At 46.6% G+C, this 72,089-nt stretch overlaps 1 protein-coding gene across 9 annotated transcripts; it reads left to right on the top strand.

The window, feature by feature from the left end:
- The first annotated feature begins 13,745 nt into the window (after positions 1-13,745).
- Positions 13,746-68,760, top strand: LOC127584184 (NACHT, LRR and PYD domains-containing protein 3-like). 9 transcript variants are annotated; one of them, XR_007958361.1, is made up of 14 exons: positions 13,746-13,890; positions 32,478-32,570; positions 34,606-34,772; positions 40,795-40,966; positions 41,057-41,122; positions 45,792-47,514; positions 48,795-48,881; positions 48,969-49,139; positions 50,604-50,774; positions 51,510-51,677; positions 51,840-51,943; positions 60,707-60,808; positions 67,467-67,559; positions 68,578-68,760. XR_007958361.1 is itself a non-coding variant. In XM_052040768.1 (12 exons), the coding sequence occupies exons 2-11, from the start codon at positions 32,510-32,512 to the stop codon at positions 51,925-51,927; spliced, it is 2,874 nt and encodes a 957-aa protein (XP_051896728.1). In that variant the 5' UTR covers positions 13,746-13,890; positions 32,478-32,509; the 3' UTR covers positions 51,928-51,943; positions 58,850-60,260. The 9 variants fall into 9 exon arrangements, 5 of the variants coding, with proteins under 5 accessions (XP_051896728.1, XP_051896724.1, XP_051896725.1 ...); XR_007958360.1 differs by having other exon boundaries at positions 66,798-67,559; XR_007958359.1 differs by having other exon boundaries at positions 66,798-68,760.
- The last annotated feature ends 3,329 nt before the right edge of the window (positions 68,761-72,089 follow it).

Here is a 72,089-nt window from a genome sequence, read left to right as displayed (position 1 = left end):
CTGCCCGCGCAGTTCTTCTGTTTTATGATCCATGCTCAAAGTCAGTTACAGTCCATTAAAGCAATGTGAACTCCTTGTTATTAATTGGGGGGATTACCCAGTCAGCTGAACACAACTTGCATTTAAATACCATTGTATGATCTCCAATGTGACTTACCAATTTATGACACAAAAGAAGTCCATTTGGCCCAGCAGGTCAATGCCAGCTCCCAGCGAGCAATCCCACCAGTCCCATTCCTGCTTTCCCATTTCTCTGCAGAACTACCACCCATTCTCTCTCATCTGCTCATTATTGTCCCTTTGATTCTTTTTGCCACTAATCTCTGCTGAGGGGCAGTTCATTAGTTAGTTGTCCTACCATCACACATTTGGGGCGTGGGAGGAAATCAAAGACCCAGAGGACCTCCACCTCGTCACAGGGAGAATGTGAAAACTTCAAACAGACAACAGCCAAGATCCGGGTAGAATGCAGCCTCATGGAGCTGTGCGCATTTACCGCTATGCCACTGTGCTGCCCCAGAGCAGCGCTATTGAACAAAACTTAGAAAATGCAGAGTTTCATTCTGGCCAGGACATGCTATGTCACTACATCCATTCTTTGTTGAGTGTTGTGCGAGGAAAGTATACAGTTAATGGCAGGACCCTTAACAGCATTGATGTACAGAGTATCTTGGGCTCCAAGTCCATACCTCCCTAAAAGTGGCAACACAAGTAGATAGTGGTAAAGCAGGTGAATGGCTTTCTTGCCTTCATCGCAAGGGCCATGGAGTATAAGAGTCAGGAAGTCATGTTGTAGCTATATAAAACTTCGGATAGGCCGCACTTGGAGTGTTGCATGCAGTTCTGTTTACCCCACAGCAGGAAGGATGTGGAGGCTTTGGAGAGGGCTCAGAAGAGGTTTATTTGCTGCCTGGGTTAGGGGCATTAGCTACATGGAAAGGTTGGACAAACTTGAGTTGTTTTCTCTGGAGCATCGGAGGCTGAAGGGAGACCTGATAGAAGTTTATAAAATTTTGAGAGGCGTAGATAGGGTAGACAGCCAGAATCTCTTTCCCAGAGCAGAAATGTCGAATATTTACAGCTTTAAGGTGAGAAAGGGAACCTCACAGCTTTAAGGTGAGGGGGGCAAGTTTAAAGGGGATGTGCGGGGCAAGGTTTTTACACAGGGAGTGGTGGGTGCCTGGAATGTGCTACCAGGGATGGTAGGTGAATCAGATACAATATTGGTGTTCAAGAGGCTTTTAGATAGACATATGAATATGCAGGGGAAGCAGGCAGAAAGGATTAGTTTAATTTGGCATCATGCTTGGCACAGGTATAGTGGTCCAGAGAGCCTGTTCCTGTGCTGCACTGTTCTAGCTTGTGTTTAGTCACCAGAACGTCCTCGCGTACGTTGCGAATGAATTACTCCTATTTCCATTGTTTTACTGTTAGCCGGTGGCAGTTTGGACTCAAGGACAAAAGAGGCGGAAATCGTCGAGCACCAGACCCAGTACCTAATGCCTCACCTTGCTGCCTCACTCGCTCTGACGTTTACAAGCAGGTAGGAAACAAATTCATGTTTGAACAAAAACAGAGAAGTCCAAAAATGTGGTCGTTGAGCTGTACTAAGTGTAGATCAGGGGCATTTACGAAGAAACGCCGACAATATCCTAAGGATCCCTAGCAGGTCCTAACATCCCTGGCTCAACCTTGCAAAAAGTTATGCCATCCCATGAGTTCCTTCAGCTGTTGGCCATACTCAAATGGACCCCGTCAAATATTGATGTCTTTCCAGGTCCCCTGTCCAAAATTGAAATTATTTGCGCTCCTTAGAAATATTAAAATTGCAGAATCCACTAATATTAATGGATATTAACATACTTTCAGCACTGTCTGCGAATATTTCAAGAGACTAAAGAACAACCACGCAAACTACCTTACAATATGAAATGCACTCTACATAGTCTGGAGTACAAAGACTTTGTGGAGACTCACCAACCCAAAAATCAGCACATCTTCAAGTCCTTATGCCTTCTGAGATTTGATTTTATCCTTCCATTGGGTGCTTTCTGAGGCAGAACCTCTCTGTGCTTCTAACGTTGGGTCGTGAGTTGCTGTTAAGTGAGCTGTTCTTGATCTTCAGCCCGGCGCTGGCAGATAGGCAGGGCCGGCCAATGATTAGATACCTCATTTGCTTGTCCGGAAGCATGCATCAATTCCTTGCTGATGGTTGCAAAGCAGTATGGTGCACTTCTCCATGAATTTTTAAGTGTATTCAATAAAATTTTATTGTTATTTTTTCAGAGAATGAAGCTGAGGAGAAGGGTGTCCCTGACACACAAACCCCACACATCCCTGACAGGGTCCTGACACAGTGTGAAAGCCCACACACCCCTGAAAGGGTCCTGACATATGATGACAACCCGCACACCCCTGACATGGTCCTGACACACTGTGAAACCCCACACACACCTGGCAGGTTCCTGACACACTATGAAACTCCACACACCTTTAATAGGGCCCTGACACACGCTGAAACCCCTCACACCCCTGACAGGTCCCTGACACACTGTGAAACCCCACACACCCCTCACAGGGTCCTGACACACTGTGAATCCCCACACACTTCTGACAGATTCCTGATATACTGTGAAACCCCTAAAACCCCTTGCATGTTACTGACACACTGTGAAACCCCACACACCCCTGGAAGGTTCCTGACACACTTTGTAACTGCACACACCCCTGGCAGGGTATTGTCACACTGTGAAACCCCACACACTCCTGACAGGGTCCTGACACACTGTATAACCCCACATACCCCTGACGGGTCCCGGACACACTCCTGACAGCATTCTGATACACTGTGAAATGCCACAGTCTCCTGCAAGGTCCCTGACACACTGTGAAATCCCACACACACCTGGCAGGGTCCTGACACACTGTGAAACCTCACACACCTCTGTCAATGCCCTGAGAACTATGAATCCCCACATAACCCTGAAGATGCCCTGACACACTGTGAACTCCATAGGCTCCTGACAGGCTCCTGACACACTGTGAAACCCCTAAAACACCTCGCAGTGTCTTCAAACACTGTGAAACACCACACACCCCTGACAGGGTTCTGACACACTGTGAAATCTCACACACCCCGGACAAGTTCATGAAACAGTGTGAAACCACTCAAACACCTCACAGTGTCCTAACACACAGTGAAATTCCACACATCCCTGGCAGGGTCCTGACACACTGTGAAAACCCACCCTCTCCTGACAGGTCTCTGGCACACTTTGCAATCCCACACACCCCGACAGGTCCCTGACCACTCTGAAACCCCACAGAACCCTGGCAGAGTCTTGACACACTGTGAAACCCCACACACCCATGGCAGTCTACTGACACACTGTGAAACCACACACACCCGTGACAGTGTCCTGACACCCGTGACAGTGTCCTGACACACTGTGAAACCCCATGCACCCCTGAGAGGTTCCCGACACACTGTAAAACCCCACACACTCCTGACAGGGTCCTGACACACTGTGAAACCCCGCACACTACTGGCATGGCCCTGACACGCTGTGATATCCCACACACCCCTGACAGAATCCTGACACACTGTGAAAACCTACCCTCTCCTAACAGTTCCCTGACACCCTGTGAAAACCCACGTACTCCTGACAGGGTCCTGATACACTCTGAAGCCCCACACACCCCTGATAGGTCCCTGACTCTGTGGGAAACCTCACACACTGCTGCCAGGGCCCTGACACACTCTTAAACACAACACACCCCTGACAATTTCCTTACAACGTGTGAAACCCCACATACCCCTGGCAGGTCCCTGACACACTGTGAAAGTCCACACACTCCTGACAGGGTCCTGACACACTGTGAAACCCCACACACACCTGGCAGGTTCCTGACACACTGTGAAAACCTACCCTCTCCTAACAGTTCCCTGACACACTGTGAAAACCCACGCACTCCTGAAAGGGTCCTGACACACTGTGAAACCCCACACACCCCTGACAAGGTCATGACACACTGTGAAAACCTACTCTATCCTAACAGATCCCTGACTCACTGTGAAACTCTGCACAACCCTGACAGGAACCTGACACACCTTCAAAACCCCATGCCCCTGACAGGTCCATGATGCACTGTGAAAACACACCCTCTTCTGACAGGAACCCCAACACACTGGTAAACCCCACATACTCCTCACAGGCTTCTGACACACTGTGAAACCCCACACACACTTGACAGGTCCCTGACACATTGTGAAACCCCTAAAACCTCTTGCAGGTTCCTGACACACTGTGAAACACCACACACCCCTGACAGGTTTCTGACACACTGTGAAACCACACACACTCATGACAAGGTCCTGACACACTGTGAACTCCTCACACTGCTGAGAGGGCCAAGATAAACTGTGTAAACCCCACACACCCCTGACAGTGTCCTGTCACACTGTGAAACTCCTCACACCCCTGACAGGTCCCTGACCAACTGTGAAACCCCACACACCCCTGACAGTGTCCTGAAACTCGGTGAAACCACAGAAACTGCTGACAGATCTGTGACACACTGTGAAACTCCACACATCCCTGACAGGGCCCTGACACACTCTAAAAGCCCACACATCCCTGACATAGTTCTGACACACTGAAACCCGACACACCGCGGACAGGGTTCTGGTACACTGTGAAACCCCACACACCCCTGGAAGGTTGCTGACACAGTGTCAAACCCACATCCCCCTGGCAGGGTCCTGACACACTGTGAAACCCCATACAGCCCCGACTGGTCCCTGACACACTGCGAAACTCCACACATCCCTGGCAAGGTTGTGAAACGCTGTGAAACCCCACACATTACCTGCAAGGTTCCATAGAAATGGAAACTATAGAAACCATAGAAAAACTACAGTACAGAAAACAGGCCATTCGGCCCTTTTAGTCTGTGCCGAAACGTTATTCGGCTAGTCCCATTTACCTGCCCCCAGCCCGAACCCCTCCAGACCTCTCTCGCCCATGTATCTATCCAATTTACTTTTAAAAGTTAAGAGCGAGCCTGCAGTTACCACATCAGATGGCAGCCCATTCCAGTGAAGAAGTTCCCTCTGATGTTCCCCCTAAACCTTTCCCCTTTCACCCTAAAGCCATGTCCTCTCGTACTTATCTCTCCTAATCTAGGTGGAAAGAGCCTACTTGCATTAACCTTGTCTATGCCCCTCATCATTTTATAAACCTCTATCATATCTCCCCTCATTCTTCTCCGCTCCAAGGAATAAAGTCCTAACATGCTCAATCTTTCCCTGTAACTCAACTCCTGAAGACCCAGCAACATTTTTGTAAATCTCCTCTGCACTCTTTCAATCTTACTGACATTCTTCCTGTAGTTTGGTGACCAGAACTGCACACAATATTCTAAATTTGGTCTCACCGATGACTTATACAACCTCATCAAAACATTCCAACTCCTATACTCAATACGTTGATTTATAAATGCCAGGATGCCAAAAGCCTTTTTTACAACCCCATCTACCTGTGACTCTACTTTCAGGGAATTATGTATCTGAACTCCCAGATCCCTTTGTTCCTCCGCACTCCTCAGTGCCCGACCATTTACCAAAATGCAACACCTCACAATTGTCTGCATTAAGTTCCATCTGCAATTTTCTGGACCATTTTTCCATTTGGTCCAGATCCCTCTGCAAGCTTTGAAAGCCTTCCTCGCTGTCCACTACACCTCCAATCTTAGTGTCATCCACAAACTTACTAATCCAATTTATCACATTATCGTCTAGATCATTGATATATACAACAAACAACAATGGCCTCAACACAGATCCCTGAGGCACACCACGAGTCACAGGCCTCCAATCTGAGAAACAACCATCCACAACCACTCTCTGTCTTCTCCCACTCAGCCAATTTCGAATCCAGTTTACAACCTTTCCATGGATACCCATTGACTGAACCTTCTGAACTAATCTCCCATGTGGGACCTTGTCAAAGGCCTTACTAAAGTCCATGTAGACAACATCCACAGCCTTACCTTCATCTACTTTCTTAGTGACCTTCTCAAAAAACTCCACAAGCTTCGTTAAACACAATCTACCACGCACAAAGCCATGCTGACTATCCTTAATCAACCCTTGGCTGTCCAAGTACTTATATGTCCTATCTCTCAGAACACCTTCCAATAATTTACCCACTACTGATGTCAGGCTCACTGGCCTGTAATTACCCGGTTTACTGTTCGAGCCTTTCTTAAGCAATGGAACAACATGAGCTATCCTCCAGTCCTCTGGCACCACACCCATGGCTAAGGACATTTTAAATATATCTGCCAGGACCCCCGCAATTTCTACACTAGTCTCTCTCAAGGTCCAAGGAAATTTCTTGTCAGGCCCTGGGGATTTATCTACCTTTCTTCGCTGTAAAGCATCAAGTACCTCCTTTTTAATCTCTATATGTTCCATGACACTACTGCTTATTTCCCTTCCTTCCATATCCACGATGCCAGTTTCCTGAGTAAATACTGATGCAAAAAAACTGTTTAAGACCTCCCCCATCTCCTGAGGCTCCACGCATATACGACCACTCTGATCTTCTAGGCGACCAATTCTGTCTCTTGCTATCCTTTTGCTCTTAATATACCTGTAGAAACCCTTTGGGTTTACCTTCACATTATCTGCCAAAGCAGCCTCATGTCTTTTTTTTTGCCTTCCTGATGTCCTTTTTGAGTATTTTCTTACATTTCCTATACTCTTCAAGTACCTCATCCGTTCCTAGTTGCCTATACCTGCTAATACACCTCACTCTTTTTCTTAACCAGCTCACCAATATCCCTTGAAAACCAAGGTTCCCTATGCTTGTTGCCTTTGCCTTTAATCCTGACAGGAACATACAAACTCTGCACTCTCAAAATTTCATCTTTGAAGGCTTTCCATTTACTGAGCAATGATGACACACTTTGAAACCCCACACACCCCTGACAGGTCCCCTGACGCACTGTGAAACCCCACAGACCCCGAAAGGGTCCTGACACACTGTGACACCTCACACACCCCTGAAAGGGTCCTGACACACTGAAATCCCACACACCCCTGTCAGGGTCCTGACAACCTGTGAAATCCCACGCACATTTGACAGGTCCCTGACACACTGTAAAACTCCATTGACTCCTGACAGGTTCCTGACACACTGTGAAACCCACACGCCCCTAACAGGTCCCTGACACATTGTGAAAAACTACACACTCATGACAGGCTCCTGACACACTTTGAAACCCCGAAAACACCTCGCAGGATCCTGACACACTGTGAAACACCACACATCCCTGCCAGGGACCTAACACACTGTGAAACCCCACACAAACCTGACAGGGTCCTGACACACTGTGAAACCCCACACACTGCTGACAGGTCCCTGACACACTGTAAAACCCCACACATCCCTGATAGGACCCTGACTCAATGGGAAACCTCACTCACTGCTGGCAGGGCCCTGACACACTGTTAAACACAACACACCACTGACTGTGTCCTGACACACTGTGAAACCCCACACACTGCTGACAGGTCCCTGACACACTGTGAAATGCCACACACCCCTGATAGGGTCCTGATACACTGTGAAATCCCACACATCCCTGACAGGTCCCTCACACACTGTGAAACCCCATTCACCGGTGAGAGGACCCCATCAGACTGTGGAACACCACACACCCGTGGCATGTTCTAGACACACTGTGAAACCCCATACACCCCTGGCAGGTGCCTGATACATTGTGAAACCCAAACACACCTTGCAGGGTCCTGAGACACTGTGAATCCCCACAATCCCCAGCGGGTCCCATCACACTGCGAAACCGCACACACACCTGGTAGGTTCTTGACAAACTATGAAACCCCACACACTCTGGCAGGGCCCATCACACTGTGAAACCACACAGACACTTGGCAGGGTCTGACACACTGTGAAACCCCGTACCACCCTGGAAGGTTAATGATACAGTGAAATCCCACACACCCTGACAGTGTCCTGAAACACTGTGAAATCCCATACACCCCTGGCAGGTCCCTGACACACTGTGAAACCCCACACACCCCTGGCAGGGCCCATCACACTGTGAAACCACAAACACACCTGGGAGGGTCCAGATACACTGTGAAACCACACATACCCCGACAGTGTCCTGACACAGTGTGAAAACCCACAAACCCATGGCACAGTCCTGACACACTGTGAAACCCCACACAAACCTGACAGGTTGCCGACACACTGAGAAACCCCACACACACCTGGCAGGGCCTGACACACTGTGAAACCCCGCACCACCCTGGAAGGTTAATGATACAGTGAAATCCCACACACCCTGACAGTGTCCTGAAACACTGTGAAATCCCATACACCCCTGGCAGGTCCCTGACACACTGTGAAACCCCACACACCCCTGGCAGGGCCCATCACACTGTGAAACCACAAACACACCTGGGAGGGTCCAGATACACTGTGAAACCACACATACCCCGACAGTGTCCTGACACAGTGTGAAAACCCACAAACCCATGGCACAGTCCTGACACACTGTGAAACCCCACACAAACCTGACAGGTCGCCGACACACTGAGAAACCCCACACACACCTGGCAGGGCCTGACACACTGTGAAATCCCGCAAAACCCTGGAAGGGTACTGACACAGTGAAGTCCCACACAGCCCGACAGGGTCCTGAAACACTGTGAAACCCCACACACCCTTGGAAGGGCCCAGACACACTGTGAAACTTCATGCAATCTTGACAGGATCCTGATACACTGTGAAACCGCACACACCTCTGGCAGGGTCTTCACACACTGTGAAACCCCTGACAGGTCCCTGAGCACTCTGAAACCCCACACATCCCTGACAGGGTCCTGACACACTGTGAAACCCCACACCTCCCTGATATGATTCTGACACCCTGTGAAACCACACACACTCCTGACAGGTCCAGACACACTGTATAAGCCCACATACCCCTGACATGTCCCTGACACACTGTGAAACTCCACACACTCCTGACAGCATACAGATACACTGTGAAACACCACACATCCCTGACAGGGTCCTGACACAGTGTGAAACCCCACAGTCTCCAGGAAGGTCCCTGACACACCGTGAAAGCCCACACACACCTGACAGCGTCCTGAGACACTGTGAATCCCCACACAACCCTGGAGGTGTCCTGACACACTGTGAAGCCCCACACACTTCGGGCAGGGTGCTGAAGCACTGTGAAACCATACACACTGCTGACAGAGTCCTGACATACTGTGAAACCCCACACAGCCCTGACAGAGTCCTGACATATTGTGAAACCCCAGACACACCTGGCAGGGTCCTGACACACTGTGAAACCCAAACACACCTCGCAGGTCCCTGACACACTGTGAATACTCACACTCACCTGGCAGGGCCCATCACACCGTGAATCCGCATACACACCTGGTAGTGTCATGAGACACTACCGTAACCCTAACCCTCACACCCATGGCAGATCCCTGACCCACTGTGAAACCCCAAACACTCCTGACAGGTACCTGAAACACTGCAAAAACCTCACAGACACCTGACTGGGCCCTGACGCACTGTGACACCCCATGCATCCCTGCCTGTTGCCTGGTAAATTGTGAAATCCAAACACACCCTTGGGAAGAGCCTGACACACTATGAATCCCCACACACCTCTGGCAGTGTCCTGACAACCTGTGAAACCATACACACCCCTGACATTGTCTTGACACACTGTGAAACCCTACACACACCTGGAAGGGCCTGACACACTGTGAAATCCCGCACAACCCTGGAAGGGTACTGACAACTGTGAAATCCCACACACCCCTGACAGGGTCGTGACACACTGTGAAACCCCACACACTCCTGACAGGTCCTTGACACGCTGTGAAAACCAACAGACTCCTGATAGGGTCCTGACTCATTGTGAAACCCCACAGTCCCTGAGAGGTCCTTGACCCACTCTGAAAGCCCACACATCCCTGACATGGTCCTGACACACTGTGAAACCCCACACAGCCCCAACAGGTTCCTGACACACTGTGAAACCCCACACACCCCTGGCAGGTTCCTGACACACTGTGTAACCCCACACGCACCTGGCAGGGCCTGAGACACTGTGAAATCCCGCACCATCCTGGAAGGTTAATGGCACAGTGAAATCCCAGCAATCCTGACAGGGTCCTGAAACACTGTGAAACCCCACACACCACTGGTATGTCGCTGACACACTGTGAAGTCCCACACACTCCTGATAGGTTGCTGACACACTGTGAAACCCCACACACCCCTGGCAGGGCCCATCGCACTGAGAAACCGCGCACACACCTGCCAGGTTCCTGACACACTGTGAAACCATACACACCCCTGACAGCGTCCTGAAATATTGTGAAACCCCACACACCCTTGACAGGGCCCCAACACACTGTAAAACTCCACACACCACTGGAAGGGTCCTGCCACACTGTCAACACCCACACACCCCTGTCAGGGTCCTGCCCCACTGTGAAACCCCACACACCCCTGACAGGTCCCTGACACACTGTGAAACCCCACAAACCCCTGGCAGCGTCGTGACAAGCTGTGAAACCTCACACACCCGTGGCTGTGTGCGGACGCACTGTGAGACCCCACACACTGCTGACACAGTCTTGACACACTGTAAAACACCACACACTCGTGGCAGGTCCCTGACCCACTGTGAAACCCCACACACCCCTGGCAGGTTCCTGTCACACTGTGAAACACCACACACCCCGAGAGGTCCCTGAAACACTATGAAACCCCACAAACCCTTGGCAGGGTCCTCACACACTGTTGAATCCCACACACCCCTGCCAGGTCCCTGACACACTTTGAAACCCCACACACCCCTGGAGGGGCCTGACACACTTTGAAACCCCCGCACACCCCTGAGAGGTCCGTGACTCGTTGTGAAACCTCACACACCCCTGGTTGGTCCCAGACACACTGTGAAACTTCACACACCCCTGGCAGTGTCCTGACAGACTGAAACCCCACACACCCATGACAGTTCCCTGACGCGCTTTGAAACCACATACACCCCTGACAGTGTCCTGACGCACTGTGAAACCCCACACTCTCCTGGTTGGTCCCAGACACACTGTGAAACTTCACACACCCCTGGCAGTGTCCTGACAGACTGAAACCCCACACACCCATGACAGTTCCCTGACGCGCTTTGAAACCACATACACCCCTGACAGTGTCCTGACACACTGTGAAACCCCACACTCTCCTGACAGGGTCCTATCACTCTGTGAAAGCCCACACACACCTGGGAGGGTCCGGACACACTGTGAAACTCCACACACCTCTGACAGGGTCCTGGCACACTGTGAAACCCCATGCACCCATGACTGGGTCCTGACACACTGTGAACCCTCACCCCTGGCAGGGTCTTGTCCCACCGTGAAATCTCTCACACTCCTGGCAGGGCCTCCTACCCTGTCTTTAAAATGGCATTTTCCTTCAGTATTGTCCACCAGTGTCCCAGACAGACTGTCGTTCTGTTCAGATACCCCTCTGTGACTGGGCCTCCCCTGTTGTTCCATCAAAGCCTAGAGTGAGCTTCAAGGAACAACACGTCATCTCCCGAGTGGCTTGTCCCTGTCTGTGGTGTCTTGTGTGTTTAAAGAGTAAACAGCCCCTCCTTGTGTGGGCTGGCTGTACTGCTGGGTGTTCGAGGGACCGGTGTTGGGACCCCAGTTGCCGTCAACAGTTTCACTGAAGGAACAAATGCAACGTTTCCAAGTCTGTAGATGATACAAAAATGTACATTTGTATATTGTTAATGACACAGAATTGTGCAATTTATGTTCTGTGTGTTGTCTGAATCTACCTGCCTGTGATGTTGCTGCAGGTTTTCCATTGGACCTGTACCTCCCTGTACTTGTGCAGCAGGCAATAAACCCGACCGGACCTGACACAACCCGGGGAGGTGGGAGTAGTGATGATCATGTCCAGAAGGTTCAGGGTGATGTGGGCAAGGTGGATGAGTGAGAACAACAGGTCAGCTGGAGTCCAGTGTGGAAAATGTGAGGTCATGCACTTCTGTAGAAGGGACAGAAATGCTGAGTGTACTTAAATGGTGAGGGACTGAGGTGCAGTGCGTAGTGAGGGAGGTTAAATGTAAGTTGTACTTACTGCAAGAGTTATTGAGTGTGAGTGAAAATGGCCTCGCACCTGTTATTTAGAGCTTTATTGAGACTCCGCCTGGAATATGGTGTAAAATCTTCCCTAACAAGGTTGTATAGGAAAGAACAAATTGCTGGAGGAGCTCAGGCAGCATCTGTGGAGGGAAATGGACAGTCGACATTTCGGATGGAGGCCCTCCCTCTGGACTGAAAGAACAGAGGGGAGCTGGCAAGACCTGAGGAGCAGACGGAGGCGGGAAGGGTGGAAATGGTGATTGAGGCTGGGAGGTGAAAGGTGGGGGCAACACAGGGCTGTAGATGATGGAACTAATTGTACAGCGATACAGCAAAAAGCTTACACGGTACTTGGTGTGGAGAGTACAGTGAAGATTCACCGCAATGATCCCTGGAGTGGTGGTGTCGTCATGTGAAGGAAAATCAAGTCCTCTAAGCCTTTCGTTTTAGACTTTGGAGGACTGAGACGTGAACGTTGAAATGTAACGGGCTGATAAGGTTGAACCAGGGTCCCAGGCTCAAAAAAAAGGGTGGACTGTTGGGGACTGAGATGAGGGGAAATGTCTTCACTCCGAGGGTGGTGAATCTTTCCAAATCCCCACCACAGCGGGTTGTGAAGTCTCGGTCATCGTGTTCACTGAAAACGATCAGTAGATCTGTGGATACCGGAGGAAATGAGGATCGGGCAAAAACACGTGGCTGAGATGGGAGACCGGCCGGGATATTGGTGGTGGTTGGATGGGCTGATTGGGCAACTAATGCTGTTTCTGACTTCGTGGTATTTTAGTGTTCTTGTGCAGCGAGGCCAGAGCAATGCAAATGGAAACTGGGGATTATCAATAAAGAAGTGATTTCAATTGCATCAACATTGTTTGCAGTTTGGGTGTGAAATGTGCGTCGGGCTGGGCTGCCGCCGTGTGCGAGGTGCTGACGTTGTAAACGTGAACGGACCCAGAGGACGCGGCTGGTCCGTCGGGGAGCAGGTGGGAGACTCTCCCACCCCCCGCTCCCCCCGCCCTCTCCTCCCCCCCTCCCCTCTCCCCCCTCCTCCCCCCCCTCCCCTCTCCCCCCCCTCCCCCCCCTCCCCTCTCCCCCCTCCTCCCCCCCCCTCCCCTCTCCCCCCCCTCCCCCCCCTCCCCTCTCCCCCCCCTCCCCCCCCTCCCCTCTCCCCCCCCTCCCCCCCCTCCCCTCTCCCCCCCCTCCCCCCCCTCCCCCCTCCCCCCCCTCCCCTCTCCCCCCCCTCCCCCCCTCCCCCCTCCCCCCCCTCCCCCCTCCCCCCTCCCCCTCCCCCCCCCCTCCCCCTCCCCCCCCCCCTCCCCCTCCCCCCCCCTCCCCCTCCCCCCCTCCTCCCCCCCCCCTCCCCCCCCCCTCCCCCCCTCCTCCCCCCCCCCTCCCCCCCCCCCCCCTCCCCCCCTCCTCCCCCCCCCCTCCCCCCCCCCCCCCCCACTTTACCGCGGGTTTGTTGCCGATGCCGAGAGCACACTGCGCATGCTCGCACCGGAAGGGCGGTGGTTTCCTTCCTCCACCTCTGTGGCAGCGGGTGTGCGGGGCCAGGATCAGCGGTGGGTGAAACCCCCTCCTCCCCTCCCGGGGGCGGGGGCTGCCCTGTGGGGAGACGGGAGAACGTCCGCGGTTGCAGGGCGAGGGCGACGTTTCCATCGGTGAGTGTTTTTTTTCCGCCGCTTACCGGAGGGTGAGACCTGCTGTTGGGTCTCGGGCGCTTTCACGCCGAAGCCGCCACCGAGGCCCAACTGCGTGGCTGCGCGGTGAGCCAGCACCGGAGTCGGCCCATCCAGTCAGTTGCATCTGCTGGGGGTCTGTCTCCACCACCCTGCCCGGACTGTCGCCTGGATCCATTCTCCGGGCTCGATCCTGCTGATGAAATGGCCCTTCTGCCCCTAGTGTCCACACCGAACGACGGAGTTAAATAGCGTAATCACACCTGCGGGTCTCAGCTCTATGGTACATGTGTGTGTTTGCCTGTGTCGCCCATTCAAGTAAGCTGTGAGTTTCAGAACTGCCTTTCTGGTTGGTTGTGGGGCCGGGGGTTTTTGCTGGATATCCTCTCCGATCCCACTAACTGCCTCAGTACAGCCTGTGATTCTGCAGTTCCACTGCGGGGACAGGCTTCTATTTATTCGGGTACCTCAGAAAAATTGTACAGCTCCCTCTAGGAGTTCCAAAGCAAACAACGCAGGCTGTCGAATGCTTTTCCATAATTATAATGCTTATTGTTTGCTCTCACCTTGCTTGTTTTGAGGCTTCTATTAGCGGTTATGTATCAATGTTTCAGCATGTTGTTTTGTTGATAATCTCCTTGAGCAGGTTTTGTGAGCTGCCATCTCCAATTAGAACAGTAAATCTGATACTGTTTGAGGATGGTGTTTAAAATTTTGACCCAAATATGCAGAAAGAATGGTGATATATTTCCAAGTCTGAATGGTGTGTGACCTGGAGGGAAACCTGCAGGTGATGGCAGCTCATGTACCTGCTGCCCTTATCTTCCCTGGAGGGTTGGATCAAAACTTACCTACTTTTACAGTCCTCATCCTTTTAATACTGGCCAATGTTCTATTATCTTCCCAGTTGCTGTATATACAGGCCAGTTCTGTGTTTCATGCACAAGGATTCTGGTCCCTTTGTACTGTAACATTGTCGTTTTAGTACACGTAGATTTTGGGGTTTTCATTGTTCCTTTCAAACTGGCTCACCTCACATCTTCCCACATTATGCTCCATCAAACAACTTTTACTCCCTCAGAACCTGCCCATATCTTCTGCAGACTCTTTATGTCCTCCTCACAACCCACCTTTCTTTGTGTCATCAGCAAATTTGGCAACTGTACTTTTGGTTTCTTCATCCAGGTTATTGATACTGATTGTAAGTAGTTGAGATCCAGTACTGATTTGCGTGGCAGTCAACTGGTTACTAGTCGTTTATCCAAAAATGACCCATTCGTCCCAGTGATTCATGGGCTGCCAGTGAAGTGGGCTGCCTTGTTCTGGGTGGTACTAAACTATTTGGAAGTTGTTGTAGCGGCACGTGTCCAAGAATGTGGAGTGTTTTCCAACGGGTTCGTGGTTTGTATCCTTGTGAATGATGGGAATGTTTTGGGGTGCTAGAAGGTGAGTTTTTCATTGCAGGATGACCAGCCTTTGACCTGTTCTGGTCATCGCAATCACACGTGTCTGGTTCAGTTTCTCTTCAATGCTGACCCCTGGCTGTTGATGGTGGCCAGCTATGTGATAGTAGTGCCATTGAATGGCAAGTGCTGGTTCGACTCTCTTGTTGGAGATGGTCATTGCCTGACATATGTTGTGTGAATGTTACTCACCGACGCCTGTGCCTAAATGTTGCCTTGGTCTGGACTCAGTATCGAGGACTTCCACTGTTGCTCCCTCCTACCTGTCTACCACTGGTGGTTTTGTGGCACGAGACCCCAGATATCTGCGGGAAAAACATTACAGGATCAAGGGAAATAGAGTACAGTTGCTAGAATCTGGAACAGAAGAAAAAATAACGCTGGAAAAACTCAGCAGGTCAAGCAGCACCCGGGGAGGCAAAAGATGTGTTAGTTGACGTTTTAGGTCGAGACTGCATCAGGACAGAGAGAAGAGGAATGATTGTCAATACGTAGCAGTTCAAGGGAGTGATGGTGGGATAGAGGCTGGTAAATGATATGGGGAGGGTATGATGTGCAGATTGAACCAGGTGGGGAAGTGGATGGGAAATTGTAGGTAACCCACACCGCACCACTGGTGTTCTTCCACGTGAACTTGCCTGTCCATTGATCTTTCTTCCTCTCTTTCACATCCCCTCTACCCCCCACCCCCTGCAATCCTCTGTCCCATCCCCCTCTTCCCACAGCCATCGCTTGCCTCCACAGTTGCTGCTTGCCACTGAGTTCTTCCAGCAATCTGTTTCGATCTTTGCAGGGTTACTTGTGCTAAACCCATTTGGCAAAATTATCGCTTTGTTTAATAAAAACTGAGACTTTTTTTTTAATTAGTAGGTTGGACAAAAGGAAACCACGTGTTTCACCACTAAATCCATCGTGTGATTTTTTTTAAATGCCCCCTAATGAACGTTTGGAGCAGATGAGTTATTTCCAGCAATGTCTTGTTTTTGTATCTGTTTCTATGATGCTCCACTGCCTAACGTCTGTAAAGCTGGAACTAACAGTGGATTTATTGAATGCAGCGAGAGGTCTGAGATAGGGAGAAAAGCGCGTTTGGAATTTTAGTTTCACATTTACAAAATGGGTGAAAGTTCACAGTAAATTTTTATCAATAAAACTGGGAGCTTTTGTTCTTCATTATTTCCGTTTTGTTATTTTTGGTAAGCCACTTCCTCTGTTTCCAGGGTAACGGCCCACCAGAGGTCAAGGAGTGTTGCTCATTTTTATTGCTCTCTGCTCGCTGCCCCTCAGCGGAGAGACGTTGGCCTCAGGAGCAGATGCATCAGACTGATAGTGGGAGGAAAAGTGACTTTGACTCTTTGATGTATGGAAGGGATTTTGTTTGTGTTTGAATAACAAAAAAATGAGGTCATACTAATGGGTAAGGAGTGAGTGGAAAGATGGCATTCACACAATTTTATTGGTCATTTCAGGGTGTCCGCTTTATATTGCAACCAGTTAATGTTCTTTGTGCATCAAAATAAAAACAGATTCTGCAGTTGTGTAAAATCTGAGTTGAGAAGAGAAAATTCTGGAAATGCTCGGCAGGTCAGACAGCATCTTGGACGGCGGTCTTCCACCATTTCCCTTTCTGCAGGTGCAGCCTAATGTACCGAGTTTCCAATATTTTCTATTTTTATTTTTCCATGAAACACATTTTGATCGTCTTACACTGTTGTCCCGAAATCAATTTCCCTTTCCGTCCGCTGTAAATAACACAGTGCCATGAGGTCGATTCGAACAAATACCTTTAAGGCAGTGCACCGCTAGGAGAATTCTCTTCAGCACTCGCTAAGAGTCACTTCCCGAGTTCTCCCCGAACAAAGGGCAGACAGACATTTATACAGGAATTGTCACGCACATCCCATGCAAACGGTGCCGCGAGTTTCGGTCAAGCTATAGAGATCCCGAGACAGCTATCACACCTTGTGTCTTAGTATAATTGAGTTATAATCAAGGCTTTCAAAGGCAGATATCACCCTTCATTGTTCAGACCAAGTCTTCACCTCGATGTTAATTACACTCAGTATCGCCACCGTCTGACATATCGGAATGGTTCGTTACCCGAAACAAAGGCATATTTAACATTCCAACCTAACTAGTGGGTCAGCAGCTCACTAGTCCTTGCTAAAGAAATATAAATGTGTATATATATATATTTTGTTTGCCAATTATAGGTATGGTTGCAATTCTTAACCCTTCACTTCCTCATTCCCTCCTTTTTATCATTTCATGATAAACTAGAGCGGCGCTGAGAACGGGGCCGAGAGCTAATTAATAAGGACCTTGCAACAGGTATTTAGACAGGCCAGCACCACACAGCATACTATTATAATCACGATTAGTCCCACAGCTCCATGCAGCAGGTATGATGCCCACGACCCTCCTAGCAGCCACCCCAACCAACTTGTCCCTCCTGTGAATTCCTGTCTAAAGCTATCTACTTGCGTCTGAATGTCCTGAATGGCATGGGAGATGTTGTAGGACTCGTCTCTCATGTTGGTGATACATTTGTCCCCAACTATAGCACATACTCCTCCTTGCTGAGCCAACTGGTAGTCCACAGCATTACCGGGTCTGCTGGGCATAAAGTCGAAGCTCTGCCAGTTCCCGGTTCACTGCCTTCAGGCCCTCCATAGTACTGTTTCCCAGTGCAGCCAGTCCACAAATAAGGTAGGTCCGGTTTTTTGCGGCTGTAGTTCCTGCCGAACCCCCCAGAGAGAGAGTACTCGGGAATCCATAGCCTAACGATGCTAAGGGAGATCCCAATGACATAGGATCCTTCCAGTCCTCACAGAACTCCTCACTAACTGACCGCACCACAAGTCTTCGTCGGACGTGAGGCCTCTGGGGGCAGGGGACCGTGACTGGCCCGATCGTTCCTATTGCAAACCAGGCTGGCAGAGTGGAGGTGTCTGTGGTGTAAGTGCCATTAAAGAGGAACACATACCCTTCCTTAGCCCGGTAGCAGGTTACATTACCCGATTGCCGTGGACTGGGCATTTGAGAATACCAAGAGATCCCAGCAACATTTCTCCCATGCTCCCTCAGGTAATTCTCCCTGGTTAGCCATTCTAAAGAGACATTAGACAATCTCACATGGGTCCCGGTCCCTTCTCCACAAACCCATCGCTCTCCTGCAAGTAACGTAGCACACCTGGTGGCAGCGCACTCACAGCTAAACCATCCCCCTTTAAACCCGCAATTCCTCTCTGTACAGGTAGTGGTGGCACATGCTATCGTATGCTGTACAATTGCTAGCCCACAACCCCACCCTATGCCGATGAAACAGTGGGAGAAGGACTGGTGGTGGGCTGTACTACTAGGTCTTGTTACTGTTCCTTGCAAACATTTACCCGGCAGCACCCTCCTGTAAGTTCCCATCTGTCCAACACACTTTGTTTTTGAAAATTCATACTTTAAGAGGGCCCTGGGGCTCCAGCTTGGTGTGGCTATAAAAAGGCCTTCCACTGACTCTGCTAAGGGGTAACAAACAGTGCAATTCCCATGTAGCTGCATATGTATTTTGTAAAACAAATTATCCTCTAACGCCCACACAAGAGTACTGGTAAAGGTAAGGAGTCCGAATTTAAAAGGTATTAGCTTTCCTCCGATGGCCATCGTTTGCAGTCGCTCAGATGAATCCAACATTCCTGGCCTTTTACTTCCAGAGCTGTCGGTGTTTGGAGTAGTATCTGGAAGGGGCCTTTCCACCGAGGTCCCAGTTTAGGGCGCTCCCAATCCCGTATCAGTACCGAGTCTCCGACTTCCAGGTCAGGCAATTCCGTGTTCTGCCCTTCAGGTGGTTTAAAGGCACTCTCCACCTGCGAATGAAGAAACTTTAAAGAGGACGTAAGTTGTCTGAAATACCTTTGTAATTCATCCCCCATGATATTAAGGTCAACCTGTGTGGGGGGTTGGGTGGCGGCGTCCCATGGGGTTCTTCCTGGACGCCCATAGACGATTTCAGCAGCTGATACCCCGGTGGCTGAGTGGGGGGTGATTCTCATATGGTATAATGCTAAGGGGAGAACCTTCAACCAGTTTAGACCTGTCTCTGACACTAATTTGGTTAGTTTATTCTTAAGGGTACTGTTAGCTCTCTCTACTACACCTGCTGTCTGAGGGTGGTAGGTGCAGTGGAACTGCTGTTTGATATGCAGAGCCACGCACAATTCCTTGTTTATTTTCCCTATTAAGTGGGGGCTATTGTCAGAACTTATCTGTCGGGGTACCCCGAACCTTGGTATAACCTCTGTGAGCAATAATGTTACCACTGTTGAGGCCTTATTGTTGGTGGTTGGAAAAGCTTCAATCCATCTACTAAATACATCAACAATGATAAGACAGTACTTGTAACAATGTACACGCGGTAATTCAATAAAGTCGAGTTGTATGCATTCAAAAGGACCACCTGGAAAGGGGGTTTTGCCTGGGGTGCACTTCACCCCTTTCCCAGCATTGGTTTGTTGGCATATCAAGCACGACAGTATTTTGCCTTGAGCTGCTTCCTCCAATCTGGGGTGCCACCAGGTACATAGTAAAATGTTACTCATTCCCTCCTTGCCAAGGTGGGTGTCAGAATGTAGGCAGTCAATAAGCATTGGTAACAAAGAATCAGGTATACATACTTGACCGACTGGAGTAATCCAGAGGCCGTGTAGCGCAGAGTGCGTACACCCGTGCGCCTTCCACATTTGTTTTTCTGAGTCGGGGCGTCCCCCTGTAAGTGCTGCACAGTGACCATGTCTGGGGTGCCCGACGTTGCTATCTTTAGCTTGCAAACAACTGCTTGTTTTTCCATAGTGGAAACGGTTTTAGACACCTGGTGTGCTGCCAATTTCGCTTCTGTATCTGCCCTGTTATTGCCCTGGGTTATTAGGGAGGCATCCAAAAGGTGAGCGGAGCATTTAATGATGGCCAATTTGTTTGGGAGGAGGATGGCTTGGAGGAGGTTCTTTACATAAACCGAATTCTGTATGGGGCTACCTGTAGAGGTCAGAAATCCCCTGTGCGCCCAGAGTTGGCCAAAATCCTGGGCAACTGCAAAAGCATAGCTGGAGTCAGTGAAGACATTAGCTACTTTGTCCTTGGCTAAAATGCAAGCTTGGGTCAGGGCAAAGAGTTCTGCTTTTTGGGCAGAGACTGGGGGCTGCAGAGATGCAGATTCCACACTCTGGGAGTCGTTAACCACGGCATAGCCGATAAGGCGGATGCCCTGTTCAGAAATGTAGGAACTACCGTCGACGTACAGGTTTAAGTCGGCTGACTGGATGGCCTTATCTGAAAGGTCCGGGTGGGGTGCAGTTAAAAAGTGGTTACGCATTAGATAGTCATGAGGTGGGTCCGCAAGCTCCTCAGGTGGGGCCTCTAGGAAGGTGGCAGGATTAATGGTCGTACAGTAGGCAAAAGTGAGGAGTGGGTTATTCAGGAGTGCTACCTCGTATCTGTTTAAGCGGGCCTGGGTGAGGTGTTGCGTCTGGTGAGAAGTTAAGAGTGATGTTACGGTATGGGAGGAATAAACCATCACTGCCTGTTGCAAGGTTATATTGGAGGCTGCTGTTACTCGGGAATAAATAGCTGGAAGCATCTGTGACCATGGTGGAAGTCCCCTTGCAACTGGGTCCAGCCGAGTGGAGTAGTATGCCACCGGTCTTTTCCTATCCCCATGGGTTTGAGTAAGGACGGCTGTAGCGCAGTGCTCTAGGACATTCACGAAGAGCTGAAATGGGCGATCATACAAAGGGCGTCCCAGGGCCGGGGCCCTGGCAAGGGCCTGTTTGAGGCTATCAAAGGCCTCCCTTTGTTCCTTGGTAAGTTCAAAGGGTCCCACAGACTGGCTTGAGGCCAAGGGTGTGAGGTGCTTAGTAAGGAGCGCCACGTTAGGTAGCCACTGTCTGCAGAAATTTACTAACTCTAAGAAGGCGCGCATACCCTTTGGGGTAGTGGGCGGTGGGGTGGCAATGATGGGTGTAATACGTTCGTGAGTGAGCCGCCGCTTGGTAGCACTTAAGAGGGTGCCCAGAAATTTTCCTGGTGCTGGATTTGTTTTACTTTCTGTGGAGGTATTACGTATTCCCAAGAGTGGAGCGCGTTAAGTAGTCTATTCGTGTCCGCGATGTTGGCGGGCTCCGAGGGGCTTGCTAGTAAAAGGTCATCTACATACTGGACAATGGTGGATTTATCAGAAAGTTGCAACCCTTGGAGTTGATTATGTAAAACTTGGGAAAAAATAGTCGGGGAGTGTATAAAAACTTGCGGGAGGCGCGTCCAAGTGTATTGCTGACCTTGGAAGGTGAAAGCGAACAGGTACTGCGAGTCGGGAGAGAGAGGAATTGCGAAAAATGCATGCTGCAAATCCACAATGGTAAAAATGCAAGAGTCGGCAGGGATACTGCTGAGAATGGTAGCTGGATTCGGGACCACGGGATGTAGTGGCTCCACCACCTCGTTGACCTTGCGTAGGTCTTGTACAAGGCACCACTCTGTCCGTCCGGGATTGGGGATGGGTAAAATGGGGGTGTTACAAGGTGATTAGCAAGGAACCAGGATGCTCTGTTTGCAGAACGAATCTATTAACTGAGTTATTCTGTCGACTGCCTCTCTCCAAAGGGGATACTGTGGGATGGAAGGCAGTTGTGCTCCCGGTCTTACACGGATCTGGACTGGGGTCACTGGGGTGTACCCTACCTCGGACTTCGATGCGGCCCATAAATCGGGGGTGGGTTCATCCGAAGGGAGTCGATGGGGCCGGTGATGGTGTAAACAGTCCGTCACCGAGAAAGGGACGAGGTAATAAGTCAGGGTCCCCCCTGGCAGAGCCTGAGGAACCCCGAAAAGGTCTTTGTCTGCCTGTACCTCAAGCCGGTGTGCTAGGAATCCCAGTTCCTTTGGTCTATGTCCCTCGTTAACTGACAGCGTAATGTGAGGGGACATCAAGCCTGACTGATTCCACAATTCATTAGGCACTTGGACTAGAAGTGCTGACCCCTCCTTTCCCACTACTTCCCCTAAAATAGTGATGGTCACCATGCTACCCAGGAGAGGAGCATACGACCCTTCTAGTTCCCTTGAGGCCCCAGTGGGGTCGTAAGCTAGCGTCACATGCGGCTCAGTGGTTTCCAAGTGTGGGTCAAAATCGCTGCTTGTGAGGTTCACCGTCCACCACTGAGGAGGCTGGTGAATCCAGAGGATCCTATGGTTTTTAGGACCAGTAATGGTTATACCGTCATCCAGGCATTGTATTTTGAGTTGGAAGGAGCAGAGCAGGTCCCTCCCGGCTAGGTTAACCCCCAGGCTTGTGGTTACTGCAAACTGGATCAGGCATTCCCGATCTTCAAATTTAACTTGTAAGGCTTCAGTTAAGGGGTAGGATCATTCCTGTCCCTCCAGTCCGCTCAATGGAACTGTGGCAGTGGACAGTTTAAAATCATGCTGAGTAATACAAGGGGCTTCAAGGGTCGAAGTATTTGCTCCCGTGTCTATCATAAAGGGAATCGGCTTTCCTTCAACTAAGAAATTGATGATGGGTTCATCGTCCGGGTTATCGGTGAGGGCAGGGTACATGGAGAGGCTACTCTCCACGTCTAGTCAGGCGGAAAACAGGTTGTTGGTTGAAAAAGGCTGTCATCTACCAGGGGGTCTGGTCTGCTGATGACGGTAGTGGGGGCAGTCCCTCCGCCAATGGTCAGGTGCCCCACAAAGGTAGCATCCCGTCGGCCTGGCGCTCACCGGTGTGGGTTGTTGGGGTCCCCTGGGTCCTAGGTAATTACGAGAGGGTGGTGGTGGTGGCCCACAAGGGGGCCCGTACACTGGGGCTCTTAAGTCATTGGGGTACAGTGGGTATCCTTTACCGGACCAGTCAACCCCTTCTGGTACGCAATATTGCCGCTCCATTTGATAGCCCGTATTGTCGGAGTAGGAAGGTTGGGGCCGAGGGGGTCTCTGCACCATTTCCTGTTTTGCCTTTGTGGCTTTCGACTCGCGCTCGTTACTCCAGAAGTGGACTAGCGCCCTCCTCATGGCTTGTCGTGTGTGGTCAGGCCAGTTCATGTCATTAGTGCGGATAGCTGAGGCCACTCCCACAGGGATGCATTGTAATAGGAGGGCGTTAAACTGGGGGGAGGCATTGCCTCTGTTGTAGGCATCGTCCCCCACATTGGTACCGTAAAGTGAACAGAAACGGTCCCAAAAATCTGGGCCGTCCTCACCTTGTTTCTGTCGGCATTCTAAAACTTTAGTTATGTCAATAGGCTGTTGGAGGGTTTTACGAAGGGCAGTTCTAATAGTGGCCACCTGGTCCTGAGGCTGGACGGCCGCCTGAAAGGCTGTCCAGTCAGCATAGTTCCCCAGGTGTTCCCTCCACTGTGCTACTTCATTAGTCGTAAGGGTCATGCAACAAAGACTGAAGAGGTCTTGGGGGGGGGGGGGGGGGTGGGGGGAGGCGGCAGCCTGATACATCTGAATTGTTCCAATCACATAATCTATGAAATCCTCCGGGTTGGTTTTACGGTTGGGCGCCTGACTCATGATTAAGCACATCTCCTGAGGCTTCCAAGGGGTGTAAATTTGGATTGTAGGATTAGCGCTGGCTTGGGCTGGATCAGGATTGGGAACACTCCTGTTGGGGAATTGTTTCTTAACCTTGCCTCCCTTAACCCCATTCAACATGGTTGGTAGGCTGGGAACTGTAGGGTCGCCATAATCAGTGGTAGAATCAGAGTCAGTGTCCGGCTGAGAATCTATTGAAAGACCGTCCCTTGCCAAAAAGCTTCGTCGTTTGTCTGTGGCCTTAGAGCCACCTGTCTGTGGGCTTTCCCTTCGACTAAGCTGCTTCCTGGTTCGGGACGCAATAGGGCCATGGACTTGTCCTGTGGGCGGGACTTGGCTAGCAGTCGCTGGTGGTAGGGGCGAGGCAGCTGGCGGGCTAGCCGCATTATATGGGGGCGGCAATGAAACCGGGGGGGGGGGGGTAGGTAGGGCTTGTGGGTCAGACCATCCAATCCTCCTCCTCTTCGTCCGTATCATTACTTTGGAACAACAGGGGCATGCCAGACATGTCGGGAGGTACCTCCACTTTATCATTACTACTTTTATTTTTATTTCTGCTCTTCTCCTTATACACCTCATTTACCTGTCCTCTCTCCCTTCTGCTCTTTTCAGCATCGTGGTCTCCGCACTGAGACTTCAGGACTTCCGAACTCTTAGGATTTCCCTGTTCATCACACATACTAATTCCCCTTCTGCACGCATTATGTTCCCAGCTAGCCTGCTTAGATTTATTTGTTAGGTCTTCGGCCGTTTTTCTCCAAGTGGACATTAATAATTTCCATTTTTCCCCTGTATTCCGCTCCCAAATTGCCTTTTCTGCCTTTAGGCATTTACCTACGTCCTAAGTTCCCCCCAGTGGCCATATTTCGTTTCCCAATTTCTTATCGAGGCATGCTGATAATTTACGGAAGTTACTCTCGTTCTTCGGATCGTCTTTACATAACTTAGATAGTGGGGTATTGGACCCAGACTTATCGAGAGTTTGTCCCATTTTTGTATTCTACCCGATCGGACTGTACGAGTCGCTGCGATTACCTATAAGATCGGTCTCTTTCCTTCACCCACTTCAGGTTCCTGACCTTCCCGTGGGGGATTTCCCCTCTTAAGAACCGGTCTAAGGCGGGGTGGTAGTACCGGAGAACCGATCTCAGAGCTTAGAGCTCAAAACCCTGAAATTCACAAAATCCCAAACCCAAAACTGGGGACTCGAACCCCGAACAGAACTTAACTGGGGACTTGAACCCCGAACAGAAATTAACTTAACTGGGGACTCGAACCCCTCCTTACCTGTGGCACTCAGACAGGTTTGCGAGGAGTCCGTCAGAGGATTGTCGGTAAGCTAAGGGATCGATCAGGTGTCCGACTGCCTGAGAGGGATCAAGGTGAATTGTACCTTGTGGGCCCGTCCGTCTCAGGCGGCCGTTATCCCCGTCGGTCGCTCACGCCGCTTCCGAAACCTCGTCTTGGACTCCTGTCTGGCTCGCCAAATTGTCATCCCGAAATCAATTTCCCTTTCCGTCCGCTGTAAATAACACAGTGCCACGAGGTCGATTCGAACAAATACCTTTATTAGCAGTGCACCACTAGGAGAATTCTCTTCAGCACTTGCTAAGAGTCGCTTCCCGAGTTCTCCCTGAACAAAGGGCAGACAGACATTTATACAGGAATTGTCACGCACATCCCATGCAAACGGCGCCGCGAGTTTCGGTCAAGCTATAGGTATCCCGAGACAGCTATCACACCTTTTGTCTTAGTATGATTGAGTTATAATCAAGGCTTTCAAAGGCAGGTATCACCCTTCATTGTTCAGACCAAGTCTTCACCTCGATGTTAATTACACTCAGTATCGCCACCGTCTGACATATCGGAATGGTTCGTTGCCCGAAACAAAGGCAGTAACATTCCAACCTAACTAGTGGGTCAGCAGCTCGCTAGTCCTTGCTAAAGAAATATAAATGCATATATATATATATTGTCTGCCAGTTATAGGTATGGTTGCAATTCTTAACCCTTCACTTCCTCAACACTGCACCAAACATGGCAGCCGATTATGCTCGGTAAGATACCACACAACAATAAGAATCAAATGTATTAACTTTAGCTGCCAGAGGTTGTTTGAAAGATATGGTGGGGAAGATTGAGGGAGATCACTTGTCCAGTTGGATGAGTTCAGGGTAGGAAGTTAAATATTTAATGTAGAACTGGACCTTACAGCTATGGTGTTAGAGAAAGTCTACAGAGTAATAAATGATGATCCCATTTAGTTGAGGCTGAATCAGTTGGCGAGCTGAATGTTGAAAGGGACAGATGTTTGGTTATTAAGGTTCTGGAGGGGGTAAGGTGGATGGTGTTTAGACCTTGCGTGTGTGTCCTGTTGTAGAATCTCAATAGCTGACACTTTATCCACGGTCCTCTGGCCACCAGTGGAGCTATAAAGAGCATCTGATGATGTGATGTGCTGAAACAGGCATAGTGCTGCCCCATACACCAGCCCTGATGATTGTCCTGTGAAGCAGGACTGATGGGGAGACTGCAGGCAGATACCCGTCAGCAGAGTTTCAGGAAGAGTCTCGGCCTGGGGTGTAATCCTGGATATTCTCAGGTGGAAATTCCAGAAATGTTTTTGAACGGGCCGCGAGAACAGTCGGCTCCAAAGTCTTGTGCGGGTTTGGTAAGTTTGCAATTGGCACAAGAAACGGTACATTTCCTTCTCCAGAAAATGGGGAGTTTTGGCATGGGGTGGGGAGGTTGGAGATAGGAAGGGGTTCTCATCCTGGGGAGGCACTCCGAGCTGGGAGAGGGCCAGTAGAGTGCGGATTGGAATTACCCATCCGTGCCGATCTTCCCCTTTCCCCGTGAGTTGATATCTCTAAACAGATGAGGTCTAGATCTGGGGATTGAGTCTGTGTTTAGTGGTTCTAAGTGACACTTGTTAAATTCCTCGCGAGCGTGGGAATTGACGGCATCAGGGGTCTGGCACAGGAAGAATTGAAGCCTAGGCTAGATCAGCCATGATGTTGAATGCCAGGGCAGATGTGAGGGGCCAGGTGGCCTCATCCTGCTCCTGTTTCTTGTTCTTGTGAGTTGCAAAGGGATACCATTCTTTGCGGAGGGGGAAAGGGGTGGTGTTTTCCACATCTCCTCTCTAATCCTTCCATTTAGTAAAAAGCTGTGGTCACTGGTATTTCATTCAACTGCTACAGGAAATTATCTGGGCATCTCATAATTTTGTACATTTCAATGTAATTTTATCCAGTTCCAAAAGAGAACCTCCAGCCTATCAAATTTTTTTTTTGATTGCAATGTTTATCCTTCAATTTTAAAAACTATGCTTTTATCGTTTCTCATTTGCTTTTTTTCCAGCAGTGTTTGAGATGTTTCTCTTGCTGGAAAGCTGGTCTTTATTGTCCTTGAGTGGTGATGTATTTTTAAGTTGGGATGGTATGTGACCTAGAGGAAAACCTGCAGGTGGAGGTTTTTTCCCTGCATTTTCCATCATTGGTGGTAGAACTTGTGGGTTTAGGGGGTGCTGTTGGAGTGGAGTAGCCAAGCAGCTGTTCTTGATAGTTCCCATTCTATTGGTGGAGAGAATGATTGTTTCGGGAAGATATAAAAACAGGAGGACAATTGGCTCCTTGACCCTGCTCCATACTCAATAAGCTTGTGTTTGATCCAAATTTGCCCTCGGCATCACTTCCCACTTCACTTGCCGTGCAACTTTCCCGCCTTGTTCTTGCATTGTCTGGCAATATCTAGCCACGATATTCTGCACGTCTGCATCAACTGCTCTCTGGGGTAGAGAATTCCAAAGAGTGTTGACCCTCAGAGGCAACATTCTTTTCTTTGCATTGCTGATGAACCCTTATTCTAAAACTATACCCGCTAGTTTTGGGTGCTCCCAAAGAGGAAGGTTATCCTTTCGGGATAGGAACTGCAAGTTCCCCTCAAAAGTGTGTTTCGATAAGATTACCCCTCATTTATCAAAACCCTACTGAGCTTCCCAACCTGTTCATCCTCTTCAGATATCGTCTGCTTCATCCTAGGAATTAAACTAGGGAGCCTTCAGGTTGTGCCTCCAGTGCAAGCACATCCTTTCAATACTGGGATCAAAACCACAGACCTTACTCCAAGTGTGGTCTCACAAGCACCCAATAAAGCTGCATCAAGGTCATGCTACTTTTACATTGCATATCATTTGCAATAAAGGCCAGCCTTTCTAATCACTTGCTGTTGTCTTCATGCCAATCTTTTCTATTCCATTTATGAGTATTCCCAGGTCCCTCAGTTCTACAACATGCTGTAGTCTCACCATTTTAATACTTTTGTTTTATCTTTCTTTTTTCCCCAAAATCGGTGACCTTACATTTTCCTCACATTGTACTCCACCTGCTAGCTTCGTCCCTCATTTACATTTATGTATTCCTCTGCAGCACACATGTAGTTTAACAAATTGTTAAGAGCACACAATCATCAGCAAATTTATCTCCATTTACATGGTCCCTTCATTGTGAATAGTTGAGGCCCAGCACTAACTCCTGCGACACTTGATTAGTTACTAATTACTCATCAGGAGAAGGCAACAGTAGCCAAGATCATGGCACCGTCAGTGGCTCTGTTGCACAGGAAGGCAGGGAAAAAAGCGGCAGAGCTATAAGTGGTAGGGGATTCCATGGTGAGAGGAATAGACAGGAGCGTCTGTGGCCACCAACTTGACTCATTGGTGTGTTGCCTCCCAGGTACAAGGGTCAGGGAAGTCTCAGAGCGGCTGTGGGGCATTCTAAAATGGGAGCGTGAACAGCCAGTTGTCTTGCTGCATGTAGATACCAACAATATGGGGGGGTTGGGGGGGCTGGAGGTGGTGGGGTGGGGCTGGTTGGGGCGGGGGGGTGGTTGGGGGGGGGTGGGGGGAGGGGAAGAAGCAGAAGCAGAATGATGTCCAACAAGCTGAATTTAGGGAGCTAGTTGATAAACTTAAAAAGTAGGACCTCAAAGGTAGTAATCTCAGGATTGTTACCTGTGCTACATGCTTGCCAGAGTAGGAATAGCAGTTGAGTTAAGATGAATATGTGGCTTGAACAGTGGTACAGGAGAGAGGGTGTCCGATTCCTGGGGCATTGGAGGAGGTGGGGCCAGAACTGGGTAGGATCAGGATCAATGTCCTGGCGGGACTGTTTGCTGGAGCTGTTGAGGAGGGTTTAACCTAATATGGCAGGGGGATGGGAATCAATGCAGAAAGACAGGGAAGCAATGCAGAGACCAAAGCAAACGTTTGAATAGAGTGCAAGTGTGCAGTACAAAAAAAAAATCAAATGCAAAGGACACGAAGATTAAGCTTCTAAAAGGATAATGACGGCAAGGAACTTCATCTGAATGCCTGCAGTATTTGAAGGTCAGTGAACTTGCAGCACAAATCAGTACAAAGGAGTCTGACATAGTGACCATTGTAGAAACGTGGTTGCAGGGTGGAGATATTTAGGAATTAAATATCCAAAGGTATCGGATAATAGGGAAAGAGGCAGGAAGGTAAAGGAGGTTGGGTAGCACTCTCAATTAAGGATGAGATCGGGACAATAGTGAGAGATGATACAAGATCAAAGGAGCAAAATGTTGAATTCATCTGGGGAGAGGTTAGAGACAGTAAAGGGGAAAAAATAACTGGTGGGAGTTGTCTATAGGCCACTAAATAATAACATTACTGTGGCACAGGCAATAACCCAAGAAATATCTGCTGCATGTTGGCAGTTGTCACGGGACTTTAACTTGTATGTGGATCGGTTGAATCAAGTTGGTCAAGGCAGTCTTGAGGAGGACTTCACAGAATGCAGCCATGATGGCTTTCTTGAACAGCGTGTTAATGAACCTACAAGGGAAAATGCTATATTGGATCTGGCCCTGTGCAGTGATCTTGCACAGGACCAGGTAAAATTAATGATCTTGTAGTTTGCGATCCTCTTGGAAAGAATGATCACAGTGTGATTGAATGTCTCACTCAAATGGAGGGTGCAATAGTTTGATCTAAAACCAGCGTATTATGCCTAAACAATTGAGACTACGAAGGGATGAGGGAGGAGTTGGCTGGCATGCACTGGAAACAGGGGCTATATAGTGGGAAAGATGAGGAACAGTGGAAGATTTTCAGAGAGAATTTTCAGTGCTCAACAAAAGTATATTCCGGTTAAAAGCAAGGACAGTAAGGGTGGGGAGAGCCGGCCTTGGATAATTAAGGGAAAGCATCAAACTAAAAGCTCATGCATACAAAGTCGCCAAGAGCAGTGGCAAACTGGAAGATCGGGAAAACTGTAAAAAGCAACAAAGAATCACGAAGCAAACAATAAAGAAAGGGAAGATGAATTATGGGCAGGCACGGTAGTGTAGTGGTTAGCATACTGCTTTACAGAGCCAGTGACCCGGGTTCAATTCAGCCGCTGTCTGTAAGGAGCTTGTACGTTCTCCCCATGTCTGCGTGGGTTTCCTCTGGATGCTCCGGTTTCCTCCCACGTTCCAAAGATGTACGGGTTAGGAAGTTGTGGGCACGCTATGTTGGTGCCAGAAGCATTGCAACACATGCGGGCTGCCCCCAGAACACACTACGCAAAAGATGCATTTCACTGTGTGTTTTGATGTACATGTGACTAATAAACATATCTTGTAAAAAAAACAGATTGTTAAAGTTTTTCTAATTGTACAAAGCAGAAAAGGGTGGGTAAATTGAGCATAGGTCCCTTGGAAGATGAGAAAGGAGAATTAATTTGGGTAACAAACGGACAAAGCTTTGCATGACGATTTTGTGGCGATGTTCATGGTGGAGGACATGCCTAACATGCCAAAGATATGTTATGGATGTAATGGGAGGTAAATACCTCAATACAATCACTAAAGAGGTAGTGCTGAACAAACTAAACAACCTAAATATATACAAGTCCCCTGGTCCAAATGCAATGCATCCCAAGGTACTGAAAGAAATGGCAGAAGTCATACTGGAGGCGGTTGTGATAATTTACCAAAATGCTCTGGACTTTGGGCAGGTCCCAGCAGACTGGAAAACAGCGAATGTCACACCATTGTTTAAGAAAGGATGCAGGCAAAAGGCAGGTAACTATCGGCCAGTTAGATTAGCGTCTGTAGTCGAGAAAATGCTTGAAGCTATCATCTGGACAAAAGTGGTTTCATCGGGCAGACATTGTATGGATTCAAGAAGAGCAGGTCCTGTTTGACAAACTTACTGGAGTTCTGAGGATATAACGAAGGCAGAAGATAAAGGGGAACAGGTGGTGTTGTATAATTGGATTTCCAGAAGATGTTTGATAAGGTGCTGCATATTTTTTTTCCATGAGATAAGGGTGCCTGAGTTGGGGGTAATGTATTAGCATGGATGGAGGATTGGTTAACCGGAGAGTTGGAATAAATGGTTTGGCAATCAGTGAGGGGGGGGGGGGGGGGTCGCAGGGGTCGGTGTTAGGCCCACAACTGTTCACAATATACAGTAATCATTTGGAAGAAGGGACCGAGTGTATGGTTTGCTGATGACATGAAATTGAGTGGAAAAACAAATTGTGCAGAGGATGAAGATATATATAGATTAAGTGAGTGGGCAAGAGCCTGGTAGATGGAGCACAATGTTAGTAAATACAAGGTCATCCACTTTGGAAGGAAAAAAGATCAGATTATTATTGAAATAGTGAAAGATTGCAGCATACTGTTGTGCAGAAGGACTTGGGAGTGCTTGTGTATGAATCGCAAAAGGCTGGTTTGCAGGTGTAACAGATTATCAAGAAGGCAAATGGAATGTTCAACTCTTGCTGGAAACCATGATTCCCTGAAACCTGTTGTGAATATTACTTGTCAATGCCTGTGCCTCAATATTGCCTTGGTCAGCACTCGATGTCTGAGGACTCCCAGAGCTGCTCCCGCCTGCCTGTAGACCACTGCTCTGTCACAACTGGTGGGTGTCCTGTCAGTGGGCAGGATGTACCCAGGGATTTTGATGACACCGTCGGATTTGTTTGTCTGTGAGATTTGCTTCTGGGTGAGTCTGGCTCTATCAAGTTGTTGCTGGACTGAGTTGTGCAGGGTTTATACAAGTTGTGTCGGAAATCCCCAAAGGTGGTGGGGTCTTCATTTGTGAAGGGGGATTAGCGGGGTGACGTGTGCAGATTCCCAGCAGCAGAGGTTCTCTGAAAAATCCAGCCCCTGGACATAAGCCCAGGGTGTGGATTCGGCAGATGCACTGGTCAGAGCCGCATGAACAGCGAGGTCCAGGGGAATGGGCGGATTGGTGAGTAAACAACTGGAGCAGAAAACGGTGCAGTTCCTCTGCCATGACCATGAAGCGGAATCCTCCGGCAGTCAGACATTTGTGCAGAAATCACCAAGTGAACCGCAGGCAAATAGAGCTCGAACAGTGTGTGACATGGAGAATCTGGTCTATTGAATCAGACTTTGTGTGTTGGCTCACTAGGCAAAGTTTTCCTCCTTTTATCAATGATTGTCTAATTCTCCTGTTAATATTGTTTATTGCAGAGCACCAGAATTTGTGAACACCTTTCACCATCATGGCTGATGGTGCCGGCAGGGCAGAGGGTGCAGTGATCTCCACATCAAGGAAATGCACAGGTCTGTAAAAACTGCTGTTCAGTAATAAGTGTTGTCCTGATAGTGGGTCTGGATCCGGTGCAAATACCTGAGGTTTACAGAGGAAGAGGGAATGAGCAAAACAGAGATCAAAGAATTGTCTCCCAAACTAATATTTCTTCTCCGTATTTACTGGGGAGAATGACATGAATGCTAGGGGAAGTTAATAATGATGTCATGTAGAGGTGACGAGGCTCCTAAAACGCATGAAAGTAGATGAATCCCAGGGACCTGATCAAGTGTATTATCAGGTATTGTGGGAATCTGGGGAAGAAAATGTGGGACCAGTAGCAGAGATTTTTGTATCATCAATAACCACAAGATGAAGACTGGAAGGTGGCCAATATTGTGCCTTTATTTAAGAAAGGCTGCTGCAAGGAAAAGCCTGGGATGAAGTCACCCTAATGTCAGTGGTGGGTAAGTTATTGGAGAGGATTCTGAGAGGTAGGATGTACTTGCATTTGGAAAAGCAAGGACTTATTATGGATTGTCAGCAGGAAACAGGCACCGAAAGAAATAAAGTTTTCATGTTCTCTCTGAGATTGCTGTTGGATTCATGTAAACGTGTTGATTCTTTGGGCCAGAAGTTCTGTTTCTGTGCATAATGTCACTTATAGTAGAAAAGTAGGAATCAATATCAACACTGCCATCAATGTTTCAGTACCCCACAGGGATTTTTTGCATGTTTCAATGGGATCTCCTCTCATTAATAAATCTGTGTGTCTCAAATCAATGTGGTCTGCCTCAATTGCAAGTGTATGGCTCTTGGATAAGGATACCAGACCACACCCGATATTTCAGATGCCATGTCTCCAGGCTCCAAAGCAACTGGAGAACAATATCTCTCCTGTTACACTCAAATACTCTTTGAAAAAAATATAAAGGAGACACAAGAGACTGCAGATGATGGAAATCCAGACTAATGCACAAATGCGCTGGAGGAACTCAGTGGGCCAGGCAGCATCTATGCAGTGAAATTGACAATCAATGTTTCGGTCGAGACTCAAGGGTATTCCTTACCCTGTTGATACCTTCCTGAAGAGCCCACATTGCTTCCCAGCAATTAATGATTAGCAAAACTAGACATGTTGTGCTTCAATGATTAATGTAGAATTTCAACATCTGTAGTGCAAAATGGCACAGCCACCGCAGCCAGAAAATGAACTCTTTCCTCCTCCCGCCTGTCCTGAGCCCAATTCGTGTCAGATTTTCTCCCTGTGCTCCATGTGCGGTAACTGTGTTTACTAACGAATGGTATCTTATCAAAGACGTTCTAACAGTCCAAATACATCATATCAACTGGTTATTTCTCATCAATTCTGCAAGGTGCAACTTAATGGAATTCCAACAAATTTATGAAATGTGATTTGTCTTTAGTCCAAGTTGTTGCAGATCATTCTGATCGTTGTTTACTAAGTTCCCTGTCCCATTTCCTCAGTAATACATTCCTGCCTTTATTTTTCTGCTGATGTCAGTTTAACTAGTTAATATTTCCCTGTTTTCTTCCTTTCACTGGTTGTCATCCCACCATCTCAATAGCCACATCCTTCAAAGCCCCTTGGAAGCAACTCATTAGCTCCTTGGAATTTGTCTCCTTTCAATCTCTTGTACCAATATTTTTAAATAGTCTTTATTTCCTGAACACAATTTGTGCTCAAAATATCGTGTTTCACAATTTCTGGGAAGCTTTCTTTGTCTTCAGTGAATGCAGACACAAAATATTTGTTTAATTTCTCTACAACTTCCTATGTTCTCATATAGTTTATCCTCCGTGCAAAAAGACCTGCATTAGCATTTGCTTATCTTTTCCTTTTTTAGGTTTATAAGCTTTTGCAACATAAATTGTGTTTTTTTTCCCCGACATGCTCTAACTACTTTTGTTAGTCACATCTCAACCAGCTTTTCTATTGGAGTTTTGTCTTAAATGTATAAGAACATTTAAATACAAGAGAAAACGATTGGGCTCCAGCAACCTGCTTCATCTAAGTGCTTCTAGTTTCTCCAATTATGTTCACAGATCAAGAGATTACAATCTCGGAGCTCCTGGCACAATGGGACGATCACCAACTATTCCAGTTGATGAAATTCTACCGGGAGAGATTGAAACAGGCCATTGAAGGAGAGGTTGAAGGTCTCAGTTGTATGTTAAGGAAGGAGGAACATTTCAATGGACAAGAGCATGAGGTAAGTGGGAGGAACACAGCCAGTTGCTTTTATTGTCACAGAACTGACGCCATCAGAGGGAAGGAACACCACGGTCAGTCTCTTTTGTTCTGTGAGGTGTTCACGGCAACAGCGACATTAATCTCTGATCAATTTGTCTCCCAATTTGACATGAGGGTAAAAACCTGTGAGTTGGGCGCATTAAGAACTATAGTTTGAGTCACCTGTGCCTACCAGGCCTGCGTTGCTTAACAGAGCAGTTTGGGAGCTGTGTTTATGTAGCAGGACTAGTGAGCCAGTTTGAGATCTAATAATCCAATTATAACCCCATCAAGGATATTGGTCAAACTGAACTCAAATTGAATAATAATGTCATTGTCATTCGAATACTGGGTTCACTGCTCTTTCTGGGATGGAACCGTATGGGGTATGATCCACATATGCCTCCTGTACAGAGCCAAGTGGCAGATTTCCTATTGCCCAGGAAACATTTTGTTTGCGCTGAAGAAAAGTGATGACCGTCCCAGGTACCAGCTTATGAAAGACTGGTGCACACTAGCCCAGTTATCCCTGCAGTCCTCAAAATATTAGACCATTTTCCAAAGCTGACAGAGTTCTCCAGGAGACAGTTAATGTAATCAAATCTATTAGAAGTTTAGACTCTGGTAGCTTTGATTATCAATGACAAGCTATAGAGAGTCTTCAAATCGAGGGCATCTTCCATCATTTGAAAGACTACCATTGTGCTGAAAGAGACAGATCTAGACCAGACACAGTTAGCACAAAGCTCAGCATTGACGAGGCATTGTATTCGGCAGGGCTGTATCTCAGTCTCTAAGCTCATGGTTCAACATCATCCTCGTTTTACCATTGTCGTTAGGTCAGGGAAACAAGAGGAAGTCATTAAGGGATTGGTGGAAGAGATCTGGAGCTGAACAGCTGCAGATGAAATGATGACCCACAGGATAGAATTGCAGCACGGGTAGACATTCATGTGAACCACGTAAGCACACACACCAACTCATCAACACTACAGAATCCTGACATTTCCGAACATGACTGAACGTAGAACAGCAAAGGAACAGGCCCTTCGGCCCACAATGTTGTGCCAAACTAATTAAGCTAAAGACACCTAATCCCTTCTATCTGCACATGGTCCATATACCTCTATTCTCTGTACTTTCATGTGCCTATTTAAGAGCCTGTTAAACTCCTCTATTGTATCTGCCTCCCCAACACCCCTGGCAGTTCATTCCAGGCACTCGGCATTCTGTGTATATTTTTTTAAAAAATCCCCCCGCACATCTCCTTTGAACTTTCCGTCCCTCAGCTTCAATGTATGCCGTCAGGTATTAGGCACTTAGAGCCTGGGGAAAGAGATACTGACTGTCTACTCTGTCATTGCCTCTCGTAATTTTATAATGTTTGACTAGTTTCCCCTCAGTCTCTGCCGCTCCAGAGAAAACAACCCAAGTTTTCCAGCATCTCCTTGTAGCTCTTACCCTATAATCCAGGCAACCTCCTTGTAAACCTCTTCTGTGCCCTCTCCGTAGCCTCCACATTCTTCTTCTAATGAGGCAACAAGAATTGCATATTGGGGTATCCAAAATTGGAAAATTAGCTACTCAATGGCAATGAGTAATTCTACGTGTATTCCACTGTTGATTTAATGAACACAACCATTAGTATGTCATGCATACTTAAATTATTGCCCTCTGACCAAATTATGGGAATCGTATCTCAACATATTTTTACTCTAATATTTCATAGTCTAAGACCTCACATCAACCATGGAATTTAAATTCTCAAATCCCTTTCTTAACTGTAATTCTTAACATTTGAGAATGCAAGGAATTTAGTGGATAGTTTCAAATTTTCAGAATATCATGGTAAGTCTGAAATTTCTTGACCCTGAATTTCTGGTATAAAAGGTTGCTCCCCATTTTCTGACAACTAACCACTGGAAACCAGATGCAATTGCATCTAATTGCCCCATCAAAAGTTGCAGCTGATGGCATCATGGTTCCAGCCCAAGGAATCCATTGCCTGACAGAAAGAGGCTCAGCGTACAACCTCGAGCTGAACTCTGTGTCCCATAGAATCATCATCACACAATAAATGCATGCCTTCAGGTTCATTATATTATCTGTGGCCATATCTTGCCCCGCCATCTCCTACTGAGCTGCGAGTTTTCTCTGTGCTATCCTGGACTGGATAACTTTCACTTCCCCGGGTGCCTCCCAACATGCTTTCTCTGAATCTTCATATTTACCAGTTCTTTGCTGTCTCTCCCAATGCACACAGGGGCCGTTAAGCTATCACCCCTTTTCACTTATTTACAATGGTGCTGGAACTTGAACTTCAGTTTAAAATGTAATTATTTTTCCAATAGCTTAACTTCCTGCTTTCCCCGCAACGAACCACAGCCTCATCCACCTTTGCAGCTATTGATCCAGAACCAGATGTACCTCTTACCAAGCTGTTCCAATACAACTAAAACATTGGCATCTGCCTAACAATGTGGAAAATTAGACAGGCTTGTCCTGATCGCGGCAAATCCAACCTGCAAATCTGGGTAATTATCACTGCTTCCGTGCATTGTTAATTATCAGCAAAGTAATGGAAAGTATTATCGTAAGTTCCGTCAGGTGGCACTTGTAATAACCAATGAAACGGTGCCTGATTTTGGGGTTTTGCCAAGGCCATCACTCTCCAGGAGAACCAGGCCTTGGTTCAAATATAGTGATACTCAGAGATTACTGGTCTTGGCAGCAAGGCAATATTCCATCGAAGTTCATGGTCACCTCATGGTGAAATGGTTGGAATCCTACCTCACACGAAGGGAAATGTTACCGTTCAAGGTCAATCATGCCAGTCTTGGGGCATAACTGCTGAAAGGCCGTGGGTTCTGTGGAGAGTGATTCGCCTCAAACACCAATGTCTTTAACCATCCGCGAATGAGAGGTCAGGAGAGGGGTCTGAAACCCAATACTTGCTTGGATGAGTGCTGCTCCAACAAGGCTGAAGATGCTTCACACAATTCACTAAAAGCAGTTTGCTTAGTCGGTACCCTATCATCTACCTTGAACATGCACTACTTTCATCACCAACACAGGGTAGTTGCAGTGTATTCTATATGCAACATATTTTGCTCACATTGTAACTTGCCAACCCTGGTGCCGTATAATTCAGACTGATAAAGGCAGCAGGTGAATGGATCATCAGCTGCTGCAGCTTCCCCTCTAGTTTCACACTTTTCGACTTGGAAATGTAACGTTTATCCTTCGTTACCTCTGCACATCGTACTCTTGGATCCTCCTGTCCAACAGCTTTATGGGTGTAACTTCACCAGAATTTGGAATTGTTTCCTTCTCTGGATGTCCATTCACTGATTCCGTGATCAGTCGATGTTTAGGTATCAAGGGGAATGGAGTTATTGAGGTGATCGACCATTTGTTTTGAATGTCGAAGCAGGCACCAGGAATTGAATGGCCTACTGTTACATAAGAAATAGGAGCAGGAATAGACCATCTGGCCTGTCGAACCTGCTCTGCCATTCAATACGATTATGATTGATCTGGTCGTGGACTCAGTACCACCTATCTCCCTTTTCGAATAACTCTTAATTACCGTACTATGCAAAAAATCCATCGAACCGTGTCTTCAATATATTTAATGAGGTAGTCACTACTGCTTGCCTCGGCAGAGATTTCCACAGATTCACTACTCTCTGGGGAAAAGCAGTTTCTCCTCATCTCCTTCCTAAATCTACTCTCCTGAAACTTGAGGCGATGTCCCCCATTTCTAGTCTCACCTACCATTGGAAACAATTTTCCTGCCTTTACCTTATCTATCCCTTTTGTAACTTTATTTAAGATCCCCTCTCATTCTTCTGAATTGCAGCAAGTATAGTCCCAGGCAACTCAATCTGACCTCATAGGCTAACCTCTCCTCTCCAGAATCAACCTGGTGAACCTCCTCTGCACCACCTCCAAAGCCAGTATATCTTTCTTCAAGTAAGCAGATCAGAACTGCAGGCAGTACTCCAGGTGCGGCCTCACCAGTACCCTGTCCAGTTGCAGCATAACCTCCCTGCTCTTACATTCAATCCCTCCAGTAATGAAGGCCAACGTTCCATTTGCCTTCTTGATAACTTGTTGCACCTGCAAACTAAGCTTGCGATTCATGCACAAGCACTCCAATGTCGCTTTGCACAGCAGTGTGCTGCAGTCTTTCACCATTTAAATAATAATCTGATCTTTTTTTCTTCTAAGGTGGACAAACTCTCATTTACCAACGTTGTACTCAATCTGCCAGCCCTTTGTCCACTCACTTAACCTTTCTATATCTCTCCGCAGACTCTCCGCATCCTCTGCACAATTTCCGCACAATTTCCACTCAATTTAGTGTCATCAGCAGACTTGGATGTCGCCACACTCTTTCCCCTCTTCCAAGTCGTTAATGTATATCATGAACCAGCACTAGCGGGCCCAGCACTGACCCCTGCGGCACTCCGCTCTCCACTGATTGCCAACCAGAGTTGGCAACCAATTTGATTCACCCAATCTATGTGCAAGTTAAAGTCCTCCATGACAACTGTCCTGATACTGTTGCCATGTTCGTGTTATTTTTCTTCACAAGAAATTGTAGCAGGCAAGAAAAGTCTCTTCAATATCCAGCATCACCTCAAGGGGTGAATATGGATGGACAACAAAATGCTTGCCTTGCCTGTGATGCCTGCCTATGCCTTTGGTGATGAGTATTACTGATTATGTCCTTCTCTCTGCCACGATATTTATGATGCCTTGGGGCACATGATCTGAAATCCATTTCCTGAACCATTTCCATTCCCGTGCAACCCCTCCAGTCCTTGGTGCCATCTGCGGGTCTCCCTGTGTTTCTCTTGGATCTTTTCTATCTGATTATTCCTGAGAAGTTCTGAAGGCTTTTCTCTGCACATTAGTGATATTGATGGAGATCCTGTCTGTACAAAATCCCCTCACTGAATACCTGGTCCAGGTTGCTACGGTTTGTGAGAAAAATGTCTGGCAGATCAGTCACCACGGACAAATGATTTAAGGGAATGTATGCTCATCCTTGTAATTGGCTGTGGCATCTGACTATTTTAAATTAGCAGAAATTAATGTGTTAATCTGATGGTGATTTCTTTGTTCAAGCTGTAACCTGCTCTTAAAAGTTCTCATCCATTCCAAGCCATTAGATGTTCGATTTGCTTAATTTTGCTTTTCAATGCAAATCGTAAATGTTGCAAGTGTGGGAAACAATTGCATCATGTTCATAACACAAGAACGCGTGGTTCTTTTCTGGTTGAAGGTCATTGACTTGAAATACAATCTCTGTATGTATGCTGTCTGATTGGTTGAGCTTTCACAGCATTTTATATTTTCAGATTTTCATCATCTGCAGTGTTTTTATTTTCATTGGTGGGTCATGTCAGTAATCTGGTATATCATTTGAAATTGTGAAAGTAATCGCATTAAAGCTATTGAAGTGTCAGTGATTCTTCATTCTGCTACAGCAATGCTCTGATTTGTAGTTTGTTTTAGATATTCTTTTTTGCTGTTAATGATAGAATCAACAGAATTATAGATTTGTGGAAGTAGTTGCCCAGTGAATGCTCTTGAGCTTGAAACAATTTGTCTCATCACTGAACAGGTATTTCCTGAAGGTATACAGTCATAGCACAGAAACGTGTCTTTCACAAACATGACCATAAACTCCTACTGATGCTAACGTTACAGTGACCCATTTTATTCTCCTTAGAGTCAACCCTTGTGCCCCCCCCCCCAAAAAAATTGTATGCCGTTTACCTATACACCTGGGGAAATTTACAGTGGTAATAAACCTATCAACCTGCATGTCTTTGGGAAATGGGAGCATCCAGAGAAAGCTCAGCAGGTCACAGGAAGAACATTCAGGGTTGTTGGAGCTATGTGGTAGCAGCTCTACTGACAGCACGACTTCTCATGTTCGCCATATCTGGCAAGCCACTCCTCAATTTTTTCATTACTTTCCTTTGTAGAACATCATTGACCTCGCACAGAAGGGGAAGCAGACAGACAGTTCCATACTCTTCCTCAATCTGGTGTCAGGGAAAGGTTCCCGGGCCCGGAGGGTGATGTGGCAATCATTCGTGAAGATGCGAAATGTGTTACCAAAGCTGGACACAATACTGAAAGAAATCCAGGAATTCGGTACGGTAAAATAAAGACAGATATTACAACATCATATTTAATGATAACGTTAGTTGATCTGGTTTCCTGAAATCTTACTGATTTATACAGGTTCTGATCAATTTGCAAACATGAACATGGCCCGAACTTCATTTGAATTACCTACTCAATTGAAAGGTAAGATATGAAATGCAGATTTCACACAAATTACTTCTTGAAATCTAAAACTTTAACACACGTTTGTTCAGAACTAGGTGGAATCTGGAAATGAGAAGGTCACAGGCAAAAGAGCATGATGGCGTTCTCTTGGAATTCATTGTCAATCACAATCAGCCTGTGAACTGTCAAGATAATGTATCCAATTTCTCATCTGCCTTGCAGATATTTTGGGGAATTATTTCATCTGTTAGTTGAATTGATGAGGCTATGGATCTGGCAGGGTCCTGATGCACTGTGAAACTTCATCCACACCTGTATTGGTCCCACTGTGTGATGTGAACTTCCACATTCACTGAAATCCTCCAAACCTCTGTCAACATCCGGATGCATGGGGAGTCCACATATATTCCTGCCGGGATCCAAATACACTGTGAAATTCCTCACGTACCAGGTGGGGACTTAATGGACTGTGAAATTCCAGACACCCCTGGCAGTGCCCTAACACACTGTAAAACCACTCACAGACCTGGCTGGGCCAGAGATTGTGAAATCCCTCTCATATCTGGCAGGCCCATATACACTGTGAAATGTTTCTCAGAACTGGCACAGTGCCGATACACTGCGGAAACCCCCTGACGCACCTGGCAGGATTCCGACACACAGTGCAACCCCCACACACTCCCGAGAGAGTCATGACGCACTGCAAAAACCAACCGCACACCTGGCTGGGTCACGGTGCACTGCAAAACTTGTAAATAGATGTGCTCTAGTGAACCATTATGAGCAGACAGGAAAGGCAGCAACTTTTTACAGATCTATTACTTCTATACTGAGATTCCATTCTTGCAAAACCCCTGTCCTGATCCAACTGTGCGTTTCTGCATGCAGTGAAAATGTTCCTGTCAGGAACTGAGGAAGTGGGTTGGTGTGCAACATTGGGTTGTGAATTCGTAGGACAAATTGTGTTGTTAATCAGTGTAAGGTTCGTTTTGAGACGATGAAATGATACTTGCCAAACAGAACATTAATCCCGCAGTTAAGCAAGGACGAGGCAACATTCAGAGTGGATGTGTCGTTAGGGACTTCCACTTAAGAGTTAAACATTACTCTCTCCAAGCAAGATGGTGGTGGGAATATGGAATGTACTGCCGGAGGAAGTGGTGGATGTAGGTTAAATTAGAACGTTAAAAGACATTTGGACATGTATGTCGATAGGAAAGGTTTAGAGGGATATGGACCAAACGCAGGAAAATTTGACTAGTTCAGGAAGGCACTTTAGTCGGCAAGGATGACTTGGGCTGAAGGGTCTGTTTCTGCGCTGTATAACTCTGATTCTAATACTCCTTCCATTCAGGTTCATTTTGGACCCATTACAACAACCAATGGAAATGTTTCTTTTTCCAGACGTATCCCACAGTAAATAGGCCCAAGTGAATCTGTGGGACACTTGATTGTTCATATATTTCACCAGTTGGTGGGAATTAGGTTTATAATTCAAACTTGTGAATATGTGGTACAAAAATCGAGAAATCAGATTCATCGAAGTATGGTAGAATTGATAAAATATTTTTTTAATTTCTGAGTCTGGTGGAGTCCACATTGCACAAGTAAACCAATTCTGGCAAGAATTGAGCCAGTCTAATCCCCACCACTCCATTTTCCCATTGTCCACGAGAACACTCATCTTCTCTTTCACTCAGTGTTATGTATCTCCAATGTAGGTAAGCAATTATTGCTCAATTAGCATTTGTGAGAGGTAAAAACCTCTTGCTCCTGAGAATCAAGTATTTCTTAATTACTTGGTGAGCTATCTTCCACTAATGGTGGAAATTTCATTTATGACATTGGGCTACCCTTGGACTACAGGACTGTCTTCCAGTGGAATAAAATATCGAGGTCCCCAACACCTCTCTCTCAACCTCAGTTCATTTTAGAAGGTCATCAAAAAAAGTTTTGCTTTTTCATTTTGGCAGGAACATTTTCCTTCAGTAAAGAGCTTGCAGAGTTGCATGAAATAATATTCCAAAATTATGAGGTGAAACAAGATGTTTATCTGTCTTTTCTTATTCTCTCCCTTTCTGTGTTTATAATATTTGGATTAACAACTCACACTCCAGTATACAGTATCTGTAGTCTCCTGTGAGACCATGTTCCCGATCTAACAATTAAGAAAGTCCTAAAGAGGTGTAGGGGGTTAGGGCAGGAACGTCCAAGTTCAGATCCTAAGAATTTGAAAGATATGATTGCCAATGGTAAGGAGCTTAAAACGTGGGAGGAGGAGAATACCTGAACTGGAAGAGCACCAGGGCTATGGGGGAGGGGTGTCAGCTGGAGCCAGTTTTGGTAGATGATGAGGCGACATGAGGGTTTCTGGAAAGGAATTGGAAATTTTTCATCGAGGCATTTCTGGGCCAGTAAGAATGGGTTTCTGATTGAACGGGACTCATTGCAAGTGATGGCCAACGAAGTTAGAGCCAAGCTCGAGTTTGCAGGATTTGCATGGAAGGTGACAGACTGGAATAGAGAGAATGGACAGTTTCAGCCATAGATGTGGGAGCTACGGGTTTTGCAATGGGTAGAATTAGGAGCTCAGCTGAAGCTCGCGTTCAGGTGGAAATGCTTCTTCCTCCCAGTACACTGGAGATCAATGCAACCAAGTCAAGAACTGGTACCCTGTCTAGCCGAAACTACTATCGTCCCACTCCATAGAATGCCAGAGATAATCTACCGAAAGGCTGCAGCAGCAGTAAAGCACCTGTAAATTCACAACCTGTCCATCTTCCAGTATACCCAGCACCCTAATTCCTCCACATATTTTCAATGTCTGGTCGCGTTAAAGCAGTTTGGTTTAGGACAAGGATGAGAAACGTGCTCCTAATGGTAGGTGTATACTGTAGAGCAGGGAGGACAGTATGTAGAGTCAGGGCAGCACAGTTGTTCAGGGATTGGAAACGCAGCGCCTCTTTCCACCCACACTGGTTCAATCCTGACCTGATGCTGTCTGCGTGCAGGTTGTACGTTCTCCCCGTGCCACATGGATTTCTTCTATTTGGTCTGGTTTCTTCTCGTGCCCAAAAGATTTTGGATTGATGGGTTTACTGACAGCAGTAAATTACCACCATGGTGCATGTGAGTGGCTGAATTTGGGCAGGTTTGATGGGAATGTGGGTAGAATAAGTGTATTAGTGTGAGTGTGTGCTTGATGGTCAATGTGAACAGTGGGTTACAGAACCTCTTTCTGTGCAATGTGGCTTCCACGGTTAATTTTATATTAGAACATCTGAGCTGAATTTTTCAAGGAAGTGACAAGACAGATTGAAGGTGGAGTGGTGGATGTGGTAGGTATGGATCTTAGCAAGACATTAGACAAGGATCCCCATGGTAAGCTCATCCAGAAGGTCATGAGGTATGGGATTCATTGGAAAATTGACTGTGTGGATTTCGAATTGACTTGCCCACAGAAGTCAGAGGGTGGTTGCAGAAGGGGAGTATTGACATGGTGGTCAGTGACTCGTGGTGTTGTGCAGGGATCTGTTCTGGGAGCCCAGCTCTTGTGAATTTTATAAACGACTTGGATGAAGAAGTGGAAGGGTGGGTTGGTAAGTTAGCAGATGACACACAGGTTGGTGGTGTAGTAGATAGTGCAGAAGGTTGTCGTAGGTTGCAACAGGATATTGACAAGATGCAGAGCTGGGCAGGGAAGTGACAGATGGACTTCAATCCAGGGAAGTATGAAGTGATGCACTTTGGAAGATCTAACTGGAAGGCAGAGTACATGATTAATGACAGGATTCATAGCAGTGTGGAGAAACAGAGATCTGGGACTTCCAGTACATAAATCCCTCAAAGTTGCCACGCAAGTTGATAAGGTGGTTACAAAGGCGTAAGATGTGCAGGCCTTCATTAGCTGGGGGATTAAGTTCAACAGCAGAGAGGTAATGTTGCAGCTCCATAAGACTGTGGTTAGTGTTCAATTCTGGTCGCCACACTCGAGGAAGGATGTGCAAGCTTTGGAGAGGGTGCAGAGAAGATTTACAAGAATGCTGCCTGGATTTGAGAATATGTCTTACGAGAAGAGGCTGAGCGAGTTTGGGCTTTTCTCCATGGAGAGACGGAGGACGAAAGGAGACTTGATGGAGGTATATAAGATTATGAGAGGCATAGGCAGAGTGGACAGCCAGCATCTTTTCCCCAGGGTGGTCACGGCCAATACTAGAGGTCACCCGTTTAAGGTGTGTGGAGGAAAGTTCAAGAGGGATTTCAGAGCTAGGTGGTTTTTTTTTAACAGTGGTGGGTCCCTGGTATGTACTGGCGGGGGTGGTAGGGGCTGATACGATGAGGTCATTTTAGAGACTCTTACATAGGCACATGGATGAAAGTAAGATAGAGGGTTATGGGAGGTGAAGTAGACAGGGGGATGGATAGAATGTGAGTAAGGTTTCGATAGGTCGGCACTGGGTTGAAGTGCCTGTACTGTACTGTTCTATGTTTAAAAAAAGTACGGATTTGTGTCTTTCCTTGGATCTGTCAACTAAGATTTCCATGAATTGAGTTTCACTTGACCCGATGGAAATGGTGAATGAATTCTTTGAACCTTGGCCAGCATGCAGGGAATTGAATTTTCCAGCATCATATTTATATTGAAACAGCTCCTATTCATACCACTCTCTGTCTGTTCCCATGGAAGATGTTCAACAGAAACACAAGGTTACTCTGCGGACACAGACTGAAGCACTGAGAGTGAACACGATCCTGATGAGGGAGAAGGTGAAGGTTTTTCAGCTGGTTGATCGATACGCTGAGCTCACGGTCATTTCCACTGTTCGAAATCGGAGACTCGTGGAACATGAGCTGCTGGCAAGAGGCCGAGACCATGAGGAGTGGAGAGAGAAACATCTCCGGAGAGACCTGGAAAAAATCCGGACTGATCAATTGTTCCAGAGAAGCTTCTCTCAGAGTAAATTTAAATCTGGGAATTCGGCAGCAGTGGCCGGAGTCCCAGGGATCGGGAAAACAACTATGGTGCAAAAGATTGTTTATGACTGGGCAGTGGGGAAAATATACCAGCACTTCCAGTTTGTCTTCAGTTTCAAATTCCGGGAGTTGAACACCATTAACTGTAGAATAAACCTGAGGGAACTGATTCTGCATCAGTATCCTTACTTTGAGAATATCTTGAGAGAGGTCTGGAAGAACCCAGAGGGATTGCTGTTTATATTCGATGGTTTGGATGAATTCAAGCACAGAATTGATTTTGCTGACAGTCGGAGAGACACAGAACCTCAGCACATGTGCCCAGATCCCGAGTGGTGGTGTGAAGTGTCTGACATTGTGTACAGTTTAATCCAGCACAAGCTGCTCCCAGGGTGTTCAGTGCTGGTGACCACCCGCCCCACTGCGTTAGATTTATTGGAAAAGGCGGAGATCAGTGTCTGGGCTGAAATCCTGGGATTTGTTGGTGAGGAACGGAAGAAATATTTCTACAGGTTTTTTGAAGATCAGACGGTGGCAGCAGCTGTTTTCAAACACGTGGAGGAGAACGAGATCCTGTACACCATGAGCTACAACCCCTCTTACTGCTGGATCATCAGTCTGTCACTCGGCCCCTTCTTCACCAAAAAAAACAGGGATCCGCAGCAAGTTCCCAAGACCATCACCCAACTATATTCCTACTATGTTTACAACATCCTGAAAAACCACGGCCGTGAGATTGAAAGCCCCCGTGATGTGTTACTGAGGGTTGGTCAGATGGCCTACACAGGAGTGTCCGAGAAGAATATTATTTTTAACGATGAAGATTTGATCAAGTTCAATCTTCAGTCTTCCCAGTTCCTATCTGCGTTTCTTATGGAACTTTTAGAGAAGGAGGATTCAGCGCAGGGCTACGTGTACACATTCACACACCTCACCATCCAAGAGTTTGTCGCCGCACTTGCACAATTCCTGAATCCAGATCCTGAGATTATCCTGAAACTCCTCACTGAAACCCAGAGCATGGATGGGCGATTTGAGGTTTTTCTCCGTTTTATTGCTGGTCTCTCATTCCCAGGGTCAGCTAGGCCCCTGGAGGAGTTTCTGGGTCCATTTCCTCATCAAACAACCTGCGGAGTGATTGACTGGGTGAAGGAGGAGGTCAAACTCCAGATTGGAAAAGGAACTAAAAGGAGGCTCCTGAACACATTGCACTACCTGTTTGAGTCTCAGAACCGTGGACTGGCTCAGACCACACTGGGATCTGTGGAGACACTTTCTTTTTGTGGATTGCGACTGACACCAATTGACTGTGCCGTCCTGTCTCATGTCATCGGTCTATGTGACACAATTAAACACCTTGATCTGCAGAGCTGTTATATTCAGTGTGAAGGACTCCAGCGACTGACACCTGGGCTGCACAAGTGCCAGGAATTGGGGTAACTTTTAATTTATCTAAGTTATTAATTTGCTTCTTTTAAATGATCAAAAATGTTTGGTTAAAAACCATATGCAGAAGTAGATTCTCTGCATATATAAAAACATTGAGCAATGAATGACAGAGTACAGCTCCGGGCAATCATCTGTCATTGGGAGAGCTAAGCTTTCTCACAGGGTTGAGACTACCTTAACTGAGACAAGTCACAGCCCTTTACGCTCTCCAATCCAATCACCTGACACTTGCCTGCCTCACACTGCCTTGGATTCAAGCCCTGCACTGATGGTTGCCAATGGTCAGTCAGTAAAATCTGCCAGTAAGTGTTTCCATTCTGCTGCATTGCCAGAAGCACAGACACACAGCTGTGGGTCTTGCACACAGCAGCCAGCTTCTGGGTAAACCGGAGCAGTGCAGTTTGGAAATCCCTGTAATCCTTCAGCCCATTGTGTCCATATGGACTATCAAATACCCATCTATACTGAGCCACATTACCAGATCCTGTCCGTAGCCTTCCATGCCCTGGCAATTCACCTGCTTGAGAAGGATTACACATACCTCTAACACCCCTTCAGGTAGTGTGTTCTGGATTTTGGCTCCTCTGGGTTGAAAATTGTTCTCCTTTGATCCCCTTCAACATTCTGCCACTGAACACCTATGCCCTTTTTGGAATTTAACATTGCTACTGTGGGGGAAAATTTTTCGTGATCTGCCCTACTTGTGCATTTTCAGTCAGCAACCCTTCCCCAATCTCTCTCCCTTTCCTCCACCAACCCCCCCCCCCCACCGCCGAACCAGCCTTTCTGCTCCAAGAGAAAACAAACCAGGCCTGTCCAGTCCCTCCTCATAAAGGAAACACTTCATCCCAGGCAACATCCTGTTTAATCTCCTCTGCACCCTCTCCAGTGTAATTATGTCCTTCCTGTAGCATGATCAGCACTCCAGTTGTGGGATAACCAAAGTTCCATCAAGTTGTATTGTGACATTGTGTCCTGATTTCTACATCACCTCACCTACCTCTGCTGCCACTTCCAGAGATCCTTGGGTTTGTACATGAAGGTGTCCTTGTTCCATAATATGCCCCAGAGCCCTATCATTTACTGTATGAGCCATACCCTGATCTGTACATGCGAAATATATCATTGGGATATGGCAAGTGAGATTTGCGGTCAGTGGCAGGAAAATCTTGTTCAAATTTTCCTGAGATTGTATGCTTTTGGAGATATGTAGGTGAGAGAAATTACACCAGATCCATGAGGTGACTCGATCTCTGTTTGTCTTTAGCCTGAGGAAGAATGAACTGGGAGATTCAGGAATGAAACTGGTGACTGCAGCTCTGAAAAACCCGGACTGTAAAATACAGAAACTGTGGTAAATACCATGATGTAAGAAATCATGCTCTCTGTCTCTCTCCTTTGTGCGCTCTCACCTTTTTTCATTGTCCTGTTCAATCTCTAGGCTGGATAGTAATGGACTCACAGCTTCTTGTGCTGACGATCTCACCTCTGCCCTCAATATGAACTGCTCGCTGACAGAGCTGTCCCTGAGTGGCAATGAACTGCAAGATTCGGGACTGAAATCACTGTCAGGGGCTCTGAGGAATCCGAACTGTAAAATACAACATCTGTGGTGAGTCTCAGAATGTGAGAGAGTGGGGCAGACCCTCTGTTGCATCATTCTCCTATTGCCCCTCCCGCTGCACAAGCCTGATCGATACACTCTTGCTCTGGGCTCTCTGAGGTCAGGTCACGTCTTCATCTGAAACAGGCAAAAAGTCTTCAAAACAGCTTGATTGATTCAGCCACGACATATGTCTGGGGAGCGGGTCTGGTGTAGAATTGGGGCATAGGAGTCATGTCTGAAAGCAGATTAGGGCTGTCTTTATTCAGTGCCCATTTAGGTACACAGCAACGATAGGAAACTACTGAACTCTTCGGTCCAGTGATAAGCCTCCATTCGCAAAAGCAACCCTCTACCGTTATCAGCCAGTCGCCTTTGGATCTGAATTGCCAATTTTATCTTGCTCTGTTCCATCTTACATTTTGGACCAGAATCTTATGTGAGACCTGGTGAAAGGCCTTGCAGACCACGTTGACTGGATCAACCATACTACCCTTTATCACACACTTAATTTGGCCTTTGTAAAATTCCATCAACTAAGTCAGATATTTTCTCCCTTTATGAGGGATAGGCAGTGTAACATTGTCTAATCCCTGCTCCTTCAAGTGCAGGTTATTCCTTCCCCTCAAGATTTTTTTCAATAACTTCCCTACCATTGTCATTGGACTTATCAGCCTGTAATTAGCTGCCTTAAAGGCACCAGATTTGCTGTCCCTAATCACCTGGCTCATCACCTGTGGTCAGAATTATTTTAAAATGTGACTCCAATCAAAAGCCTCCCTTTCCTCCCATAGTGGCCTAGAATACATCCCTTCCGACTTTGAATTCAATTCAAGACTGCGAAGACATCATCTAACTTCAAAAAAAAATATGTAAATGTTTTTCATTCTAGAGTTTCAGTATTACCTGAATTCTCCAACTAAGATGTCCTTCTCCATAATAAATAGAGAATAGTATTCATTTTCGTCATCTAAATACATGTTCAACTCTTGTCCTTAATTTATAAAATGTGCCGAAGGTTATCTGGATGGGGGTGGAGGGGCAGCACAGGGCCTCAGATTGTGGCAGGTCACAGAATAGTTCAGGCTGTGTAGTATTCATGCAAGTGCGCATCTTCCACTAGGTTAGGCCGGAAGCTTTGTGGAGGAGTATTTCCATAGCCTGTCACTGATGCAGAACCACCCAGTCAGTAGTAAATCTGTTGGCAGTAAATACTGAGCAACATTGTGAGTATTAATAAGCACTGGGTTTTCCTGTGAGTTGACTCCTTCCTCTCTCTGTTTGTGGACAGTTGGTTTTGCAGCTTGTGTCAAGGATCCTTCCTCCGCTCAGTACGTACCACTCACTGATGGGTCTGTCCTTTCGTTAATGCTAATGTTTATTCTCATTAATTACACCTTAAACACGAGTTTCAGTGGAAAAGAAAATTTGTTTGTCTTTTACTGCCCTCCATTTCATCTCTCCGACCCGTAGTCTTTGGGCTACTGGTCTCACAGCCTCTTGTGCCGAAGATCTCTCGTCCATTCTCAAGACAAACTGCACTTTGACACGCCTGCACTTGAGTGAAAATCACATGGGAGATTCAGGAGTGAAGCTGCTGTCCTCGGCTCTGAAGAACGCAGTCTGTCAACTGCAGGATCTTCGGTAAGTACCAGACTCTGAGAGACTGTGTTTATAATTGCAGGGTGTCTGACACTAAATACCCGGGCACTAACACTTCTGTGGCACACGTTGTTTCTTGCACAAGTCCGGAAGTCCATCGCTGGGACTAGCATCCCCTTGCAGAGCCATCTTCTGCTCTGTAGCATGGATTGCCAGTTCGCCCCACTGTGGAGTATCCATGGAGCTGTGCAGACAACATTGGATTCCCCAGCTCAAAGGCAGGAAAATCTACTGCAGGGTCAGCTGTAGCTTTATCCCAGCACATTCCGTGAGTTTAGTGGGCAGGAGCGCTGCCGGAACTTTCACTGGAGTTCCTACAGTACAAACAGGTTTACCATTCTTTCCAATGTGAGAGAAACTTTCAATGTTAGAATAGTACTAATAGTTCCTGCTCAAATTCCAGTGTAAGATATTTACAGCCATTCAATTTCAATGACAGGAATGAGCCTGGGCCGGGTCTCACCAGCTGCTAAAAGGCTTCTGCCAGTGCACACCCTTGGCTGGCAGACAGCTGGAAACTGTCTCCTCGTGAAGAATGACCTAAACCCCACGCTGGAAGGAACAACACGATTGCATGGCAGGCAGCCGGGAGTTCCCGGAGGGCAGAAGAAGATCAGTCCCATTAATAGTGTTGGTCTGATAAACAAATTATAGAGGATTCCCTGCTTCCTGTTTTTATCTTATCTCCGTCTCTCTGTCTTTCCTCCTTATACACAGACTATGGCGTGTTGGTCTCACGGATTCTTGCACCGAGGATCTTGTCTCCGGTCTCAGTGCAAACAGCTCACTGACAAGTCTGGACCTGAGATCAAATTCCTTCACAGACCAGTCTGCCCCCGCTCTCTGCCGCCTCATATGGATCCTCCCGAATCTGGAACGAATCGGGTGAGTGCGCTAATGTTTAATGTGATTAAAATATTAGTGGATCTGTGGGCTTTTCTGGTGATATTTATCCGTAAGTGTTGTTGAAATATTAACCCCAGTCCCCTGTTATTGACACTGTTGTGTAATCTATTCATTTCCTCTTTATTCTTCAAACTGTTTCAGGTTGGAGGAAAATCAGTTCACTTCAACTAGGAGGAAGGAATTGGAGTCTCTGCAAGAATCCAGACCTGGACTGCGGGTGATGGTGTGAATATCTCATTATGGAGGTATTACACTCATAATATTTTGCGATGATTTCCTGCCCTCTCCTTTAGCTGAGCTGTAAGTTTCAGAACAAATTGCCCTGTGACTGTTTCCAGCTCCACCTGAATGTAGCCCCTCTCATTGTGTTGTCAAAGTCTGGCCAGCTGCCATGTGACTGAACCAGCTGGCCCCCAGGCACTACTGTCAGATCTCTAGGTCTTGATCACAAGACAAGGGAGCAGAAGCAGGCCATTCGGCCCATCAAGTCTGCTCCAAGGAAAGGGAAAATAGAAATGAGGAATGGGGGAAAGAAAGAAAAAAAAACTATTCTAATCCCAATTTCCGGCCTTATCCCCATATCCATTGTTATCCTGACTATTTATATATCTATCTATCTATCTCCTCCTTGAACGCCCCCACTGATCTGGCCTTCACTGCTGTACGTGGCAAGGAGTTCCACAAATTCACCACCCTCTGGCTAAAGAAATTTTTCCTCATCTCTGTTTTGAAACTCTACCCCCTAATTCTAAGATTGTGCCCTCTGGTCCTGGACTCACCCACCAAGGGAAACAGCCTAGCCACATCCACTCTGTCCTTTCCTATCAATATTTTAAATGTCGCTATGAGGTCACCTCTCATTCTTCTGTACTCCAGTGAGTACAGTCCAAGAGCCGACAAACGCTCCTCATACGTAAGCCCTTTCATTCCTGGAATCATCCTCGTAAATCTCCTCTGAACCCTCTCCAACGTCAGCACATCCTTCCTAAGATGTGGGGCCCAAAACTGCGCACAATATTCCAAATGAGGCCTCACTAGTGCCCTGTAGAGCCTCATCAACACTTCCTTACTTTTAAACATAGCTCTCAAAATGAATGCCAACATAACATTCGCTTTCTTTACCACCGATCCGACCTGGTGGTTAACCTTTAAGGTATCCTGCACGAGTACCCTCAAGTCCCTTTGTACTTCCGTGCTTTGGATTTTCTCTCCTCCTAGATAATAATCTGCCCACTTATTTCTGCTTCCAAGATGTACAACTGCACATTTCTCAACATTGAATCTCATCTGCCATTTGCTTGCCCATTCTCCTAAACTGTCTAGGTCCCTCTGCAACCTTCCTATCTCTTCAATACTCCCTACTCCTCCCCCTATCTTGGTGTCATCTGCAAATTTAGCCACAAAACCATTTCTGGAACACATTAACCATAAGGTTAATTAGGTGCCTTTTTCGCGGTTTAACGTGTCGCGTCCACAGATGTTTCCGACAACGAGATCGGGTCCCACCCTAATTATAAGGGAACTAAACCGCCTAGATGGAAGGCAGTTATATTTGTCAGCGGCAAGAATTTAAATGCCGAAATAAGGATTGTTCACCCATCAATTGAAACGGAGCTTTACAATATAGACCGCGCTAGCTACCTGACTATAAGGCCAAGCGCATGGGGCGCGGGGGCAAGGTTCTTTCGAACTTTATTTCAATTTCAAATGGGGTACAAGCACATATACAAATAATTACATATATACAAAGTATATATCAATAATCCATGAACACTTGCAAGAGATCAATAGTTAATCGTATCGCAAGGCTACAAGTGTCTTCCGCAAATGTCTTATATTTCTGAATACCCAGAAAGCTGAACAAGGTGTTATTGTCCTTCTCCCATAGACCTCGAGCACCGATAACAAAACCGAAATACTCGACGATCTTGGTCTTAGTCAGTTCCTTTATTTGTGCCGTCAGATGCCGATATTTGTTCCTTTTTTCGGCCCAGGCTCTTGAGGTTGATTGATTGTTATAACGAATGGTAACATCAACCACAGCTGCTCGATCACCTTTAACCAGAATAATATCTGGTTTCCATAGCAAGCCGTCTTCACTCCTCAAATGCGGTTCCATATAAGGAACCCACTGATATTGTTCCGCCTTCGACCGTAGTCTTTCGAGGATCTTGTTATGTCTTTTTATGCGAATGTTCTTGACCGCCAGACATCGCCCGGAGATATGAGCCAGAGTCTCATTGGCTATCCCACATCTCCGACAGGTTGAAGCACTGGTTCGACGCCCTGCGGAGGGCGAAATTGAAACCAATTCAGAAAATCGAACTGCTGAAGACCTATATTATACCGAGGGTCTATTACCAACTTATCTTAACGGAGGCCTCTCAAAATGAGTTGGTGGACCTTGATCGGCTTCTGAAATACCCAGAAAGCTGAACAAGGTGTTATTGTCCTTCTCCCATAGACCTCGAGCACCGATAACAAAACCGAAATACTCGACGATCTTGGTCTTAGTCAGTTCCTTTATTTGTGCCGTCAGATGCCGATATTTGTTCCTTTTTTCGGCCCAGGCTCTTGAGGTTGATTGATTGTTATCTTCGTAACGAATGGTAACATCAACCACAGCTGCTCGATCACCTTTAACCAGAATAATATCTGGTTTCCATAGCAAGCCGTCTTCACTCCTCAAATGCGGTTCCATATAAGGAACCCACTGATATTGTTCCGCCTTCGACCGTAGTCTTTCGAGGATCTTGTTATGTCTTTTTATGCGAATGTTCTTGACCGCCAGACATCGCCCGGAGATATGAGCCAGAGTCTCATTGGCTATCCCACATCTCCGACAGGTCTTCACTGCCTCGGGGTTACCCCTTCCACGTGTACATCTTGTGGGGTATTGGCCACATCTTAACAGTAATGCATTTACAACCTGGTACCCCTTCCAGGCGGTATGCCTCCTCAACCATCCATTCGAAATCTTATCATTTTTAAATTCTTTTATGCCAGAACCTTGATATAACTGCGCTGCCCAGCGCACAAATTCAGCAGACCTCCAGTCAATGTTAAAATTGGCGACTCGCCCCTCTCCATCGTCCAATTGTATTCCCCTCTCTGCCATATATCCAATAAAACTCTCGGAGAGAGGTTGCAAAATGACGTTATCTGATATATCGCACTCTTTAAACACTGCCAGTCCTTTTAATTTTTCAATGACAGCACTGTTGTCCTCGCCTGCCCATTCGAAAGAGTGTTTAATAACCACATCTTCAGATCGTTCCAAGGACTGGCGCTTGCGTATAATCGCCACTGGGATCTGCACTTCAAGTCTCGGCAGGCACAATCCTCCATCTCTAGATCTAGAATACAATAACCCATTAGTAGTATCATTGGGGAGATGGAGAATTTCTTTAGCTGTTGTCTAAGGTTAATTAGGTGCCTTTTTCGCGGTTTAACGTGTCGCGTCCACAGATGTTTCCGACAACGAGATCGGGTCCCACCCTAATTATAAGGGAACTAAACCGCCTAGATGGAAGGCAGTTATATTTGTCAGCGGCAAGAATTTAAATGCCGAAATAAGGATTGTTCACCCATCAATTGAAACGGAGCTTTACAATATAGACCGCGCTAGCTACCTGACTATAAGGCCAAGCGCATGGGGCGCGGGGGCAAGGTTCTTTCGAACTTTATTTCAATTTCAAATGGGGTACAAGCACATATACAAATAATTACATATATACAAAGTATATATCAATAATCCATGAACACTTGCAAGAGATCAATAGTTAATCGTATCGCAAGGCTACAAGTGTCTTCCGCAAATGTCTTATATTTCTGAATACCCAGAAAGCTGAACAAGGTGTTATTGTCCTTCTCCCATAGACCTCGAGCACCGATAACAAAACCGAAATACTCGACGATCTTGAAAAATCGTTAATGTACAAGGTAAAAAGGAGCAGTCCCAACACTGACCCCTGCAGCACACCACTAGTAACCGGTAACCAACCAGAACGAGATCCTTTTATTTCCACTCTTTGCTTCCTGTCAACCAGCCAATGCGCCACCCATTATGTTATCCTACCCGTAATTCCATGTCCTCTCATCTTATTAATCAGTCTCTTGTGAGGCACATTATCAAAGGCCTTTTGAAAGTCTAAATACACAACATCTACTGCCTCTCCCTTATCCACCCTACCTGTGATTTCTTCAAAAAACTCCAATAGGTTGGTCAGGCAGGATCTTCCCTTCACAAAACCATGTTGGCTAGGACCTATCTTGTCTTGCGCCTCTAGGTATTCCGTAACCCCATCCTTGAGGATAGATTCCAATAACTTTCCCACTACTGACGTCAGACTAATAGGTCTGTAATTTCCTTTATGCTGCCTCCCACCTTTCTTATACAACGGAACTACATTTGCGACCCTCCAGTCCTCTGGAACCATGCCGGAATCTATCGATTTCTGGAAAATTATCGCCAATGCCTCCGCTATCTCTAAAGCCACCAACTTCAGAACCCGGGGATGCACCTCATCCGGTCCGGGAGACTTATCAGTCTTTAGCCCATTTAGTTTTCCTAGCACCTTCTCCCTAGTAATCTTAACTGAGCTCAGTTCCATTTCGTGAGACTCCTGACTAACTGGCACATCGCTGATGTCCTTCACAGTGAAGACCGAGGCAAAATATTCATTCAATTCCTCTGCCATCTCTCTATCGTCCATTATAATAGCTCCTGCACCGTTATCAATTGGTCCTATATCAACCCGTGTCTCTCTTTTACACCTTATGTATTTAAAAAAAACTCTTAGTATCCTTCCGAATGTTATCCGCCAACTTCCTTTCATAATTCATCTTTTCTTTCCTAATGACCTTCTTAGTTTCTCTCCGCAGGTTTTTAAAAGCTTCCCAGTCTTCTGTTTTCCCACTAATTTTTGCTTCTTTGTACGCGGCCCCTTTTTCTTTTATTTTAGCCTCCACCGCTCTCGTTATCCACATTTGTGTCTTTTTTCCATTCAAGACCTTTTTTCTTGGAATATATCTATCCTGCATTTTCCTTATTTCCTGTAGAAATTCCTTCCATTTCTCCTCCGCCGTCCCTCCAGCCAGCTTACTCTTCCAATCAATTTGGGCCAACTCCTCTCTCATACCATTGTAATTTCCTTTGTTCCCCTGAAATATCGATACACCAGTTATCAGCTTCTCCTTCTCAAACTTGAAACTGAACTCAATCATATTGTGATGACTGGTTCCCAGTGGTTCCTTTACCTTTAGTTCCCTAATCACCTCCGGTTCATTGCACAGCACCCAATCCAAAACAGCCGATCCCCTGGTGGGCTCTTCAACAAGTTGCTCTAGAAAAACGTCCCTAAGACATTCCACAAACTCACTCTCCTGAGTTCTACTGCCTTGCTGGATTTCCCAGTCCACCTTCATGTTAAAATCTCCCATAATTATCTTCACATTGTCACTCTGGCATGCTTTTTCTATCTCAACCTGCAACTTATCGTCCACTTGCTGACTGCTATTAGGGGGCCTATATATGACTGCTACCATTGTCCTTTTACCCTTGCTATTTCTTAGCTCCACCCATAAGAATTCCACCTCCTCTGACCCAATATCCTTCCTTTCTATTGATTTTATATCACTACTAACCATCATGGCCACACCTCCCCCTCTGCCTACCCGCCCATCCTTCCAATACACTGTGTACCCCTGGACATTCAGTTCCCAATCACATCCATCATAAAGTCATGACACGGTGATTTCCACAATGTCGTATTTATTAACCTGCAGTTGTGCCACTAGGTCATCTACTTTATTCCTAATGCTATGTGCATTTAAATATAGTACGTTTAGTCCGATATCTGCTATTGATTTTGTTGTACTTCTATTGTTCAGCAGATTATCGTGACTTTCCACCTGTCTATCCTTCTTACCATCTTCACTACATACTATCTTAGACATGTTCCTATATACCTCATCCTCTATCCTAACATTCTGTATCCTAACATCCTGATTTGTTGTGCTTCTGTTATTCAGCAAATTATTCTGACTTCTCACCTGCCTGTCGTTCTTGCCATCCTCATTGGACTTTTTTCTATAAACTTCCTCCCTTACCTTAGCATCTTCTAACCTAACATCCTGGTTTCCATCCACCTGCCAGAACAGTTTAAACCCTCCCCTACAACTAAATTAAACATTCCCGCCAAGATATTGGAACCTTTGGAGTTTAGGTGCAACCCATCCTTAGCGAATAGGTCATGTCTCCCCCAAAAAATGTCCCAATTATCCAAAAATCTGAAGCCCTGCCCCCTGCACCAGTCACTCAGCCACGCATTCATCTGCCAGAGCTTTCTATTCTTCCTATCATTGACACATGGCACAGGTAGTAATCCTGAGATTACTACCCTTGAGGTCCTACTTCTCAACCTTCTCCCCAATGCCTTGTATTCCTCCTTCAGGACCTCTTCTCTTCTCTTTTTCTACCTATGTCATTGGTACCTACATGCACCAAGGCTTCTGGCTGCTCACCCTCTCCCCTCAGAATATTCTGGACCCGGTCCGTGATATCCCATACCCTGGCACCAGAGAGGCAACACACCATCCGAGACTCATTGTCGGTATCGCAGAATCTGCTATCCGTACCCCTTACTATAGAATCCCCAATAACCACTGCATTTTGCTTCCTCCGCTGGACCACAGTACCAGGCATGGTGCCAAGGTCCCGGTTGCTGAGGTCTTCCTCTATCAGGTCATCCTCTCCAACCGAATCTAAAATGAGATATCGGTTTTTGAGGGGGACCGCCACAGAGGTGCTGTCTACAAACTCTTTATAACTCCTGTCTATTTCCTGCTCGCTCTCCCTAACCAACCGAAGGTCATCGAGCTGCTGCTCCAGACTCTCGATCCGTTCCTTGAGGAGCCACATCACGGTGCACTTTGCGCAGATGTAGTTATCGGGGAGTCTGGTAGTCTCCGAGGGTCCCCACATCTGACACTCCCAACATAAGACCAACCCTAGATGCATATTGCTGAATACCACTGAGTTCAACAAATAAACTAATAACTTACCCCCTCTCTATTAGTCTCGCCTCTTTCCCGTTCTCGCCGAAGCCCGTTGAGCCAAAGCCTAACCCACTCTGCTCCCTCTCACTCAGCTGCCCGCTGGATATGATGGTCTGCTATTTAAATCGCCTGCGCGCTTCCGAGTGATGTCACGCGCCTTTTCAGTCATGCGCCGCTATCCCGAACGCTAGAAAGAAAAAAAACTCGCTCCTCGTTAATTTCCGGCACTCTCTGGTCGCTGGAAGTCCTACTGTGTGGCCCTGATGGAAATCACAGACAGAAGAACTCAACGAGGCCTAACTCTGGGCCATACAAGATTACTTTCAAATGTATCCAGTATCCTTGGGTTTAAAAGAAAACAAAGTTGTGACTCATGCAAGGTCTTTACCTGAAACGCCGACGATTCCTTTGGCTCTACAGATACTGGCTGAACTGCTGATTTCCTCCAGCATTTGTTTTCTGCTCCCAGCATCTGCACTCTCATCTCTCCATCCCTGGGGCTAAGCTGACTTCGTGAACATAATCCTTTCTACCAAGTTTCTGAGGTTGTTGCGGCTGGAATTTTTACTCCAGTACATTCAGAAGCTTTAAAATGTAACACACTTAGTTTGTTAACTTCTCTATTCTTGATTCTCGATTATTCTGCCCATTCTGTAGTGAGTTTGAGCTTTAATTTTGTATTAAATAAATATTAGATATTCATGTTAACCATTTCTGAATGTGTCCAGAAAGTGGTGAAGCACAGTGTTATCAGGCTGGTTACACATTCTTTTCAAAACATTACTTCTGTTTTATTATGTTACGGACTCAGTGAATGTCCATTTAAGATGGGGTGTGTGTGTGGGGGGTGGGGGGGGGGGCGTGCTTATGTCAATAGAAGATAAAGGATGTAATGATGTTGTTGAAGAGGTCAGTCGAAGAGAGAGAGAGAAGGGAGAGAGACACCAGCCTGCTAGGTTTCTCTATCGATTGATGAGAAACAATAACTATGTCTGCCACTGAAATCCATGTATGGAAATTGGAAGTAATCCGGTGGAGTTCACTTTGTTGCTGACCTGTAGAAGGAAACAGGTATTTGTGTGGACAACCACGATTCGGATGCTTTTCGGGGTGAGGAAGTCACTACCGAGTAAACACTGAGGTGTCGTTTGGGTTCCATCGTGGAACATTTGCATTTCGTAATTACTCTCCCTATGTTCTCTAAATCTACGTTTTATCTTCAGTCAACGGTGGTTGTTGAAGAAGCCTTTGCTCATCTTTCACCTTATGGCTTGTGGAACTGAACTTTAAGAACCATTCCTGGACTTGGATTGTGGGACTTTGCCACACACGCGCGCGCGCGCGCACACACACACACACACACACACACACGCACGAAGAGTTTAGTTTTTGGGGTTAATGTTCAAGGTGTAATGTTTTTGAATTTCTAACATACTAACATTTTTACTTTTATTTTTTGTATTATTATAAGTAGTGATTAATAAAATAGTTTTTAACACTGAATTATGGCTCAGAGTATTTCTTTTGTTGCTGGTTCATAACAATTAAAACGGCTAGTGTGAGGGTACATAATTTTAACGTGATTGCACGAAGATATAAGGGGGATGTTGGGGTAAGTTTTTTCTTCACAGAGTGGTGGATGCTTGGAATGCACTTCTGGCAGAGGTGGTGGGGGTAGATACATTCGGGGCATTTCAGAGACTCTTAGATAAATACATGAATGGTAGAGAAATGGGGAATTATGTGGGAGGGAAGGGTTAGATAAATCTTAGATCAGGATAAAATGTCAACACAACATTGTGGGCCAAAGGGCCTGTACTGTGCTGTTACATTCTATGAACTGTGAAATTGTCTGCATCTGTTATTTTTATTAAAGATCTGGGTTTTATGATTCTGAAGTTGATGAAACATTGTCAGTTCCTGACTAGGTGTTTGACCTCTTGCTACAGGATGGTGTAAAGATGACATATTCCTCTGGTCAAAATAACAGGAGCAAGAGGTTGCGCAGGATGTATCAGACTACAGTGAGCAATATTATGGAACATACACAAGTAGGTGGAGGCTTGGATATAAACCTAAACAATTCCTTTGTGGGGAGATGCAGGGATTTGACATTTACAGTATCTGCTTCTTTGAAATGGGAGTGTCCATATTTTCATCGCCGATCAGTTCATGGGTTCACAAAACACCCCACATTTGTTAATGTGAGACACCAAAAACAACATAGGTTCACATGTTGATGGCATCTGCCTCCCTGAGTGGGCCCTGCTGGAGATGTGTAAATTTGAACAACGTTACAGGAGCAACTTCCATAAACACTGTAGAGTTACAGTGGTGACTCGGAAAAAGACTCCAGTCTCAGCATTGAGAACAACTAGTGCACGGTGACAGGGATGGGGTGGGAAGATCTGAACTTCTGGCACTATTGGGTATAAACCCAGTGTGCGCAATGTAAAGAGGAAATCGCCACTGCAACTCATGACTCCCCCCACCCCCACCAATCCCACCGCCAAGCTATCCAGTCCCCCATTGGTACCAACAGCCTACATTACCATGGTGCTGTGGGAAGAAGGTTCATTTTCTGTGCTCTGATAAGCCTGATTATTTAACAGTAACCTGACACAATGGGAACATGCATCCTCTCCTCTTATTTCACCAAGATCCTCTGAGTGATCTGACTGAGCTCTTTGACCCAAGCAATGGGCACTTTGATGTTAACAGACTGGAATAACTGAACTGTCTGTTCCTCCAGTGTAAATGAACTGAAGGACAAAATGGGGAAATGCTGTCCCTTTGGGCTACTTCGATGGTGGAACGGTTGAGCCCCCTTACTGCAGGTGATACGTTCTGCTGCTCAAAATACCAGGAGCGAGAGGTTGTGCGGGATGTAGGACACGGAGGGTGGAGTGGGGGTGGTGATGGGGGGATGTGGGTGTGAACTGCAGAGCGGCCCAAAGTTCTATCGGGAAGCTTATTGGAAGATGGGGATTAAACGTCTCAGTCCTGCCACTGTGTGATGGTCCAAGTTGGTGAATAACCTAATTCTGTTCCCCATAACTGGCAGGGAATTGTCCAGCCTCGTCCCATGAAGATCAAGGAGGATCAATGATCTGAGTGTACTGTGATTGTGTGTCCTCCTCCAGTTACTGCACCAGCAGTCTGGGACTTGGCGACAGCTGGGTGACACTTACATTGTCCGGGGGCCCTGTCTGTGAACCAGCACAGGATAACCTCGATATGAGGTTGAAATACCCACAGCTGGATTGCTGGGTTTGGATATGCCAGCTCAGGAACAATATTTCACAACAAGCATGTGTACCGACATCTATATATTGTACAGACGCACAAACTAGCCCCGGTGTGCACTGAGCAGGGGAAACGGCGTTGGTTGAAGGAAAGAAAAACGAGTGGTGGGGAGAGAGGGAGAGAGAGGTTCCGATCGTTTTGAGGGCAGAATGCAGTCTGCCAGTATAGATCGGCAGAAAACTGGCATCCCCACAAGGACGAGGCTTGAGGTCCCAACATTCATTCAAATGATGCGGTTCGTACTAGGCCAGCAATACACAGAGTAATGATTCAGAGACACGAGTGCAAATCCCATTCAGGAAACCACAGAGGTTAGATCACTGGAGATGCCCCACATTGCCACCCTATGATCAGCTGGACAGGATTTTTCACCGATGCTGTGTTTACTTTTACTTCACAAAGAGGCATAGATAGGGGAGACAGTCATCACCCTTTTACCAGGTTAGAAATATAGAATGTGAGATGTCAAATTAATTTGTTTACGTGTTAAGTGGTAGGGTTAACACATGTTTGTGAAACTGGTGAATTCAAAGGGAGCGGAAATATACAAATAATCATATTCATAAAGCCATACAGCAGGTAAACAGGCCCTTCGGGTCCAGTTGACCCGTGCCTACCCAGATTCCATCTAAAAAAAGTCGTATTTGCCTGTGTTTGGCCCATATCCCTCTAAACGGATATGGGCATTGTATCGGCAGCAGGCATTAATTTAGTTGGGCATTTGATTACTAATTTAGTTTGGCACAAATTTATGGGCTGAAGAGCCTGTTCCTGTTCTGTACTGCTCCATGTTTTAAGGTGGTGAAGGCAGCAGATGGCATGATTGCCTTCATTGGTCAGGCTGTTGAGTACAAGGGTAAGGCAGTCACGATGTAGTTACTACATATAAACCTTTGGTCATGAGGAAGTAAAGGGTTAAAAATTGTACCCATACCTATAGCTGATAGAAAAAATACCTCGCAAGCAAGAGCACGCAAACTGCTGACTCAATGGATAAGGTTTGTGTTCGGGTTTCGAGTCCCCAGTTAGTTTCAGGTTCGGGGTTCGTGTCCCCAGTTAGTTTTGCGTTTAGGGTTCGAGTCCCCAGTTTTGGGTTTGAGGTTCGAGTCCCCAGGTTTGGGTATTAAGTTTGTGAATTTCAAGGTTTTGTGCTCTAAGTTTTGAGATCTGTTCTCCGGTACTACCACCCTGCCTAAGACCGGTTCTTAAGAGGGGAAATTCCCCACGGGAAGGTCAGGAGCATGAAGTGGGTGAAGGAAAGAGACCAGTCAGAGTTAATCGCAGCGATTTGTACCTTACAGTCGGAAAGTCTGGGTCCAATACCCCACTATCTAAGTTATGTAAAGACGATCCGAAGAATGAGAGTAACTTCCATAAATTATCGGCATGCCTCAATAAAAAATTGGGAATGAAATATGGCCATTGGGGGAACAGGATGTGGATGTGTCTGAAGGCAGAAAGGGTGATTTGGGAGCGCAATACAGGGGAAAAATGGAAAATATTAATGTCCACATAGAGAAAACCGGCCGAAGGCCTAACAAATAGATCTAAACAGAATAGTTGGGAACATAATGCACGCAGGCGGGGGATTAGTGTGTGATGAAAAGGGAAATCCTAAGAGTTGGGAAGTTCTGAAGTCTCAGTGCGGAGATCACGATGCTGAGATAAACAGAAGGGAGAAGGAAGAGGTAGATCAGAAAAGAAAGGAAAAAACGTAGGAATAAACAAAATAGAAAAAATAAGGACAAAGTGGAGGTACCTCCCGACATGTCTGGCGTGCCTCTGTTGTTCCAAAATAAACGGACGAAAATGAGGAGAATTGGATAGTCCAACGCACAGCCCCTAGCTACCCCCCTTTTCACTGCCGCCCCCATATAATGCGACAAGTCTGCAAACCGTTCTGCTCTCACCACCAACGATTGCTGGACAACTCCTGTCCCAAAGACAAAATCCATGGCTCTATTGCGTCCCGAACTAGAAATCAGATTGGACGGAGAGAAAGCCCGCATAAGAACGGCTGTAAGGCCACAGACAAGCGACGGGACTTTTTGGTAGGGGACAGACCTTTAGTAGATCCTCAGACAGACACCGATTATGACTCTGATTCTACCGCTGATTATGACGACCCTAAAGATCCCGGCCCACCACCTATGTTGAATGAGATAAAGGGTATCCAATGCACCCCAACGGCCCAAGAGCCCCAGCGGACGGACTCCCTTATGCACCACCACCTCCCCCTTGTAATTACCCAGGGGACCCCAACAACTCGCACCAGCGAGTACCAGGTCGACAGGATGCTACCTTAGCGGGGCGGCTGACCATTGGAAGCGGGATTGCCCCTACTACGGCCAACGGCAGGCTCGCCCCCAGTAAACAACAACCTTTTTCGACTTGCAACCCGTTTTCCACCCAACTAGATGTAGGAAGTAGCCATTCCATGTGCCCTGCCCTCACTCATAACCAGGACGATGAACCGATCGTCAATTTCTTAGTTGAGGGAAAGCCGATCCCCTTTATGATAGACACGGGGCGCAATACCTCGACCCTCGAAGCTCTTTGTATCGCCCAGCACGATTTTAAACTGTCCACGGCCACAGTTTTATTGAGCGGGCTGGAGGGACAGGAAAGATCCTACCCCTTAACTGAACCTTTACAAGTGAAATTTGGAGATCGGGGATGTCTGATCCAATTCGCATTAATCCCAGGCCGAGGAGGGACCTGCTCTGCTCTCTCCGACTCAAAATACCATGCCTGGATGAAGGAATTACCACTACCGACGCTGAACCCCATCGAATCCTCTGGCTTCACCAGTCTCCTCAGTGGTGGACGGTGAACTTCACCAACAGAGATTTTGACCCACCCTTGAAGACCCCTGACCGGCATGTGACGCTAGCTTATGACCCCACAGGGGTCTCAGGTGAGCAGGAAGGGTTGTATGTTCCCCTCCTGGGTAGCATGGTGACTGTCACTATTTTAGGGGAAGTAGTGGGTAAAGAGGGGCAGCATTTTTGGTTCAAGTGCCTAATGAATTGTGGAATCATTCAGGCTTGATGTCCCCTCATATTACGCAGTCAATTAATGAGGGTCATAAACTGAAGGAGCAGGGATTCCTAGTCCCCTGGCTTGAGGCACGGGCAGACACAGGCCTATACGGGATTCCCCAGATACTGCCAGAAGGGACCCTGACTTATTACTTCACCCCTCTCTTGATGACAGGCTGTTTCTGCCACCACCAACCCCACCAACTCCCTTCGGATGAGCCAACCTCCGATTTATGGGCCGCTTCGAAAGCTGAGGTAGGGTTCACCGCAGTGACCCCAGTCCAAATCCGTGTAAAACCGGGAGCACAATTGCCTTCTGTCCCAAAGTACCCCCTTCGGAGAGAGGCAGTTGACGGAATAACCCATTTAATAGATTCATTCTGCAAACAGGGTATCCTGGTTCCTTGCCAATAACCCTGCAACAGTCAGTGGTTGTTTACTCCTACCATACCGTAACGGCACTCTTGACCTCCCGTCAATCTCAACACCTGACTCAGGCCCGCTTAAACCTATACGATGTAGGACTCCTGAATAACCCGCTCCTCGCTTTATTAAAGAACTTCCTCCAAGCCAGCCATCCTCCTCCCTAACAAATTGGCCATCAATAAATGCTCGGCTCACCTCTCAGACGCCTCCCAACTAACACAGGGCAATAACAGGGCAGACGCGGAGGCTAAATTGGCAGCACATCAGTGGTCTAAAATCGTTTCGACTGCGGAAAAACAAGCAGTTGCTTGCAATACAACAATAACAATGCAGGGCACCTCAGACATGGTCACTGTGCAGCACTTACAGGGGAACTCCCCTGACTCAGAAAAATAAGTGTGGAAGGTGCACGGGTGTATGCACGCCACGCCACATGGCTTCTGGACTACTCCAGTCAGTCAAGTATGTATACCTGATTCCTTGTTACCGATGCTTATTGACTACCTACATTCTGACACCCACCATGGCCAAGAAGGAATGAGTAACATTTTAATACGTACCTGGTGGCACCCCAGATTGGAGGAAGCAGCACAAAGCAAAATACGATCGTGTTTGATATGCCAACAAACCAATGCTGGGAAAGGGGTGTGGTGCACCCCAGAAAAAAACCCTTGCCAGCTGGTCCTATTGAATGTATACAACTTGATTTTATTGAATTACCGCGTGTACATTGCTATAAGTACTGTCTTATTATTGCTGATGCATTTAGTCGATGGATTGAAGCTTTTCCAACCACCAACAATAAGGTCTCAACGTTGGTGAAGTTATTGCTCACAGGGATCATACCAAGGTTTGGAGTACCCCGACAGATAAATTCAGACTATGGTCCCCACTTCATAAGGAAAGTAAATAAGGAGTTGTGCGAGAGACTGCATATCGAACAACAGTTCCATTGCACCTACCACCCTCAGGCAACGAGTATAGTAGAAAGAGCTCACGGCACCCTGAAGAATAAATTAACTACATTAGTATCAGTGCAGGTCTAAATTGGCTGAAGGTTCTCCCCTTATCATTATACCACATGAGAATTACCCCACACTTGGCCACTGGGGTGTCAGACACCTAAATAGTCTATGGACGTCCGGGAAGAACCCCATGGGATGCTGACACCCAGACCCCCATCCAGGTTGGCCTTAAAATCATGGGGAATGAACTGCAAAGGTATTTCGGACAACTTACATCCTCTTTAAAGTTTCTTCATTCACAGGTGGAGAGTGCCTTTAAGCTACTGGAAGGAGAGAATGCGGAGTTGCCTGACCTGGAAATCGGAGATTCGGTACTCATACGAGATTGGGAGCGCCCTAAACTAGGACCTCTGTGGAAGGGCCCCTCCAGATACTACTCCAAACTCCTAAAGCTGTGAAAGTACATGGCCAGGAACGCTGGATTCATCTGACTGACTGTAAACGATGGCCACCGGAAGGAAAATTATGTTTCTTAAATCTGGACTCCTTACCATTACCGGTACTCTTGCGTGGGCATTAGAGGATAATTTGTTTTACAAAGCACATCTACAACCACGCTGGAATCGCATAGCTTGCTACTCCTTGGCAGAATCAGTGGAAGGTCTTTTTGTACACACAAGCTGGAGCCCCAGGGGTCTCTTAAAATATGAACTCTAAACAAAGTGTATTGGGCAGACGGGAACTTACAGGAGGATGTTGCCGTGTAAATGCTTGGTAAAGGATCGGGTTGTGGCATAGCGATGAAACAGCACCCAATATCATGTGCCACCACCACTTGCATAGAGAGGATATGTGTACTTATGGGGGAATGGTTTAGGTGTGAGTGTGTCACCATGAGCTGTGTTAAACTACTTTCAGGGCTTGTGGAGGGAGGAATGGATCCCATGTAAAATTGCCTAATGTCTCTTTAGAATGGCTAACCAGGGAGAATTACCTGAGAAAGCATGGGAGAAATGTCGTTGGCATCTCTTGGTATTCTCAGATTCCAAGTCCACAGCAATCAGGTAATGTAACCTGTTACCGGGCTAAGGAAGGGCATGTGTTCCTCTTTAATGGTACTTACATTACCGCCACCCCCACTCTGCCAGCCTGGTCTGCAATAGGGACGATCAGGCCAGTCACGGTCCCCTGCCCCCAGAAGGCTCATGTCCGACGAAGACTTGCGATGCGGTCATTTAGTGAGAATTTATGTGAAGACTGGAGGGATCCTAATACGATGGGATCTCCCTTATCATCATTAGGCTTTGGGTTTCTGAGTACTCTCCCTCTGGGGGGTTCGGCGGGAAAAAAAACGGAACTACCTTATTTGTGGACTACCCGTGCTGGGAAACAGTACCATAAAGGGCCTGGAGGCAGTGAACCAGGAACTGGCAGGGTCTCAACTTAATGCCCAGAAGACCCGGTATGTTGTGGACTACCAGTTGGCTCAGAAAGGAGGAGTATGTGCCATAATAGGGGACAAATGTGTCACCAATGTTAGAGATGAGTCCTACAACATTTCCCATGCCGTTCAGAACATTCAGAAGCAGGTAGATAGCTTTAGACAGGGACTTACAGGAGGGGCGGGTTGGTTGGGGCGCTACTAGGAGGATCGTGGGCATCATACCTGCTGCATGGAGCAGTGGGGTTAGTCGTTATTATTGTATGCTGTGTGGTGCTGGCCTGTTTGAATACTTGTTGCAAGGTCCTTATTAATAAACTCTCGGCCCCGTTCTCGGCACCTCTCTTGATTATCATATAATGATAATAGGAGGGAATGAGGAAGTAAAGGGTTAAGAAATTATGATTGACTGTATCTATACATATAGCTGATGGAAAATTAACTTGTAACCAAGAGCATGCAAGCTACTGACTCAAGCTAGGTGATAATTTCTGTGTCCGGGACCTTGATGGCAGGCCAATATACTAGACGATAAGGGTGGTGGGTGTAATAAACAGACTGGAGGAAGCTTGTTTTAAAAAATGAGGGTGATACCTGTCTTTAAATCTCTTTGATTATAACTCAATTTTGTTGGACAATAGGTGCGATGTCTCTCCTTGGTTCTCTGAGGCCTGACCGAAACTCGTGGAGCCGAATTCATGAAGTGTGTGTGACAATATCTGTATAAATTACTGTCTTCTGCTTTGGACTGCGGAGACCTCCGATAAATACTCTGCATGAGAGTTTGAGGAGAATTCTCCTGCTAATAAACGCGCTTTATCTAATCAACCTGGTGGCACTGTGTTACTCTGCTGCGGACAGAAGGGGGTACTCAAAATAGGGACAACACTGGGAAGTTAATGAGTGACAATAATCCGTCCTGATGCAAGGACATCTTCCAGAAACGTTCCCTTTGTCGCACGAAAACTTGCCACTTTCTGCATTCTGTATATTAATGTCGGATTTCCAGCATTTGCTGATCTTTTTTACATTTTGATTTAGATCTATGTGTGCCAATGTTAAGGGAGTCTCTCATTCAGTACCAACGTCAATTTATGGTGAAAACACGGTTGATGCATATACTGTTTTTTTCTCATATGCGTATACTGTTTTTTTTCATCTAATTTTTCTCTTTCTGTCTAACTTATCTATCGATCTGTCGAAATTTATGTATATAGTCCATTGTTTATAAAAGATATATGGAGACCCTTTATTATTTTATTAAACATTTTCCGGTGAAATATTCCATTGTCACCAAATGGTAATAAACATCCTGTTTCCTTATCAGATAGTTTCTCTCAACTCAAGCAATGCATGCAATCGATAAACCAAAACACCACCGATTACTTGATCACACGATAACTCCGATCACTTTGGAGCCACGCTTTCTTTTTTTACGGCAGGAATGTTTCTGGTTATTGCGGGTGGCTTCATCCTTCCATTTTCAGTGAACCGTCGGGATTAATGTTAATTCAGTAAGGGGGACATTGCCGCCAATGGTGTTTGATCTTCTTACTGCATTTTGCTTCTGTGAACATCACTGAGCACGGGCAACGTCTCAGTCAGCCTTGTCTCTATGCTTGACCCTGTGCAATGCCCTATTCTCAAAACTGAGTTTAAGAATATTCACCTTGCACGTCGTGACACACGAGCGGCTTTATATTGACAGATTTTGTATTCGCCCATGTGAATAATGCGGCTGTGTGGTTTCTTTACCTGAGGACCATAAACAGTGCCTGGCATGATTACATCGGTCATAGACTCGCCTGCACTGCCATTAAGAGTAGAATAAACAAACAGTGCAATGATCTATAGGTAGTTCTTTCATTACACCCAATCGCTGCGGACAAATTGGGCATTTCCCTCAAGTCGGATGGACTGAGTAATGAGGAAGATCAGGAACCTGTGCTAAATTCCGCACTAGGATCCAAGATCACCGCGTAATAAACAAGGGGAGAAACAGTTTTTTGTATACTCTATTTTAATTCGGACACGTTGGGTTATGGTAATCTGCAGCAAGTTCCCCTGATCTTCCTGATCTGATCCAGGGTCCATGGGTAACGATGTGGAGTAGAAGGTTTACTTGTTTCGCTCATCTGAACTGCAGGTCACTCAGGAGGAAACAGAGAATGCCGGAAACATTCAACAGGTCGGGCAGTATCTATGGAAGGAGAGAACATGCTTAACGTTCTTGTTCCAAAATCATTCAGCAGAACTGGGAGTTAGAAAGCGAGTTCGGTTGACTTCGACAATTAATGCGTGGGGGAGGTTACGAGAGGAATCTGGCAAAGGCAGTATCGCTGATGGGCGAATGTCAGAGTTGTCCAAGTGACTCGCCATCCGTTGCCAATCGTTCAATGAGGTCACGTGGAGGGAAGATGCGAAGGACAGTGTCCAAGCTGTGAAATGCAGGTCATAATTATTCTTCCAACTTTAATCATAAAGCAGATCGGTGTTGACAGTGCAGTCAGAAACAAGGTATTTACATCTTTGGATGACCTTGCAATAGAACTGATACAAACAGGACAGTAAGTCAGATGCGTTGTTTGGTTTCAATCAGCATTAAATCCGAAAGTCAACGGCGTACCAAGAAGGAAGATGACGTGCTACTCCCCGAGCTTACGTCGGGTAGAATTCATTGAGTTTTGTTTCTCACAGGGTTTCTGATGTTGAAACGTAAAAGCAAATGCTTACTGTTCTCTGATATTGTCCTCCATTTTAACTCGGACACGTTGGGCAATGGTCTTCTGCAGCAAGTTCGTCTGCTCTTCCTGATCTGATCCAGGGTCCATAGGGAACGAGTAATAGTAGGATGTTTGCCTGTTTCGCTCACCTGAACTGCAGGTCACCCAGGAGGAAACATAGAATGCCGGAAACACACAGCAGGTCGGGCAGTATCTATGGAAAGAGAAGACAGAGTTAACGTTCTGGTTCGAAAATCATTCGTCAGAACTAGGAATGAGAAAGCGAGTTCAGCTGATTTCGACAATGTCAGTGCGGGAGGTTGCGAGAGGAATCGGGCAATGGCAGTATCACTGATGGGGTAATGCAAGAGTTGTCCAAATGACTCGACTTCCGTTGTAAGTGGTTCAGTAAGGTCACGCAGATAAAAGAGGAGAAGGACAATGTCCAAACTGTGAAATGTACGTCAGAATTATTCTTCAAACCTCAATCATAGAGCAGATCGGCATTGTCTGTGCAGTCGGAAAGACGGATTTTTCTGTTTCTAATATAGATGATCTGATAACAGAAATGATACAAGCAGGAGAGCAAGTTAGCTGTTATTCAATCAGCATTAAATCTAGAATCATCTACCCCGAGTTTACCTCAGGTAGAATTCATTAATATTTGTTTTTACAGGGCTTCTGCTGTTGAAACGTTCAACAAATACTAACCCTACATGAACATTAACTTCAGTTTATTGAAGGGGAATGTCTTGACAGAATCAATGCGTGTTCATGATAATGAATGCTCCCAATATTATGAATTAAATTAGCAAATAACGGGACTGTTGCACTGATGCTGTAAATTAACACTTACAATAAAACAAAGTGAGGTGCCCAGAACAGTGAACTTTAAAAAAAAACATCTGGAGCAGAATTTCTGTAATACCATTGCATGCACAACAACGATTGGTATTGGTATAAGAATTGGTTATTATTGTCACTTATAACGAGGTACAGTGAAAAACTTGTTTTGCAGACCGTTCTTAAAGATCAATTTATCACACAGTTCATTGAGAGAGTACAGGGTAAAATCAACAACAGAATACAGAGTAAAGATGATATGAGCATGACAATAAACGTGCAAAGATAATAGGAAATCATGAGCAGCGGATAGTTTCAATTTCGGACTTAGTGGTTGACGTCGTAAATATGCAGTTTTCGGACTTCGGAATTTGTCGACAATTAAAAATAAAGTAATTGAACTCATCGAGTATCTTCAGTTTACTAGAACGACAAATATTTGCAGAGATCGGTCATGGCATTCAGTAATCTTGCAATGTTTCCAAGACATTTTATGGCGAGTGTCGTGAAGTCTGGAGATGGCATTTAGATCAACTTCCTGCTAGCGTGTACCGACTTTTCTTGCTGGAGATCATCAGTTCAAGATT

This window comes from Pristis pectinata, chromosome 29 (assembly GCF_009764475.1).
Source record: "Pristis pectinata isolate sPriPec2 chromosome 29, sPriPec2.1.pri, whole genome shotgun sequence".
Lineage (NCBI taxonomy): Eukaryota > Metazoa > Chordata > Chondrichthyes > Rhinopristiformes > Pristidae > Pristis > Pristis pectinata.
Note: the sequence above shows the minus strand (reverse complement) of the source record. Positions and strands in the feature narration are given on the sequence as shown.

Bases quoted from the DNA above. Each gene is read 5' to 3' on its own strand.
- LOC127584184 (XM_052040768.1), top strand. From the start codon at position 32,510: ATGGCTGATGGTGCCGGCAGGGCAGAGGGTGCAGTGATCTCCACATCA. The intron at 49,140-50,603 runs GTGAGTCTCAGA...TCCGACCCGTAG, and splicing joins TGTAAAATACAACATCTGTG to TCTTTGGGCTACTGGTCTCA. The intron at 50,775-51,509 runs GTAAGTACCAGA...CCTTATACACAG, and splicing joins TGTCAACTGCAGGATCTTCG to ACTATGGCGTGTTGGTCTCA.